We start from the raw sequence: 72,089 nt of genomic DNA, 5'->3' as shown, positions 1-72,089 counted from the left end.
TATTAGACCAGTAGACTCTATAAAAAGCTCCATCTAGCTTTAGGTTTCTGTATGTCATGAATTGATTCTCTTACAACAAAGACTTCTGTAAAATATTAAAATCTTCTTAAAAATTAGAGCTGGATTCTGTCCTTGCTCTAGAGAATTGAGTCCACATTTATGGTGAAGTTGTATAGGGTTACAGCAGCTTTGTAAAAATATTTTTCAATGTATAAAAATGTGACCTGCACAAGTGTGGAGTCTGGATAAGTTTGCAAAGAACGTGCCAGATGTAGTAGAAAGTTCTACAGAGGAATATTTCTAGAAGAGAATCTAGTTAAAAACAAACTACAAAAGTTAACTCTTAAAGTCAAACTAGATAGGAATTTGGCCCACTGTGTTTGGACATAAAATGGAAGATGGGACTCTGAAGTATTGGATATTTTTGTCACTTGAGTATAAGAAGACCTGTACAATTGATAACTCTTAGGGTTGGTGTAAGGGTCAAAGCAGAAAATGTACATAAAAAGGGCTATGCAAATTATACATTGCTGTAGTAATATAAGAAATCTCTTAACATTCTGTACTTATAGGTAATAAGGTGTTTTTATTTGTGATTTCCTAATGTGCTTTTTAGTGAAATATTTTGCAGCTTTAAAAGGGAAAATACAAAGTAAATGGATCATTATATGCTGAAACTCCTTTGTATTGTAAAGTAGCATAGCATAAAAAGCAGACTGGAAGGCTAAGAAGAATATGCGTTTTTTATTCTTTTATAGTTTTTATCCATAGTAATAGTGTTTTTAAAGTTAATCTTCCTTTCACCTCTACATCCACATCCTCCACATCCCTTCTGTTTATTTGCTTTTCAGGCCACTAATATTCTTCTATTTAGAATTCTTCATTGGGCATAGTCCACTCAACCAAAGCAGTTTACAATCTTCAAGCTCTTTCTTCCTAGACTTTCCCTCCAGAAGCCACAAAAATACATTTCAATCAATGGATTTATATGTTAGTTTAAAATTAATTTGATTTATTGAGTGCATAAATGCTTGCAGAATACTTAAAATGCACAACTTATAATTTATGTGTAAAAATATGTATATAGGTTGAAATATAATGAATATATATATATATATATACACACATATAATATATTATATATAATAGTAACACATATATACATATTTGATACTTGATATTTGAAACCCAGGGACACTTTGGTATTCAGCTTCATCATCCCCAGCTCTTTTTATTTCTCATTTTGTGGCAGGGTCTCAATAAATTGTTTATGGTCTTGCTAAGTTTCTGAGACTGGCCTCAAAATTGCTATTTTTTTGCCTCAGCCTCCAAAGTTCCTGGGATGATAGGCATGTGCCAATGAACCCAGAATAAAATTTTATCAAATATCTATTTCATACTCAGCTGTTTGTTATTTTCTTTTTTTTTTAAAGAGAGAGTGAGAGAGGAGAGGAGAGAGAGAGAATTTTTAATATTTATTTATTTATTTTTTTAGTTCTCGGCGGACACAACATCTTTGTTGGTATGTGGTGCTGAGGATCGAACCCGGGCCGCACACATGCCACGCGAGCACGCTACCGCTTGAGCCACATCCCCAGCCCTGTTATTTTCTTTACCATCATTATATTTAACCTTAAAAATAGTTCTTAAATTTATGTTATTTAATGTTCAATAGAATTTACAAAGTTGGGTTTTCAAAGAATTTGTCATCTTAAATTATTAGGTGTTTCTTGGCAATTTTTCAAAGATATTTTGGGTAGAATATCTTTTAAAAATTGTGTTACATATACACCAACCCCATATTTCTAAAAGTCTTAGTTATTGGCGGATACAACATCTTTGTTTGTATGTGGTGCTGAGGATCGAACCCGGGCCGAATGCATGACAGGCAAGTGTGCTACCACTTGAGCCACATCCCCAGCCCCATTGTACATTTTTTATTGCTTTAATTACTATCCCTATTCTTTTGTCTTGAGTCCCACACATTCTTCCCAATTGTTACCCCATACATAGCTCTACACTGCAAACTGAAAGAGGATTAGTTAAAACAAATAATAACATTGAAAGTCATTGTCTACTATTTCTTAGAAGGGTAATCACATTGCCTTCTTCTTCATATGAATTCTCTTATTTTCTCTCATGACAAAATTGAGACCTAAAATTACTGCTGTATATTTATATACACTTTCTCTTTTTTCCATTAGAGTGACACTGTCATCTAATACAGAATACATGCATTCCAAATCTCCTTGAAGCATGCCAGTTATATAAACACAATTACTCAGGGGGTTTTAAAGAAACTTTCACCAAGTTATTTTGCAGACCTTGGTATGTACACTATTGTTTTGCCATTTCAATTTGTGGAACTTATTTTTCTTCATATGTTTTCAAATGTCATATGTCATATGTCTCTTCATAGTACCTCTCTCATATGTCTTCAAATCACTATGGTATATAACTTGTATTAACTGGAATCATCAGAAAGTTGGCATCTGTTACCTGAAGTTAAACCTAGACAACCTTTTAGTTACTTCAAATTTCTGAAGAGCTTTAAGAAAATAAATCCTTACATGATTAATGAGGAAATTTTCTTCCAAAAGGTTAAATGACTTGCCCAATTTTTCAACAAGAAGGTATAACTAAACTTTATTTTCATTCAGAGTTGACAAAGCCCATTCCCTTTAAATGAGAATAATAGTTTTGAAGTTGTGCTTTTGGGAAGCCATCACAAAGTCTATTATGTGCTTTTATAATTCTGTGTATCTATATTGGGTGTGGGTAGATAATGTTTAGCACTCCCCCCCCATAGATAAGATTCTCACAAATATATGTGTAAAAGAACATTTTTTATAATTTATAAACTATGAGAAAAAAGAAACAAGTCTTTCTTATATGCTTAAGCAATTTTTGGATAAACTAGATGTGAATAAATTAAGTACTACTCTGCAAAACTAGTTATTAGGTGTATCCCTTAGATCCGATAAAAAAGGCACATGCCTTAGGCCCTATAGTTAAGGAGAAAATGACTTCTTCTACCTTTCTAGGTTCTTTGGCTAAGGTGTTCAATGAATTGGCATAATACAGATGAATAGGAGAAAAACTTATTATATATGCTTGCCAAAGACTAACAAAAATACGAGATTCAAATACAGGCCAGATGATCTAAGCATCTAAGCTTTTATAGCATCTTAACCTACAGAAAGGAATAAGAACTTGGGGCTTTTTGATGAAAACAAATTATAGGAGGGCAAGGGATTTAATGCATAGTAAATCATTGTTGCTTTGTTATGCAGATAAATCTCTCAAGTAATATAAATTATCTTGGAGCAATTTTCTCCATGGTACAGGTAACATTATAAGTGAAAATTCCCTTTATAGATATAAATTTCTTTTACAAAAGAGGCAGATTTTCATAACAGTATCTGTGTTTGTAGTTTCTCAAAATAATTGCAGAACAATCACCATGACAAAGATGCATATTTGGGGGCAGAATATTCTGATCTTCTGTGGTCCTAATCTGGGGTGATCTGTTCTGAGAGGGCTTAGAGGATCCTACTCTGACCTCTTAGTGCTATGCCACTCTCCAGAAAGTGAGAAATCAAAAGGCAAGGGGACTTGCACACCTGTGTCCCTTGCCTTGGCCTTCTTTCTTGATCATTCCCTATCTATTGCAAAGGAATTCAGGAAGTGTCATTCCAAAATATGCCACTTTGGGAGGATGATTTCTACTGTACTTTGTGGACTGTAGATATAGGAAGAGGATGTTATTGAGTTCCTCTTATCTGACTGAAGAAAGATCCTGCTCTAAACAAATTGATTGTCAACCTCAGGGTTGTTATTCACCAGAGAAGATGAACTTTTATCACAGGAGAGAAAGATTAGACATCAGCACCAGGGAAAAAAAAAAAACTATTGCAAACTGTCATCTATTGTTCCAAAATCCAATCATCTTTGTCCCAAATGATTCATTCTCCCCTAAGTTATCTATATCCCTTCTCACTACTCCACTGTAAAGAGGGTTCATAAGTTTTAGATCTCATTAGAAATTTGGGTATTCACTTTTCTTTTCCTGTGATGCTGCCATGCATGTAATAAATTTTTAAAACTTCCTGTTAATCAGCAATCTATTTTATCAACTCAATGAACTCTCAGAGAGTATGTGGAAAGTCTTTCTTTTACAACTTGAATCTTGGATATTCTGTGCCCAAATCATGGACCTATTTTTAAGGCTTGCATAAAATTTATTCCTGGGTTTGTTGAAGAAAGGATATTTGTTGGTCTGACTGCCTGCTTCACATCTCTGTGTCTGAGTTTTAGCTAAAAAGTAGCTGAAAGCAGTTGTGTATGGAGTGTAGACATGTAAACTGGGGTGAAAGAAGTTGTGGATAGAGTGTAGACATGCAAACTGGGGTGCTGCACACTAGCATGCAAGACTCTTTGAGGAACAATTTGGAGAAGAGAGTGGGAAGAGGCAAGAGACAGATTGTTGATGGCTTTCCTGAAATTATCACTTTTTGGTTAAGAAGTCTAAGGAGTGTGAGAGTTTGAGCTAGACACTGGCTTCCAAGGTCTCTATGAAATTATATTTTGTCAATAAGAATATATTTTGTTAAATAGTTAGCTTGATTTTTAACTTTGAAATATTTATATATGATGTGTGGACTTACGTGTGTACTCTTGCATTAAGCCCTGCTAAAGTTAATGATGAGTTTGTTGGTTCCTGATTTACTTAACAAACTATAAGAGTAATGTCAGTCAGATATCATCTATGCTGAACAGAAATTATATCTTTGTATCCAATTTAACAATTATTTCATAATTATTATGTTTTCTTATGCCCTTACTAGGAGGTAATTTTGAATTTTCCTATTTTTGATATCTTCAATTTAAGTTTGAAATAAATATTTTGATGTGCTTATAACTTTACAGAATAAATTATTTTAAACTTCACTATCCCCAATTTCAATTAAGCACATCCTAATTTTAATATATTTATTCTTTTTCTTATTTTGAGTGATAGTTTCTTTGACAAACTGTTTTCTTAGTTAAACAAAATGATCGAAATTTTCCTTGACAAATAAATTGTAAAATAAATAAGCAGATAGTTGAATAACTAATGAAAGGGTAGAAGGGTGGATTTATGAATTTTAAAGTAATTTCTATGCAGTGGAATATTTTTTTTCCTGTACAAGGTTCAGATTCACAATATGTAAATAATGAGGCTAATGCTATACTTCCTGTGTCATAATTAATAGTGTCATATAATCATCAGAGAATACAATCAGGGTCATATTAGATTAGATTGAAATTTTTACTCTGCCATTAAATATCTGTATGATTTTAACAAGTAATATGAAATATGAAATTCTATTTTCTTACCATAAGATGGAGAAAATATGTTTATTTCTCCTAGTAATTGGTTCTAAAAGTGTTGTTTATTAAGTATCAAAAATTTTATTTGGGGCTGGGGATGTGGCTCAAGCGGTAGCGCGCTCGCCTGGCATGCGTGTGGCCCGGGTTCGATCCTCAGCACCACATACCAACAAAGATGTTGTGTCCGCCGAGAACTAAAAAATAAATATTAAAAATTCTTTCTCTCTCTCTCTCTCTCCCCTCTCTCACTCTCTCTTTAAAAAAAATTATTGTTCATTATAATTTATGTAATGTCTACGAGGTTTTAATCAATTAAAAAATGAACTCAAGCATCAAGCTCATAATAGGCTTAATATGCATTCATAATTGGATTGTGTATAAAGCAGTGATATCAACTATTACACCAGTAAATAATTTCTATATTTTACTCCTTGTTTAGAAGCTAGGTCAGTTCTTGTAAATAGTGACAATCTTCTAAGAGTTTTGGGAATCAAAATAAGCTTGATTTCATTTCATTTCATAAAATTGTTTATATTTTAATATAAAGTCATATTATGTACAAGTTTGCTAAAAAGAGAGCTAAATCAAATACTTACTTTTGGACAATTATGTAAGCTAGCATCTGTTAACCATTTACAATAATGTATGTTTCCTAGTAGTTGATTAATCAGCATCATTTCTCTTTTATTTTCTGAAACTCAGTGTTCTCCATGTTAGCATGGTTTCTCATCATTTAACATGGTACATGAAATGCTGTAACTGGAAGGAATGACATTTGAAAATAAGCTCACTTTTTAAAAATCTCCTATTGAAATGCCTATCTTCCTAGGTCTAACAATTTAAATAGTTATAATTCAATATCTTTCTGGTAAGGAATTTTTAATAAGGTGGAAGTTGGAGGTAAAGCAGTGGAGAAACAGAAGGCAAGAAGAGAAAGAGTTCCAAAATTTGAGCTATGGAATATTTCCTTAATCACGAAGATGAGGAAGACAAGACCATCAAGAAAGACTAGGCAGAGATGAAACATAAATGACAAGTGAGGTGGGAGGGAACCAATAAAGAGTGCTTTTGAGGAGCTAAATGCAAAATGTATTTAAAGGAGGGTTTAGTAAGCTACTAAATACTGATAGGGGAAGAACTTTGTTAAAGTTATGCTAAAATTTTGAAAATTACCCTGTCTTCAGTGTGGATTGAAGCAGTTTAATCAGTATAACTGCATGATCTGTCTTAATTTGGAGGAAATTGAGTAGGATATAGAAGAAAAGCAAAGAAATTGAATGCAGTAGATCAGTGAAGTGTTCACTGATTAAATCAGGACAGAGATTAGAAGAAACTTAAGTGTTTCTGGTAACATGGAAGTGGAAGGGTAGGTTTGATAATCATTTTAGAGTGTGAATTTATATAACTTCAAAATAAGTTAAAAGGATTAGACTAATTCAGGGATTTCCTGCTTGGGCAAGTAGGTGATTTATTAAAATGTGGATTATGAAAAACAGACCAAGTTTGGTGGCTAGGTGAGAAGGAAATGACAAATTATTTTCTTGAGATTCTTTTTCTTTTATTGTGTGTGTGATATGCAACTATACACAGAATAATTTAAAAATATACCAACCTGTAAATTAAAACAAACAAGGGGAAAGTTTTAAGAATGGAGAAATAGTCAAGATTGTCATATTCCTATCATACTGAAACATAGGTATTAAGAAGAGATCTTTGAGATTGACAAGATGTACTTATAAATAAATAAGAAAAGTATTTCTTTATAATTAGAACAGAATGTAGGTGTGAGAATCAACTGAAAGATGTCAAAATAGCAAGAGAATATAAAAGACTTTCATAAAGAAGATGATGAACGAAAAGGAAGAAATAGAAATTAAAATTAAGGAATAAACAAAAAAGGGGAAAAAAGCAATTCTACAGGCACAGTAAATTAGGTAATGATTAAAAATCTTTGAGGTTCGTACTAATTTGGGACATCTTGTTCATATGATCCAAGCCAGACTTCTAATTCTAATAATGCCATGACATTTTGGCATTACCAATATTTCTTAACTAATTTGTTTCTTTTGCATCTGCCCTTCCCAAGTGAGTAGCAATATGACTTTAGACTGTCTCTCCACCTGCCCCCTATTTTTCAGTGTTTCCTGTGCTTAGTTTATATTCATGAAGAGTAAGTTAAAATAAGGCATTAAAGTAGTGATTATAATTATTCTGCCCCATCGAAGAATCTCACTTTGCATCCTTACTCCTTCTCAAAATAATATTCTAGGTTTATCATTCCTCTACACTTTGTTCATGCTGTTCATGCTCACTTCTCTTTCTTTTTCTCCTATTCAAATTTCACTCTGACTTCCATATCAGGTTTAATCTCCACCTCTTCTGGCTATGGTAACTTGGACCCTTCTGTGACCTATACTTTTTCACACTACAAAAACACTTCATGTTCATATGGTACTGTCTGTTTTCCTTAGTTTAATTTGTGTGAATATCTTCTTTCACCAATTTGATTGTAAACTACTCCATTTTAATAAGCTAATCATATTCTTTAGTTTTGAGCTCCAGCTTCCAATTCAGGCTTCCTTAAGTTAGCATTAAAATGTGGAGCAAAGGGTCAGGAACAATGAAATCATTAATTTTTTATTAATCTTCTTAAAAAATATTTTGTTTTAGTTGTACTTGCACACAATACCTTTCTTTTATTTTTATGTGGTGCTGAGGATCCAACCCAGCACCCTGCACATGCTAGGCTCGTCCTCTACCACTAAGCCACAACCCCAGCTAATCTTTGCTTAATCTTAAAAACCTTAAAGTAGATAGAATATCAAGTATAGATATATGATGTACCAGATATATTTCTTTGTCAGTATTTCTAAAATTTTCTACACCATAATTTTTGGGAAATAGAACAATGGCATATATATATACATAAGCTGAAATTTCCATGGCCATTGTGCTTTCAGGAATTATTTCAGCAATTTTATCAACAAGAAATATACATTTTACTTTTATTGTACAATTGAGAGTTCTCAAACTGTCTTTAATTTTAATATTTTTCCCTTTGGAGAAATCTAACTCTTTTCTCAATCTCTCAGAGCAGAATTCAATGATATACAAACCTTAATGCCTGCTTTTATCTGCCACTTAACTGAACTATCCTATTAAAACAAACTAATGTAATCTAAAATAGTAATGTTCAGCATTTTCAAAGTTAATTTAAATAATTTCTTATGGCCTTGAACATAATAAATTATTTTGTTGAATTATCTTATTTCCCTTTTCCAATCTCCTTTTGAAGCTATCATGTTTAAATTGAAAATTTACAGATATGAAACACTTTCAATACATAAAAAGTTGTCCAGGTTCCATATGAAAATAAAATGTAAGACAATATAAAGCTAAGTTTACACTTTAATAAGTATAGTGGGCTCCTTGGTAATTCCTCACCATTTGAATAAGGAAAATTTTGTTTCATTTTCATCCTCTCTTCTAGTGGTTTCTACTCTCATCTTTTTCCTTCAAATTTTTGTTATTATATCCTTACCATGAATATAACCATACATGGATGTTGTGTGATGTCCTGATTCTTTTGATGTTCCTCTGAAGTACTATATTATTTTAGATATTTTTTTTCCTTCTGTTCTTTTCTCATCTCAATTTACCTTTGTCTTATACCTCAGGGCCCTCTTCTTTGAAAATAAGAACAAGATATTAACCAAATAAATAAATGGGATCTTTTTTGCATCAACATGCCTTAACCCAATCAAAGAACAAATCGCCAGAAGTTCATTCAGCTCTTAATTTCATAATTAGAGATGTAGTTCCCAACAGAGACACTGGTTGGTGGGAGAGTTATGCATATTTTAGAGAGGGAGTATATCAGTCTGAGGCTGATATACATAAGAGGCTCTCACAAAGCTTTCTTTGGTAAGTGAAGCGGAGTTATAATGAAGAAATGTAATAACCCTCCTAAATTAAGGGTTCCTTTAAAAAGATAAAAAATGTAAATCCAGCATGATGAGGAAAAACATAACTTTTGAGACTAAAGGATAATTTTTAGTACTCAAATTTCTTCAATTAAAATGGTTCTCTAACTTATGTTATATTCATCATTTGAGAAGCTTGTTAAAACAATTTTTAGCCTCTCTTCTCTGAGATTCTGATTCAGTGTTCTGGTACATAGACCAAGAATGTATGTATTTTAAAATTAAGTAGGTAATTTTGATATGAGTTTTTAAAGGAATTTATTCATACAATCTCTGCTTTGTAATAAGAAATAAGCATATATGAATCTGTCTTGTTCTGTAATTTCATCTTTGTCAAGTGCAACCTCCCTTTTGCAATTGTCATTAAGTTTCCCAGACTGGCCTCAAACTTGTGATCTTTCTGCCCCAGCATCCCATGTAGCTAAGATTTACATAGTTGTATTCCACCATACATAGTTCAACTCAACTCTTGACTCGATTAGATCCTAAAGAAAGTCCTCAAAGTCGAATTAACCAATTTTGATGAAGTGTCTCTATCATACAGATATAACAACAAAATTAAGTTCCAGATCCTTCAGAGTGTTTAGGAAAATAGAATTTAGAATGATATCATCAAGCCTTAAGTAATTTGGGAATTAGTTCTCCAAATAATATAGAATAGATACTATGGGGACTTAAAAAAATCAAATGTATGCTATGTGAATTATAATTTATTTCAATCACCTCAACCTTTATAGTGCATTATACTTCTGTATACTGATTATAATTAATAGCCTAGGGTGCTAGTAGCTATTATAAATGTTTTCATTTTGTTATCTCTTATAAATACAAAAGGTTTTTAAAATTATGATTTTAGATATTATGAGTTTAATTGGTGATATTTAGCATATTCTAGATGTATGGAGTGGCTAGATATATTTTAAAGTGATTACCACAGTCTTATGTTGTGTTACTACAAAAAGCAGAGACTAAGAATTTGTGTCCAAGTTGATTATTCTTATAGAGCAGGTATGTGATCACATGGGGTACTGAAGTGGAGCATAAGTCAATAATGGGTATATTATTGAGTTGATCATTGTTGTGGGCAACCAGAAATCATCAGGTTAGGGCCCTTTTCAGCTGAGTAGACTGAGCTTGAGAATTATCCACCTAAGAAATGAGATAAAAGAGTATTTATTTTCTGGATATAATTTTTTTGTGTGATTTTACTGTATACTTCCAGGTTTGGGAATGTGTAAATGCTCAGTAGGAATCTACAGGAATTCCTTTTAGTAGCTTTTAGTGCAACCTTAGCACAGAATGTGAAAGATATGGTTCAGTCAAAAATAATGCTGTCAATTTACTTTTGTGCAAAACTGATTCTGTATGAACTGGTTACATAAATACTACACATGATAAAAGTTGAGCAGAGAGGACATGACCAAGGGAGCAATAAGTGTCTGATATATCTGCATTAATTTAAGGACCAAGTTGTGACTTTGTTGAATAACATATTAACCAGCATTACTAAATTACATAATGGTTGTTGTAACTGAATTTTCATTGGAGAAATTTCTAGAGTTCAAAATATGTGCATTGTTTCAAAATGTATCAAGCTCATTCTCATATTCCCTTCGATGGAGGATAAAAAGCTAGTGATCTTAGCATGGACCATCAAAAACAGTCTTGTACATTTGAGTTCTAAGTAATTACACATCGAAATATTGAACTTTGTGGATGTTTGGTTATTTAGATCATTAAATGTAGGTTCAAGTAGACTAGGAGATATCCCAGAAAGCTGGTAAAGCAATATTTCTGAGTACATTCTTTTTTCTATGTGTGGTGCTAGGGATCAAACCCAGGGCCTTATGCCTGTGAGGCAAGCACTCTAACAACTGAGCTATGTCCCCAGTTCATGAATACACATTTGAGGGTATTTCAGAATATATTTCCACTTGAATTAGTGGATTGAGTGGGTAATACCCTCTTCCAATGTGGGCATGCACAGTCCAATTATATAAGCAATCGGATAGATAAAAAGGCAAAGAGAAGAAAAAATCACTTACTCTCTATCTTCTGGATATGTAACATCAGGGTTAATATCAGCAGTCTCTCTGGAGTTCTTGAGCCTTCAGTCTCAGAGTGGGAGATACACTCTGAGCTTACCTCATTTGGAGACTTTCAGACTTAGTACTGAGTCACCCCACTGGCTTCCTGGTTTATCCAGGTTGCAGATAACTATCCTGGGGCTTATTATCCTCCATAACCACATGACTCAATTCCTCTAATAAGTCTCCTTTCGTCTGCCTATTTATCATCTATTATCTATCAATCATTTATCTATCTATACAACCATCCATCCATCCTTCTATCCATTAATTCTATTTGGTTATGTCTTAATGAAGAATCCTGACTAATAGAGTTACCATGCTCTGAATGGACACACGCTGATTTTTTTTATGTAACATGATGTCAATGAACTAAAATGACAAATAATTGAGATTAATTTACCTAACATTTGTCATCAGCATCCTGCCAAGTATGTGTACATTAAAAAAATAATTTCACTTGTTCAAATTGCTTTAAATCAGTATAGAGTATTTTACAAAGAATTTATTTTTTATTCTTTTTGATACTATGAATTGAACCTAAAGTGTTCAACCATGGAACTACCTCTCAAACCCTTTTTGTTTATTCTGATAATCGAGACAGTTCTCATTAAGTTGTTTAGTGTGGTCTCAAATTTGTAATCCTTTTGCCTTAGCCTCCTGAATAACTGGGATTATAGAAAAGCACCACTATGTCTAGCTTACAAAGATTTTATATATTTGAAATGTATTTAAAGAAGTCATTTATTGTTCATTATGAAACATGGAACAACTATTTAAAAATAGTGCACAAACAGTATAGTGCAAAAATTCGAAAGATAATACCCATTGACAGCCTTGTCCTCCCTGTCTTCTTGTGTATGATACTGTGTGTGTGTGTGTGTGTGTGTGTGTGTGTATGCAGCACAAGGTTTGTAGAAACAGTGCTCATTTAAGTTAGTTAATTATATGTGGCATTATAGCCATGAGGTAAAAGGCAAAAATGAAATTATTTTTAGAAATATAAATATTCCTAGTATAAACTTTAATAACAACATTTATTGTAAAGTCAAATGTTGATTACTATAACTAAAGTTGAGGTTTTGAATGCTTTTAATGAATAGAATAGGAGAAATCTTGCCTTACTATTTATCCCTCTTTACCATGAGGCTCCCAGTAAAGCTCTAAAACAAATGAATAAAAACAAAATAATAATAAAATTACAATTTTATTATTACCTAGCCTTGTTCACAATGTCTTCTATAAATAGAAAAGAGGGACCATGGCTGGGTCATGCTATTTAACCTTGAGAACTAAATAAGAAAATGATTTATTTAAAGTCAAATCTTTCTGGTGATATTATATATCTAAAATCCTAACACAGTATAATATACATAAAGAGAGAAAATTTCACTCAAGGGAGAGTACTTAATTTGAAAGAAAATATAGTGGTACAGAAAAATTCTTTTTCTATGAATCTCTGCACTTATGGTTCTTAATCATTGTCCACTTTTAAGTGAAATAGATTCAATCGCTCCTTTAATTTACCCCAAACTATTATGTTATATACTTATAATTATCATAATAATTGAGGAAACTGAGACAGAGAAAGTGTAAATGATTTAATCAAAATTGCACAATTTATAAGGTCTAAATTATTTCAAGAAAAGTGCTCTTTCCACTTTGCAATCCAATTTTTAGAGAGATTTATTTAACCTATTTTATAAAATAGTCATTTAATATTTCATGTTTTCAATGAGTTCTTATGATTAAAAGTCATGTTTAACAGTTTAAGACTGGATTATTTAGGTTTATTTGACCATGAAGTCTCATTCCTTTTCATACAGGCTACCACATTTTTGACAAGAAGAGCCCAATATTTTAGATTCAAAATCAAATCAGCCACATTGGTTTAAGTAAGGTAGTAGTGATGGTCCAATCAGAGAAGGCATTTTTCAAGTATTGTCAAGCATTTTTTAATTACTATTTTTAGAAGCTATGCTTGTTGAGAGGGAGAAAAAGAAAAATAAGATATAGACCCTGTTTTCAAGGAATAGTTAGACCAGCAGCAAACTAAGAATTTGAAACTCATTTTAACATTTAGCTGTTCAGGTTAGATTCACATAAAATAATTCTATATCAGGAACTTGGTCTATGGAAAGTCAATTAGCTAGACTGTTTTAGTCTAAATTTAAATCATTTCAAAAAATGTGTCAAATTTCACTCTAGATGGCACCTCTCTCCCTTGCATAATCCTAATTTTTCCAAGAAAAAAAATTAAAAGTCTGCAACAACAATCATAGCCATGGAAAAAGAAAATAGGAGTCATTTTGGACCAGACATGGGAGAGATACAGAGTGACTATAATTAAAATGGCAGTATTCCAAATAAAATTCCCTATACGTTATTTTTTAACAGTTTTCTTAGTTGTAGATGGATACAATACCTTTATTTTATTATTATTTGTGTGGTGCTGAGAATAGAACCCAGTACCTCACACATGCTAGTTAAGTGGTCTACCACTGAGCCACAACCCCAGCCCCAATAAGTTATTTAAAAAATATTTTTAGTTGTAGATGAACACAATAACTTTATTTTATTTATTTTGGGGATCAAACCCAGTGGAGGCAAGTGCTCCACCACTGAGCTACAACACCAGCCCAATAAGTTATTTTCTCTAATGAAGAAAGTAGGAGAGAAAATAAATTGAAGTGTAATATTGCACTTGGTATAGAAGTAAAAAAATCTAAAATAGGAAAAAGAAGTCAGGAATTGTGGAGAATAGTTTAGAAAGCTTCAGCTATATTTCAAATATGGTTTAAAATGGTATAACGAGGTGAATATTTTGGCAAATAGAGAACAATAATTGAGGTTATTGTAGTTCAGTGTTCTTTTATCTAAATTCTTAAAAACATGTTCATTAAAATCTAGTCTTCTTGGGCTGGGGATGTGGCTCAAGCGGTAGCGCGCTCGCCTGGCATGCGTGCGGCCCAGGTTCGATCCTCAGCACCACATACCAACGAAGATGTTGTGTCCGCCGAGAACTAAAAAATAAATATTAAAAATTCTCTCTCTCTCTCTCGCTCTCTCTCTCACTCTCTCTCACTCTCTCACTCTCTCTTTAAAAAAAAAAATCTAGTCTTCTTGATATTACACTGGTCAGCAACTGTGATGGGAGTGACAAATTTAGCCCACCACCTGTAGTTCTATGTTTTCTATGGTTTATGATATAAAAAATATTTCTTTTTTTTTTCATTTTAAAATGGTTAAAAAATAGGAGAAGAGTAATTTTTTTTCAGAAAACATAAAAAATATGTGAAATTGAAGTTTAAGTGTCCATAAAATTTTACATGGTCATATGTTTACATATTATGTAAGACTTACAGTGTTTATGCAGAACTTAATAGATGTGAGAGATAACTTTTTGTCTTATAGTCCCTAAAATAGTATATGGTCCTTTATAGAAATATTTGTTGATTCCTTTTGTATTTTGTAAGAATTTTAAGCTGATAGTTTTAGTTTATGTACTACTTCTGATATATTCCTTCCATTTTGACTTATAACATTGTCATTCTTTTTTCATGTAGATATTTTAAATTCTTCATTATGATTTATTTTACTTATTTATAGTGTTTAATTTCCAAATGCCTTGTCAACAGTTGTTTTTTAAACATTGAAGTGTTTTTTAATGTTTTTCCTCAATAGTATATGCTGTTGAATACATTATATATACCATTAAAATATGTCTATTAGTTTAATGACTACTCTTTAAATTATACAATGCATTGCTAACAAATTTGATTGCCTGCTTCAAGACCATTAAAAATTCTTAGAACACCAATAAAACAGCAGTTTTCACAATCAGCTTTAAAATAAATCTCAAAGAATATTGTCTTTTTGTTTTAAATGCTTACATGAAAGTATATTTAACTTACTTAAAATACTGAAAGATAATTTCAGAGCACTCAAGTCTAGAATGAAAGCTGTTTTCCCCAACATTTTGTAATATTTTATTTTCTCCCTTTAGGCTTTGATTGCCACTGTTAACAATCCTGTCATCGAACAATTGGTAAGAGATAATGTAACAAAATGGACTGTGTAGTGATACCTACCATAAAGCCTATACACAGAATTTAATTTATACTTATAAAATGGATTTTAAATGATTGTTATTGTGCTTTGTTTAGTTTAGGCCTTGTAGAAGAATATATCATTAAGTTCTGAAAAACACATCATTAAGTTCTATTTGGCCCCATAATTGTATATTTAAGAGTTACTTGTCTTTTCTAAATAATCTGGCTTAGAAAATGCAAACAAATAAATTTGTAAAACTGACACTGAACATTTTCCATTTCATCTTCCAGTTAATTTCTAAATTAGGCTGCTAACTACCTGAAGACCATCAAGCACCCGCTGCTTTTTAAATTTCCTTCATTATTTTCCTGTCCCTACCTCCTGATATGCTCAGAATATCACTAGATGTCAATTCCAAAATACACCATTATATTTCAAACCTGTTTCTTAAGACCAGTAGCTGTGAAATATGCAGAACATTAAACCACCCCAGCAGGAAGGAATACTATAAAAGCAGGTAGCTTTGTTTTTGTCTTCTGTGCTGTGTATGTTTGTGAAAAATCAAATTCTATTCCCTCTGGGGTACTTTCATTGGGACAGTTAATCTAATTTCTTGCTGCTTTATATTCATCTCCTTTCATTTTTCCTGGCTGAAAATTTTAGAAGATTAAAAAAAAATATGCTGCTGACTGTAAATAGATTTATTGAGGAAGTTACACTGACTAAATTCTCATCCTTGTTCTTCTTCACATCAAAGGATGATGCAAAGGAATGCTTTTGCTGAAAATCCTCTTTAGTTTATCCAACTGCTAAATTATTTACTGCTTGGTTTCTGTATAAAATCTTTTGATAGAAATGAAAGCCTCTGCAACAAAGCGTGATTACTTTTTATAGCTCAAATGATCACTGGTCAGAGAGACAGAATAAGGGTGATTTTGTGGAATTCACCATTTGAAGATAAATATATAATATATTAAGAATCCTATTCAGCATAGTTTGTTGTGACATATATCCAAGAATACTGTAGGTCATATCATGACCCTAATAATTTTACAAGACAAAGTCCAAATAGGATGGAATTCAGCTAGTTTCTTCCTTCAACATAAAAATTAGAAATAATTCCCTTGTATTACACATTCCAATTCTGTGTGGTATGAGATATCAACCAATACCTCATCCATGTGAAGACTGTTTTCTGTCATTTATCAGTGTTTAAGTTATCAATTAAGTCCTGATCACAGAGCTAAAAATAATTTTGGGGGGATTTACTACTTTCCTTTCTGTCTTCTTTTTTCTTTTCTTTTTGTTCTACATGGCTGGATATTAAGCACATACTAGGAGATCCTTTAAGTGATTAGCTATATCAACAGCACTATTTATGTTTTTACAGATAGGTAATTTATTGACTTGGTATAGAAAAGTGAAAACAAAAGCAAAAAAAGATGAAGAAGCCAGGTTTCTCATATGCTGTCCTGCCACCAATTAGAGGAAGCTACTTATTTTTTGCTGGATGTCATTTTTTTTTCCTTTAAAGAATGTAAATGATTAAAAAATAGTTCACAAAAAATTCCTAGATGTCCATGGTTATTGCCTGATGTCTAAAGTTTCAATATAAAACTGCAACAACTGCTATTGAAACACATATAAATATATATAGACGAGCAATTACTACCAAAATATATATGGAACACAGAAATTTGTGTGACTGACCTGAAGAAGAAGGCATGGAATTTGGAAGCAGAATTTGCATAAGGGTTAAAAGTGTAAGTTGAGGTCTCATGCATGTTTGAATTTGGATCTGGTAAATGGTTGCAATAACAAGAAAAAACAAATTTTATAGGATATTATGAAACAGAAAACCAGATAATTTTGAGCATAGTGATTACATGATTTAACTTACATTTCTTGTATTTGTTTATGTATATATTTATTTATTACAGTGGAATGTATTTTTACACATTATACATATATGGAGTATAAATTCTCATTTTTCTGATTGTACATGATGTAGAATTACATTGGTAATATAATCAGGTAGGCACATAGGAAAGTAATATATGATTCATCCTACACTCTTTCCTATTTCAATTCTCCCTCTCTTCCATTCATTCCCCTTTTTCTAAAGTACCTTATGTTTTCCCAACTTCCCCTTTATTTTGAGTTAGCATCCACATTTCAGAAAGAACTTTTGGCCTTTGTGTTTTTTTTTTTTGGAATTGGATTACTTCACTTAGCATATTATTCTCTAGCTCTATCCATTTACCTGCAAATGTCATAATTTTATTCTTTTTTATGGCAAAGTAATAGTCCATTGTGTATATATACCACAGTTTCTTTATCCATTAATTTGTTAAAGGGCATCTGGGTTGGTTCTACCATTAAGCTGTTGTGAGTTGAGGTTCTATAAACATTGATGTGCCTACATCACTGTAGTATGCTGATTTTATACACACACACACACACACACACACACATACACACACATACATTGTTTCATCCCTTATTTCATCTGATATTCGTTGGTCAGTCAATAGCATATTATTTAGTCTCCAGGTGTTAGAGGTTAGAGTGGCTTCTAGTATTTTATGTAGTCATTGATACCTAATTTCATTCCATTATGATCTCATAGAATGCAAGGTATTATCTCTAATTTTTTTTTTGTATTTGCTAAGAGTTGCTTTGTGGCATAACATGTGGTATATTTTAGAGAAGGATCTTGTGCTGCTGAGAAGAAAGTGTATTTCATCATTAGTGGATAAAATATTCTACATGTTTTTTAAGTCTAAATTATTGATTGTATTATTTCCATAATTTCTTCATTTGATTTTTGTTTGGAGAATCTATCCAGTGGTAAAAGAGGTGTGTTAGTGTCACCCAGTATTATTGCTTTGTGGTCTATTTGATATTTGAAATTGAGAGTGTTCTTTTTTTTGTGTGTGTGTATGTGTGTGTGTAAATAGATGCTCCATTGTTTGGGGAATAAATATTTAAGATTTTTATGTCCTGTTGATGATGTATAATTCCTTTAAGCAGTATAAAATATCCTCCTTTGTCCCTCTTGATTAACTTGGCATGAAGTCCACTTTATCTGATATGAGTATAGAAACTTTGCTTGTTTACAAGATTCATGTGAAGGATATGGTTTGTTGTTTTTGTTGTTGTTGTTGTTGCTCTTTTCATCCTTTTACCTTCAATCTGTGAATGTCTTTGCTTATGAGGTGAGTCTCTTGGAGATAGCATATTGTTGGGTCTTGTTTTTTAATCCAATCTGCTAGGATATGTCTTTTGATTCATTAGTTTGGCCTTAAGCCAAATAGTTCCTACTAAGATGTCTGCAGTTTTGTCACAATTAACCAAAATGATATGTTCAGATATTGCCTATAATAAAAACAGTAACTTTGCAAAAATGTTTACAATTTCAAATGGTGGACAAAGAGAGAACAGAAGTGGTGTAGGATGTGATGATTATGAGGAAGGAGGAGAGAAGGTAGAAATAAAAAAAAATCAAAGAAAGAATGATAGAGTGAACAATAGAGATTGGTTGGCTATTAGCAGGAGAAAAGAGAGAAACAGCATCAAGGAAAACATAATTGAGAGACAGAAAAAAATACATATAAATTAAAATTTAAAAACTTAATATAGCAATAAAGTAAAAATAAAATAATATAAAACATAACTGAAATTGGGCTGGGGATGTGGTTCAAGCAGTAGCGTGCTCTCCTGGCATGTGTGCAGCCCAGGTTCGATCCTCAGTACCACATACAAATAAAGATGTTGTGTCCGCCAAAAACTAAAATAAATAAATAAATAAATAAATATTTAAAAATTCTCTCTCTCTCTCTCTTTTAAAAAATAACTGAAATATACTAATTAGACATCCTAATCCTCAATAAACTAAAAAAAAATAATCGTTTTGAAAAATAATTGGTTTCAAAAATGTTAGAAATGTGAGAGAGAAAAAAAGAAAAAAAAATCTCAATGAAAATTTCAATAATTGTTTCCACTGAAGATTAAAAGATTTTCGGCTTCCCTTTGTTTGTACCATCCTTAGGATGAGGTTGCTAGTGTGAGAGTGTTAATCCTGGAGACTGAACTCCTGGAGGAGATTAGGCTTAGGTATGCTGCAGTTCTTTGGCAAATTCCAGTTGGTCTGAAGATTTTAAATGAGTGAACCTCCAGAGACCAGCAATTGCCAGTCCATGCTGGAAGACTGTACCCCAGGAATCTCCATTGGGTTCCACTCATGTAGTTTAGGAGCCAATTCTTAGCCCACTACCTCGCCTGTGGACTCCATGATTCCTGGTCTCTGATCCAGTCTCCAAATTTAATCTGTCCCACTCCTGCCCTTTAGAATTACTGGTCAGGTGCTTCTCCACCTGGAGATTCTGCTAGCAGCCAGATTGGAAGGGGAGGGGGAAGCCACAACCAGTATTCCCCTCATGTAATCCTCTCTCCCTGCTTGATATTGCTCCTGGTCTCTTATTAGGCACTCTCTCTGTTGCATAGCATGGGTTTGTCCAGCTTGTTTTTCAGGCCATACTTGGGTCTGCCAGAAATTGGCTTTCCTAGCTACTGGCCACCTTACTGAGGCTGCAAAATGGGTCCTTCCTCGTTTACTCTGCACATTCCAGAAAAGAAGCAGTTTCTTTCCTGTATAAGAACATTGTGCAGAGCACTTTACAGTTTAGTTGGGCAGTGTCTTTGATCTCTAAACTCTGTGTACCCCAACATATATCAGTCCTTCTGAGATTGGGGAGTTCCTTTAATTCCCTCATTGATTAAGCATTTGTGAAGGGACTGTTCTGGCTTGTGTCTCCAGCCTCTGCTGTGGCTGTTGCACTAGTACTTTCTTCTTTATTTTTTAAAATATTTATTTCTTCAGTTATAGTTGGACAAATACCTTTATTTTATTTATTTATTTTTATGTTGTGATGAGGATAGAACCTAGGGCCTCACATGTGCTACGCAAGTGTTCTACTGCTGAGCCACAGCCTTGTTTTATTATATTCATCCTCCTGAGTCCCTGATCTGTATTGAGTATCCAGTATTAAATTCCAGCAAAGATCCCCCAATTGTTGTTTATTCACACCCCTTCTGAAATGCTGTCTGTCTGCTTTTCTTGGTTTCATGCCATGGATCCACCAGTAAAGTGACATCTCTATTAACTTATATTTCTTAAAGATCATTCTGGATGCAGAAATAAACCACTGTGGCTATGATATGGTATAAATAGCAAAAAGAATGATGCCAGGTGGCTGGTGGTACAGTATTAACGATATAGATAAGAATCAGCAAAAAATCCTTTTGGAGAGAAGTAGTGTATGATTTAGATATGTTAATTTGACATTCATAATGAACATTTCAGGGCTGGAGTTGTGGCTCAGTGGTAGAGCGCTTGCCTAGGATGCACGAGGCACCGGGTTTGATCCTCAACACAATATAAATGTAAAATAAAGATATTGTGTCCACCTAAAACTAAAAAACTAAATATTAAAAAAAATAAACATTTCAACTGGAGATGTCAAGTAGGCAGTTGGATACATGAATCTATAAATAAACAGAGATATCCTGCCTAATGACATAAATTTAAGAATCACCAATATATAGAAGAATTTACATTGGTGGAACTGTTTAAAGTTACAATAGGACTTGGAAGTGAATAAAAATGAAAGTGTCCTAGAACTATATTGCATGAACATCTAATACTATTGGTGCCTTTGCTTATATCTCCTTGAAATTCATCAGTTTGGGCTGGGGATGTGGCTCAAGCGGTAGCGCACTCGCCTGGCATGTGTGCGGCCCGGGTTCGATTCTCAGCACCACATACCAACAAAGATGTTGTGCCCGCCGAGAACTAAAAAAAAAAATATTAAAAAAAAAATTCTCTCTCTCTCACTCTCTCTCCTCTCTCACTCTCTCTTTAAAAAAAAAAGAAATTCATCAGTTAACTCATGTCAGCCCAACTTCCAATGATCAGCAGATGTGCATCTTTATTTTAATTTTTAGTATCATCTCTGTACATTACAGTCCAATACATTCTTACAAACAGAAAAATGAAAATTCTAGGAATTTAATGCCTCCATTCCAGAAGCAGCTGCCAACCTATGACAAATATTAATAGATAGATAACTTCATTGCCTTCACCTGTTTTGTAGGACAAAAATGTGTGTTCTGCACTGCAGCTCAGTATCTCAAATGGATTAAGCTCTTCTACTACATAGTGGAAACTTGCTTAATTGCTCACCCTACATTAGTCTTCTTTCCCTATTTCTCCACTTATTTATTGATATTTATTCAGAATGTGATTCAGGGAAAACATGATGATAATGAGTTACTGCAATATTTACATGTTGAGCATATTAGGAAGAGCTATCAAAGTGGTTAAAATAGGGTTATTTGTGATAGTAGCATACCTTGGCATCAGTGTGGACATTACTAATATGTCAGGTAAGATGAAGAGCAAATGTGAATATTTTCTCCTATATTAACATTATAGGAGTCAATGATGTTATTGGAAAGTGTGTTTGAGGCAAAATTGATTGAAATGAATTAAAGAAAATTAAAGGAACAGATTTATAAGGTGCAAGATAGGAAATATTTGCTACTGGAGTTTTGTTGTAAACAAGGTGATTAGGGAAATTAATAAGCAGCTGAAGTAAAATGTGAGATAAAAAATTTAATATTTCTTACTTTATTTTCATCATAAACTAAAGCAGATACAATTAAATATATTACTTAATTGACCTTAAGGAAAGGAGATTATCTAAGTGGGACTAACCTAATAACAGGAACCCTTTAAAAGCAGAGTTTTTAATAATTAAAATTAATAATAATATAGTAATATATTTATGTACAGGACAGATGAATTAAATTGTATAAGTGGAGTGTGTAGCTTTAGAAATAGGACAGAAAAGTCACAAATAGCAATATAAGGACAGGCAGAGTATATTGGAATAGATATGAGTAAGTATGGTGAGACAAGCACAAATTTCTGAAAATTATATGGAAAGGGTAATTTTGGGTAGGCTCAGATGGGTTCCATCTTAAGGTATTGCTAGCCCAAAATTAAGGTGTCACTTGGACTACATTATTAACTGGAGGCTTTGGGAAAGAACTTATTTCCAAGTTCATTAAGATTGTCAGAATTCAGTTCCAGTTATTTGTAGGACTAAGGTACTTATTTCCTTGCTGGCTCTCATCTTGGAGCTACATTCAATTATTAGTGGTTGTTCACAGATCCTACCTGATTGCAATGGCCAGAAAACTCTGCTTTTAAATGGTTCATGTCATTAGATTTGTCCCACTTAGATAATCTCCTTTCCTTAAGGTCAATTTATTAATTTATTTAATTGTTTCTGGAAAATCATTTTTTACCATGTAATAATAATACAATGGTAAATTGACATCACATGACAAAAGATCTTTTGACCCATCAAAATCTGGCTTCTGTTTCCCATAATTTTCATCTTTTCACATGAAAAATACATTCCCTCTATTCTAAATCCCTTAATTTTTAATTTTTTTATATTATTGGCTTGTGTCCAGAATCAACATGCAAATCTACATTTTTATAATCTCATTAGATCAAGTTAAAATCTCCCCTAAATGTACTTAGATTTCAGTACGAGATCTTATCATCTAATTTAGCTGGTCAGGTTAAAATGAGCTGCCATGGCATGATTATTCCTCTCTATCTACATGCCTATGAAACTAAAGAGACAAGTTATTTTCCCCTTTACTCCCAATGTGAAATTGTAGGACAAGTATAGCAAAAGTTATATATATTATAATTCAAAAAAGAAAAAAAGGAAAGTAACATGCCATAGGTTCAAGCTGTTTGGAAATGCAACAAAGCATACATTGAATTTTTTTTGAATAGGCTCCAGGACCTAGAAATCATTCTCCTTTTCTCTCGATTTTCCTACCTGCCATCTTGAATAAACTCACTGGGCAATTTGTTCTGTTCTCTAGGCTCTCTATAATGCCCTCTGAGTCATTCTTACTTTTATATGAAATGTAGTATGTTTTTTGCAACTGAGTGGTTTTTATTATCATGATACCTCCCATGAGAGTTTTGAGTCTACAGCCTTCTTTTTTTTTCTATACTCTTTTTCTCCTTGTTAGTCCTACCTGGCAGTATCTTTGTCTACATAACTTACTTGAGAAACTTATTGGCCTTGGATAAATTGCACTGGGTTTCACTCTATTGGAAAAAAAAAAAGGTGGTCTACCTTTCATTCTGAGATAATTCCTAATCTATTTTTAGCTTTTGTTCTGATACCTGAGAGATGTTCTTAAGCTTCCCAGAGGCCCTCTGGTTTAATTGAGAAACTCAGTCATACTCTTAATCTCTTCAAAGATCCTTTTGTGTGACTGAATACTTTGATTTTTAAAAATATTCCTGAGGTTTTAGTAAAAAGTTACAGAGACATACTCAGCTTTCATATATGCTACCCTTTATCTATCCATTCCCTGCTTTTAGCATCTTTTGCCATTTTAAGAGACTAAGAATTTTCAAAATCCAAAGATTCTAATTTATTTTGATTTAATGCTTCTTCCCTCAGTTTGTCTCTCTCTTGTTCCATGTTACAGTAAGCATCTAGAAGACAGTAGGCAGCACCTTCAGTATTTTGTTCAGAAATCTTTAGTTATATATCCAGTTTCATCGCTTACAAATTCTGTGGTCCACATAAACTGCAAGATCCAATTTTGCTAAACATTCCGCAATACATAAAAATTATAGGAGAGTGGGCTCTGGATGTAGCTTAGTGGTAAAGTCCTTGCCTCAAATACATGAGATCCTGAGTCTTAGTACCACCAAAACAAACAAAAACAAAATTGTAGAAAAGTTAAATATATCACCCCCAAATATCTTTGGCATAGTTTGGGCTGATTTACAGACTTTTATAGACATAAAACGCTCTGAAAATCCATCATTTATAAAAATAAATTTATATCTCTATGCATTAAAAAAGCAGCAGTGCAGGTAGATGCTTTTCTATCTGGCATCCCCTTTCAGTCTAGGAAAGTCTTTTCATAATGAAGAAGAGATTGGATGTATGAAACCTGGCCCAGACAGTTCCCACAGGAGAGATTATTACGTGGGATATTTTTCTCTGCTCATTGTGCATTTCCTTGCCTCAATATTCCATAACTTGCTGACATATTCCTTTATCATAGAAGTATAAGCCACTTTTACTTTAGTACTGTGTAATCTCCAAATGTGTAGCCCTCTTTTGGGTCTCATACTTTGTACACAGCTTCAAAGTTTATGTATATTAACAAACTTAGGATTTTTCTTCCTGCAAATCTATTTTAGTGCATTTCATAGGCTAAAATTTTTAAAACATCAGAGGAAAAAGATCACATGCATTAATTTATTTTAAAATTGAATCATTTTATTTTAAAATGACATGTAGTAATTGTACATATTAGGGAGTACAGTGTGGTATGTTAATAAAGATATACAATATGTACTGATTGAATAAAAAAAAAGATTGGCAGTTCCACCTCCTTATCATGTGCTTGTATTTGAAGACTTCTAATTCTTCTTTTCTATTTTTTCACAAAATATTTAATTGGCTATTGTGAACTTAGTCACCCTAATGTGCTATAGAATACTAGAACTAATCTCTCCTACCTAGCTGATTTGGAATCCATTATCCAGCTTCCCACTAACCCCTGAACCCCTTACACTTACTAGCCGCTACTAATTACTATTCTATTCTCTTAGACTTTGAGTTTTAGGTTTACTCTGTTCTTGATTTTCTAGTGACATGAGATGATGTATCATTAGTTTGAAATCTTTCCAATTTTTTAATATAGGTGATTATGCTCCAAATTTCCATTTCAGTGCTGCTTTTGCTGCATTGCATAAGTTTGGGTATGTTGTGTTTGTATTTTCTAAAAATTTCTTTACTTGGTCTATACCTTTAAAATTTGCCCACTTATATTCACTACTGTTGTCTTTGTAAGCTTTTGTTGCTGTGACCACACACCCAACAAGAACAGTGTATAGAATGAAATTTTTATTTTCGCTCATGGTTCCAGAGGTTTAGTTCATTTTTTGGCAGAGTACACTGCTCTGGGTCCAAGGTTAGGCCGAATATCCTGGTGGAAGGGCAGGCATCGTGGAGGAGTACTGCTCTGCTCATGGAAGTCAGGGAGCAGAGAGAGGAAAAGGGGAAGGGGCTAAATGGAAGGTGAACCTTTGAAAGGAAAAACCCCAGTTGATCCACCTCCTCTATCCATTACCTGTCTGCATACAGTTATGATTCAATCCACTCCTCAACACTTTTTAAAAATCCTCCTGTAAACCAGTTACAATGCTAATCTACATTATCAAGTATATAGCAATGAAAAAGACCTTACATTCTGATACTAATTTTCTGTGTTAGTCAGTTTTCTGTTACTATAACAAATGTGTGAGATGATCCACTTGCAAAGATAAAAGTTAATATTTTGTCACAGTTTCAGAGACTTCAGCCTAGGATCATTTGAGTTTTTTGCTTTGGTGGGAAGCAGTACATCATGGCAGAACACAAGGTAAAGCAAAAACACTTAACTTATGACCAGGGAAAGAAAGAGAAAGAAGAATCTGAGGTCTCATTATCTTTTTCAAAGCCATGCTCTCAGTGACTCAAATACTTCCCACTAGGCCTCACCTCTTTATGAATCCACAACCTCCAAATAGTGCCACTTCAAGGAACAAAAGTTCAATACATGGGCCTTTGGAGATGTTTAAATTCCAGACAATAGTTATCTCCTGAGTAGATAAATATCATAAAGTTTTTTTTTTAAACTGTCTTCTATGGTTTTAGGAAATTCCATAATGCAGACCTACAGAAAAATTCATGTTTCTAGCCCCTGTCCATTGTTCTAACTTTATCTTTTAGCACACTATTTTTTTATCCTTTGTACCATGGAAATTATTTCTTGTCTTCAAATTTTGTATATAGAATTCCTCCTCAGAGTGTTCTTACAGAGGTTCTTTGATAGTTGATGTATAGTCACCTATCAGAGTGGAGCTAAAATAGAAATTGCATTCTGAAGACTTTTCTGACTTTTCCAAGGCTAGATAAAAGTCTCCTGTCTTTCCAGGTGGTGGCATACACCTGTAATCCCAGCAGCTCAGGAGGCTGAGGCAGGAGGATTGTGAGTTCAAAGCCAGCCTCAGCAAAAGAAAGGGGCTAAGCAACTCAGTGAGACCCTGTCTCTAAATAAAATACAAAATAGGGCTGGGGATGTGGTTCAGTGGTTGAGTGCCCATGAGTTCAATCCCTGGTACCCCCTTCCCCCTGAAAAAAAAGTCTCCTTTCTTTTTTTTTCAAAACTGTTTTAGAATGCAAGCCACAAGTAGTCAGGGGTCTTAATAGACTTATCTTTATGGGAACTACTGAATACATACTTTTGTATGAACTTTTTATCAGTTCTGTTGCATGAATAATATGCTATTAGTGACAATCACTGAATAATATGTGACAAGTTTTAAAATTCTAACCATGGAATTTTTAAAAGAAAATATAAAAGAAACTTTCACTTGGAAGAAAACTATCCAGAATCTGGAGAGAGTGGGGTGTGGTGGATGGAAAAGGGAAAATAAACATGCTGGACTTGGGAAACTAAATATGAAATTACCTGAAATAACAAAGTTATTTGCATAAAATTAGCTACATAAGAAAAGTATATTTTGGGTTTTATAAAGCATTGTGAGTTACAAAATTGCATTCAAATAAACAGAAAATGTCATATTTGTTGATGTCAAACCTAGGAAGTAATGCAAATATTGATCACCATGACGTGTATTTATACTCCTTCAGAAAAAAGAGGTTGAATATTTTTTTTCAGGATTTGAATGATTTGCTGATCTTACATGACCTCGTGTGAAACAAAGTTTAGAAAAAGTATGCTTATTATATTAGTTAAAACAGAATTCAAAGTTTGTTACATGGTTTCTGAAAAAAATTAAGTTGATAATTAGTACTCTAATACTTTATACTTTGATTTAAAAAATAAATTACATTAATAAGAAATATTAACTACCACATGAATGGTGGTGCCTGCCTGGAATCCCAGCAGCTCCAGAGGGTGAGGAAGGAGGATTGCAGGTTCAAACTTGGCCTCAGCAATTTAGTGATGCTGTAATGATACCCTGTCTAAGAATAAAAACAGGGCTAGGAATATGGCTCAATGGTAGAACATCTCTGGGTTCAATCCCTGATACTAAATAAATAAATAAATACCTAGAGAAGTATATGCATGTTTTCTGGGTGAGTAGTATTACAGTATTACTTTTTACAATGCTAATTGATAAACTACAAATGAGAGTTTTATGTCTTGGATTTTATTCTGCTTCTTAAAAATCCAATTACCTAAATTACAATCCTTATTGTATAGTTGACTCTAAAGTGACTTCAGATGGACACAGGGATAATCATCTGAAGCCTTTCCATTAGTTGAAAGGTTTGAAGGGTTGGAAAGAGAATATCTGCTAATAAAAATAAAATTTAAGCAGTGGTGTAGGCCTATAGTCCCAGTGGCTCGGGAGGCTCAGGCAAGAGCATCACAAGTTCAACCCAGCCTTGGCAATTTAGCTAGGCTCAAAAGTACTTAGTGAGATGTAGCTTAGTGATTAAGCACCTCTACTTTCAATCCCTGTTTCAAATATATACATATATATATATATACCCACACACATATATATAAATATGAAATATATAATATATAAATATGTAATGTACATAAATATATACATATATAATCATGCATAATATTATAAAAACACATACTAAAATATAAATATATAAATACATTTATATTTTCTATATTTATCTATATATTTATATATTGTATCTACATTTATTGTTTTAAATATTATATATAGTTATATATCACATATTTATTGTATTATATTTATATGTAACTATTAAATATAATGTATATTTATATAGCATATATTTCTTTTAAATACATGATATATTTATATATTATATATTTATCTATATTTTTATATCTACTCTCTCTCTCTCTCTCTCTCTCTCTCTATATATATATATATATATATATATATATATATATATATATATACACACACACACACACACACACACATACACCAGCGATTAAATGCAGAGATGCTTAACTATTGAGCCACATCTTCACCCCTTTTCATATTATTATACACATATTTGTATGTATATATACGTGAAATTTTAAAGATAGGAACAGATGAGTTTTAAAGGAATAATGGGGTTAGAAAAGCTCATGGGCAAATTTTCTTTCTGTTACTGATTTCTCCATCATTTACAGTAAATTTTGAGCTGCTTATGGACTTCTCTGCTTACGACAATTCCTAGTATGTATTATCATCCAAATATTTCTTGAATTGACCTTTTACAAATTTCTGTAAAGTCATAAGCACAGATTTACTTGTCTGCTTACCAATTTTGTCCCTTTTAGATCAAAATTCTGGTACTCCTTTCTTTGATTAAGAGGACTTTTTTTTTTGCACAATCTCTAGAGATTGGAATTTAGATTTTAATATGGCAATTATACAAACAGGTTATAATCTTTTAAAAATAAAGTTTTAAATGTGTTCTATAGTAATTGCCTCCAAAATTCTATGCCATTATAAATACATGTTTGTATTTACATTAGTTTGGTTTATTTTAAATGTACTTTTTCTTATCACAGTCATGTTCTAACCTCACAGGAAAAACTGAGCAAAAATGAGAGAATGTTTAATTTGCATCCCAATTATAGTTGACCAAACAAAAGCTTACAATGATTAAACAATTAAACCTTGAATATTCCTGATCTCCTCTGCATGACTCAGTAAAAAAAAAGTGAAACTTGATACCATGCTCTATTTTCCTACCTCAGTGTTCTTTCCCTTCTTCCTTTTTGCATTTATTTATAGTGAGTAATGCAGTTTTGTTTAGCATCATTTTTAGATGTAAAGAAAACAATTGAAATTTATCTTATAATGCAGCTTAACAACTATAGCCAATCCAACTATTTCCTTAGGTTTTCTTTGACTTAAAGGTCATAGCAATCTTCTCTTCATCTAATTTTTATTTACTGAATATTCACTAAATTTTATTCTAGAAATTTTTAAGGCAGAGGTGATGAAATACTATGTGAGAGCTTTGTGTTTTTCACTTCATTGATGTTATATGGGTACATGGGAGAACCATCAACACCAGCATTGGTAACTCACAAATGGCTTCTAAAATAAAGTGTTCTAAAACTGAGACCAAAATATAACTAGAAAGATAGCATTTTTAAAAGATATTGGAAGTCATCCCATGTACTCTAGAAAAATTTATATGTTCCTCAAATTAAACTTACCAATACCTTATAGTTTCTGTCATTGCAAGCAATGCCACCATATTTATGATGCTACTTTGTGCGTGAAGAGGAGTCTGGCAACTAATTTCTGTTAGTACTTCAATGAGCTGTAAACTAGAGTTAATTCCTTGCTTTTGTTGGCTCAATAGAGAAATGCTTCTTTGACTTAGGTTCCTGGTAATTATTACCTTGAGAAATATCCCTAGTTACTACGAATTTCCATCTCCATTTTTTACCTAAAATATAGATTGGAAATGTCATTTATATGGCTGTTACCAACATAATAAATATGTATGTATGTTATGCATGTGTATTAGTGTATATATATGTATATATATAGATAGATAGATAGATAGATAGATATAGATATAGATATAGTGCCTACTATTTTGCCAATTACTTTATATGTTACCTAATGACATTCATATCTAAAAATCCTATGATTTAGATAAGATGCTTCTCATTTTATGATAGAAAAGAAACTTAGGATCAAAGACATTCAATGTTGGTCTAAGTGACTTTTTATTTTTTTGGTTTAATAAAACCCAGGAGCATTTAACTGCTGAGCAACATCCCAAGCCCATGTTTTCTTTTTTTGTTGTTTTTGTTTGTTTGTTTGTTTTGTTTTAAAATTTTAACACAGAGTCTCACAAAGTTGCTTAGGGCCTCACTAAGTTGCTGAAGCTGGACTTGAATTTGCAATCCTCCTGCCTGAGCCGCAGAAAACACTGGGATTAAAGGCATCCACCACTATGCCTGGTCTAATGTGACATTTTAAAAAGTACAGAATCAGGAGTAAAAAATAAATCTATCAAAAGTTCACTTTTTTTTTCCTTACCATATCACAAACAACTGAAAGGATTTTTAGAAACCTGTGAGTCAGAAACAGTATTTTATTGATATGGAAACTGTGGTAAAAATTAAGTAATTTTCCTCAGAAACACATCATGTGATATGATAAAAATGAGAATATGAGCCTATAGATTTCAGGTCTTGGTTCTTTCCACTAAAATTATAGTATTTTATTGTCAGAATCTATCACATTTAAGATTTGAATTATGGAGCTTCTACAGTTATAGCTCAGTGTTAGTGTGCTTGCCTGGCATGCTTGAGACACTGGGTTTGATCCTCAGCATCACATAAAAGTAAATGAATAAATTAAAGCTACTGTGTTCACACAACTAAAAAACTTAAAAAAAGATTTGAAGTAAAACTAAGAAAAAGGCAGTCTTATTATTAGAATATGAACACATGAATCTTAAACTCATTATTTTCCTGGATTAAATAATGTTTGTTTTTCATATTATTATAAAAAGCATGCTGGAGGTTGACTAAGCATTCATATTTGAAATTATAGTGGAGACTGATATTTGAATCCTCTCTACAATATGTACCCAGGAAGTATGCAAAAGATAGGCTCTGTTCATAATAAACATTATGAATAGAAACTTGGGAAATTTTTTATTCCATTCCCTGTGGAGGAAGAACAGGTCATTGCTTTATTGACATGTATGAAATACATCATATTTTCTCTTTTGCTGATGCTATAAATTCAATTCAAATTCTCTAGCCACATCAGTTATGAGCATAAACTATATCACATAACCTCAAGTCTCCAACAGTAGTAAATAATACAAGAATGAATGCAGCTAGAATAATATCGCTTCCTTTAATATGAAAAAATTAAGCATCCATCTCGCTTCCCTCAGATGATTTCCTCAGCATATTAGAGTAGAGGGATGGCCTTAGTCTCATAACCAAGTTAATATAAAAACATTGGCCAAATACATATGAACCATTTAAAAATATTCTGAAATTGAGACAACAGTTCTCTTGGAGTAATTTACAATTTCTAAAAGCATTTACTTGGAAAACTTAAGATGTTTCTGTTGACCATGTGAATGAACAAAGGGACATAATGGAAAATAAAATTTAAAAATATGAAGTTTAATTTAGTAGCAGATTAAAAAGGAAATAAAAGCAAATACCAATTCAAAGTTTATTACAGCTATAATGAAAGTTGTTCTACCTTTATGGTAGGATCACATGGTATATCACTGAATCTATCCCTAAGATATTATGTTATTACTTATGTGCCTGTTTTAGAGATCCCTGAAATTATTGACACTAGTGAGTGATCTAAATTTGGGTCATACAAAAGTGAAGAAATAGGTAATTGAATATCAGCAATGTTAAAATAGGAAACCACTGTAATCTTAAAATATGAAGATGAAATGCTACTATTACTGTAAATATTTGGATGGCAAATTATTGTTGTAAATGCAGCCTTAGGGGTTTTGAAGGAACAGTGTGTAAGAAAATGAATTATCATAAAGATCATAACATCTTGGTATGGGTTATCATTAGTTATCACATTTGTGACTTGCCAATAAAATTTATCATCCCACTGCATCTGCAGAACATTGTCATGGAGGGACACAAGCAAAATCACTAAGTCCCTGTCTAGTCTACTTCAGTACCATAGTCTTTGTTTTTCATCAGCCAAAACTTGTTTATCTGTGTGGCAAAGAAAGATTATATGTATCTCATACCAGCACTGTGGGATACTAATAAGGATAGTACTTCAAGATATTGGGACCTGCCTTAAGCTGCAGACTTGGCCTCCCTCTTATGGCAGCGGTTGCCTTCCTGCCTACCAAGGGTATACACAGGAAATTTGGAATGATGAATTATCTCTGCTGAAAGGGGACAAAGCAGAAACTATTTATTTTAACTAGCATCTTTGTGTGTTTTAGTGATGCAACCAAAATAGTAGCAGAAAATAAAGGCCTCCCCTGCCCTGGTTCCTCCTACTTCACTAATTTCAACTTCTAATAACCATTTGCTGCCAAGTATTGAATTTATTTGATTCATGTGACAAAAATTTAGATGTCATTGTCATACTCCTACATTCTCTTTCAGACTAACTTGTATTTTTTTCTGGATTAGGGTTGGAAATATATAACCTCCACTGCATTCTCTCTCACCTTTTTCACTTCACTTCTTAGTTTTATCACGTTCTGATAGTTACTAATTAGGATTTTATTTTGTTTGTTTCCAAAAAAAATTAAAATGTAAATAAAGTGTTTGATATCACATAATTATTTTGAACTTAAATTATTTTTTCTAAAGGTTAAAATACATTGTATCTTTGACCCCAAAACTTAAAATGCATGCATGTGGGTATATAGGGGCATACTGTGAATGCCCTTATTGCATAATCCAAACCTACATAAGGACTAAAAGTTATAGTTTGGTGTATATGGCTGCAGCCACATCCTATTTATATAGTCACATAAAATGAAACTAGATCACCAGATGTGGTGGTGCATGACTGTAATCCAAGTTGCTCAGAAGGTTAAGGCAGGAGGATTGCAAGTTCAAACCAGCATCAGCAATTTAGTTGGGCATTATGCAATTTAGTGAGACCTTGTCTCAAAATTAAAAAAAAAAAAGTAAGAAGGGCTGGGGATTTGGCTCAGTGATAAGTCATGCCTGGGTTCAATCCTTGGATACTGAAAACAACAACAACAACAAAAATTAAACTTGATCAATGAAAAATCATAAATGTGAAGGAAGCTAGCAGGTGGACTGAATGATGGGAAGGAAAAACATGTTGACATATTCAGTGAATGTTATTTCTTGTCTCACCATTTATAATATTATACAAACTTTTCAAAAGTGAGTATATTTTTGCTTCTTTATTTCCCTGAAGTTCTCCACTCTCTTTTTCCAGTATTCCACTAATAATCTTCATGTTAAATTGCTATCTTTGGTTCTGTATTCATAATCAAATGTTTTTAGTTTGTTTATAAATTTATTAATAGTTCAAGTTAAATAAAGAGCCGTTATATTACTGTGACAATTCTAATATTGAAGGCTGAAGAGCTATTGTTAACTAGAAGGTATAATTTTCTTAACATTTTGCAACTACTGTTTTGATGTCAACTTTCTTCAAAGTACTTAGCAGGTGACAAATAATACTTGTTTTCACATTTTATTTTGATTTTACTTATTTATTTTATTTTTGCTATTTTTTGGAGTTATGGTGTATAGTCAGAAAAAATATTTTTTTTCAAATTCTACTTTTCAGAGTTTTTTGAGATAGTATGACATGATAGCCAGTCAAATACAAAACCAGCACAGAAACAATTTCTATTAACCTGATGGATCAGATAAGAACTGAGGGTACGTGTGTTAGAATTTCATATGGCTATTATTGTTTTTAATTCTATTTCTTTCTTAATTACCACCAAATTAGTTAATACATGTAAAATATTTATCAGACTACCTGGTAGAGTAATAGTTAGTAAACTTTAACTATAATTATTTTTATTATTATTATATACTTGATTCTTTGTAATTCATACATATAAAACCCTGATTTTATGCCATTGGGAATGGTCTGCATCATCATTAATAATGGCCATAATTTCACAATACATACATATATAGAAACATCATTTTATACATCTTAGGTATATATAATGTTTTCTGTTAAAAGCGTTTTTGAAAGGAAACCTATTTTTTTCTTTTTAAAGCATATTTTTAAAGCATTGAATATTTTTGCATCATTGTATATCAAGCCCAGGGCCTTGCAAATGTAGTGCAAGCCCTCTACCACTTACCTATATCCCCAAAAATATCTCTTTTAATTAGTACTATTTTAAATCATAATTTTATATATTTATTTGGTACAATATGGAATTTAACATATGTATATGGTGTAAATGATTAAAATAATTAACGTAACTATCAGTTCACTTATCATTTTTTTGTGGTGAGTCATTTCAAATTTAGTCTTTTATCTATTTTTAAAACTGCAATATATTATTTCTAATTATAGGCCCACTGCTATGAAAAAAATAAATAAGCTTTTGAGATATTTTAAAACATATTTTCTTGATGAATTCAACTTTGCCTTCTCTCAATGTCTATTTCCCAATTTAAATTTCAAACTTTAGGAAGTACATTGTTTTATGAATGTCAATTCTCAACATCATATAATTGAATTTTGTTTTTGTATGATACTAATTTTACACTAATAACCTTGTCATTTACTTCAGAGTAATTATTAAGATGCTCATGGTAATACTTCTCAACTTATTTTATATGTTTCTGAGTATCATTTGTTTCTTTTCTTTTATGTAATCCTCTTCCCATAATTTTGAAGGTATGAATTCTCTTTCCATTCCTATTCAGAGTAGATTTTACCACTTAAATGGATAAGTATACATTTATATTTTATTTTATGAGGTTTAGAAACAAAATGGTAGCTATAGGTTTTCTTCTATGAGTTGTAAAGAAATGAGTTCACTCTAATTTATTACTCATTCTACTCACATATACAAATTTTTAAGTTTAATCTCAATTCAATTTAGTTATTTTGGTATTATTATTTGTCTTGTATCTCCTTGTCCATTGCTGCTGAAACTGTTTTTTAAACCATAATTAGCATAATTACTTAGACCTCTTTTTATTTTTAAGAAATTGTGTCATATAATTATATTCAAATAATGGGTGATTAATTTATATGGTGTTTATTTTATTGTTTTAACATTTTTACATTTCTTGCTCCAGATTGCTTTAGCCTTAGCAAGAAGAGTGTAGCAGGTGACATCACTATACCAAACATTAAAATATACTACAGAGCAATAGTAACAAAACAGCATGGTATTGATAACAAAATTAGACTGGTAGACCAACTGTACAGAATAGAGGACACAGGGACTAACCCACATAATTACAATTATCTTATATTAGACAAAGGCACCAAAATCATATATTGCATTAAAGATAGCCTCTCCAACAAATGGTTCTGGGAAAACTGGAAATCCATATGCAACAAAATGAAATTTAACCCTTATTTCTCACCATGCACAAAACTCAACTCAAAGTGGACCAAGGACATAGGAATTAAACCAGAGACACAGTTCCTATTAGAATAAAAAGTGGGCCAAAATCTCCATTATGTCATATTAGGCACCAGCTTCCTTAACAAAACTCGTATAGTGCAAGAATTAAAATAAAGAATCAATAAATTGGATGAATTCAAACTAAAAAGTTTCTTCTCAGCAAAAGAAATAATTAGTGAGGTGAATAGAGAGGCTACACCTTGGGAGCAAATTTTTATCACTTGCACATCAGATAGAGCACTAATCTCTAGGGTATATAAAAAACTCAAAAAGTTAAACACCAAAAAAAAAATAGCCCAATCAATAAATAGTCCAAGAAACTGAATAGACATCTCTAAGGAGATGATATGCAATCAATCAACAAATATATGAAAAAATGTTCAACATCTATAGAAATTGGAGAAATGCAAATCAAAACTACTCTAAGATTTCATCTCACTATTAAGAACACAAACAATAAGTGTTGGCAAGGATGTGGGGGAAAAGGCATACTCATACATTGTGGGTGGGACTGCAAATTGGTGCAGCCAATATGCAATGCAGTATGGAGAACCCTTGAAAATCTGGGAATAAGACCACCATTTGACCCAGCTATCCCACTCCTTGGTCTATACACAAAGGACTTAAAAACAGCATAATACAATGAGACAGCCACATCAATGTTTATATCAGCAAAAGTCACAATAGCTAAACTGTGAAACCAACCTAGATGCCCCTCAGGAGATGAATGGATAAAGAAAATGTGGTATATATCCACAAGGGGATATTACTCAACAATAATAGAGAAAAAAATCATGGCATTTGCAGGTAAATGGATGAAGTTGGAGAAGATGATGCTAAGTGAAGTTAACCAACCTAAAAATACCAAATACCAAATGTGTTCTCTGATATAAGGAGGCTGTTTCATAGTGGGGTTGGGAGGGGGAGCATGAGAGGATTAGACAAACTCTAGATAGGGCAAAGGGGTGGGAGGGGAAGGGAGGGGGCATTGGGATAAAAAAAGTGGTGGAATGAGATGGATATCATTACTCGAAATACATGTATGAAGACAGCAATAATGTGAGTATACTTTGTATACAACCAGAGATATGAAAAATTGTGCTCTATGTGTAGTATGAATTGTAATGCATTCTGCTGTCATGTATAATGAATTAGAATAAAAAATAAATTAAAAATTATTTTTAAATAATTATACACTATAGTAGAATGAATTTATGCACTTTGATATATCATGCATAAATGGGGTATAATTTCTCCTTTTTCTGATTATACATGTGGTAGAATCACATTGGTCATGCAGTCATATATGTGCATAAGGTTATAATGTCTGTTTTATTCTACTATGCTTTCTATCTCCATATACCCTCCACTCTATTCTTTCCCTTATTGTGAATTAGCATCTGCATATCAAAGAAAACATTTGGCCTTTGTTTTTTGGTGATTAGCTTATTTCACTTAGCATGATATTCTCCAACTCCATACATGTAGTGGCATATGATATAATTTCATTTTTTCTTTAAAGATGAGTAATATTCCATCAAATGTGATATTTATTTTGATTTATCTGTTGTCTTACAGTTTCCATAATTTAAATTTCTAAATCTTTCTGCAATGTCAATGATAGCATATACAGTTTTAATAAATACAAGTAATTGGTGTTCCTAAAATTTTTATTTGTATGTGTATGCTTATATTTCCTGAAAAAAGTAAGCAGCTATTATCATGTCACAATAATGTATTTGAAAAGTCATTCCTAAGATACATACTAATGATACTTAGGATTCTGGAAGTTTATAAAATATATTCAAATTTATTTGAACATAAGCATACTAAATGTACAAGGGTTAGGATGAAGAATCTTTAATTTTTTTTCATGTTAAAGGGAATATTTATACTGGGAAGGTCATAGCCTATTAGTGAGCAGTATTGAAAACCCATATTCATATTAAATTGCTGTTTGAAAAGAAACATTATGTTAAATGCATACTTTTCCATATTTATCAATTAAAATTAATTATTTATTCCATGTGTGTAAAATGAATCTCTCATCACTATTTCCACTATCCCTACACATTCCCTATTTCTTATATTCTCTTAATTATCCAATTCATCTTTGAATTCTCTCAAATCCCATTAAAACATCTTTTTTTTGTCTTTTCCTCCTCTCTTCTCTTTTTCCTCCTTTGACCTTCCTCATTTATCTTCTTTCTCTTTCCTTCTATCTTTCCTGTCTGGAAGGAAAATCTGATAGATCATATTCCAGTGCTTGGAATATTTTTTAGAATAAAAATTTAAGGCAATAAATGGGCTAAATTGAAAAGACTATGGCACAGGTATTCATGAGTGCACATTCAAGTACTAATAGAAGTACAGAACAAACAAGAGTAACACTGTTTTATAAGTCTCTTCAAAATAAGTCTAATCAAAAGCAGATTAAAAGTAGAAAAAAATGAAGAACTTAGCCAATCATGTTGTTTACACAAGAGCAGGTAGAAAAATAAATTTGGGTGTCCCTTAAAGGATTCTGTCATACAGAAATAAGATAGACTTTGGTCATCTTGAAAAAATAAAAACTGTATCTATGTGATCTCTATGCATCCCAGAGATGGCAAACTGAATGAAGAAACTCAGATAAATAACATAGATTAACTATATTGGAATTTACTCAAATGAAATATATTAATAAAATGTTAATAAAGTTATTTAAAAATCCACAAACAACTGAGTTTGAGTTCTCACTTCAGCTAAATAATGTATATTACATACTTAAGCAAGGTCATTGTCTCTTCTGAAGTATTATCTTCTTTACGCCATGTCACATAGGAAAATTTCCAAAACAATGAATATCAAGTTGGTTTCCAAGCAAGGAAAAGAAGTCAAATGTCAACTAAAAACATTATTTTTTATGTGAGGTTAAAAACTGTAACCTTATTCTGCTTTGCATATGTGTGAGGAATGAGGAAGAGGACAAAAATAAGGGAAGAAAAAAGACAGAGGGTTATAGTGTAGATATCTGGTAGCACCCCAAAGCTCATGTGTGAAACAATATAATGAAGTTTAGTGTATTAATCCACTTATAGTGATTAACTGGGGTTTAAAGCTAGGCAGGAATCATGTAGTTGGAAGAAGTAGGTCATTGGTGTCATATCTTTGGGGTATATATTTTGTCCCTGGTAAGCTGTCTTTTCTCTCTTCTTCCTGTTACCATGTCCTAAGCTGCTTTTCTCTGCTGTGTCCTTCCACCTTGAAGTTGTGTCTCATTCTTGGCACAGTTCTGTGGAGGTGGCCATTTATAGACTGAGAACTCTGAAACTATGAGCCCCAAGAAAACTTCCTTTCCTCTAATTGTCCTTCTTAGTTGCTTTGTTCACAACAACTAAAGAGCTAACTAAAACATAGAGGGTGGTTTTGATTTGCATTTCTCTGACTGCTAGAGATGGTGAGCATTTTTTCATGTACTTGTTGATTGATTGTATATCCTCCTCTGAGAAGTGTCTGTTCAGGTCCTTGGCCCATTTGTTGATTGGGTCGTTTGTTTTCTTATTGTTTAATTTTTTGAGTTCTTTGTATACTCTGGATATTAGGGCTCTATCTGAAGTGTGAGGAGTAAAAATTTGTTCCCAGTATGTAGGCTCCCTATTTACCTCTCTTATTGTTTCTCTTGCTGAGAAAAAACTTTTTAGTTTAAGTAAGTCCCATTTGTTGATTCTTGTTATTAACTCGTGTGCTATAGGTGTCCTATTAAGGACTTTGGAGCCCGACCCCACAATATGTAGATCGGAGCCAAATTTTTCTTCTATCAGACGCAGAGTCTCTGATTTGATATCAAGTTCCTTGATCCATTTTGAGTTAACTTTTGTGCATGGTGAGAGAAAGGGATTCAGTTTCATTTTGTTGCATATGGATTTCCAGTTTTCCCAACACCATTTGTTGAAGATGCTATCCTTCCTCCATTGCGTGCTTGTAGCCCCTATATCAAATATAAGATAGTTGTAACTTTGTGGATTAGTCTCTGTGTCCTCTATTCTATACCATTGGTCCACCCGCCTGTTTTGGTACCAGTACCATGCTGTTTTTGTCACTATTGCTCTGTAATATAGTTTGAAATCTGGTATCGCTATACCGCCTGATTCACACTTCCTGCTTAGAATTGCTTTTGCTATTCTGGGTCTTTTATTTTTCCATATGAATTTCATGATTGCTTTATCTATTTCTACAAGAAATGCCATTGGGATTTTGATTGGCATTGCATTAAACCTATAGAGAACTTTTGGTAATATCGCCATTTTGATAATGTTAGTTAAATGCAAATCAAAACCACCCTAAGATACCATCTCACTCCAGTAAGATTGGCAGCCACTATGAAGTCAAACAACAACAAGTGCTGGTGAGGATGTGGAGAAAAGGGTACACTTGTACATTGCTGGTGGGATTGCAAATTGGTGCGGCCAATTTGGAAAGCAGTTTGGAGATTCCTGGGAAAGCTGGGAATGGAACCACCATTTGACCCTGCTATTGCCCTTCTCGGACTATTCCCTGAAGACCTTAAAAGAGCATGCTACAGGGATACTTCCACATCGATGTTCATAGCAGCACAATTCACAATAGCTAGACTGTGGAACCAACCCAGATGCCCTTCAATAGATGAATGGATAAAAATATGTGGCATCTATACACAATGGAGTACTATGCAGCAATAAAAAATGACAAAATCATAGAATTTGCAGGGAAATGGATGGCACTAGAGCAGATTATGCTTAGTGAAGCTAGCCAATCCCTAAAAAACAAATACCAATTGTCTTCTTTGATATAATGAGAGCAACTATGAACAGAGCAGGGAGGAAGAGCTGGAAGAAAAGATTAACATTAAACAGAGACATGAGATGGGAGGGAAAGGGAGAGAAAAGGGAAATTGCATGGAAATGAAGGGAGACCCTCATTGCTATACATAATTACATATTAGAGGTTGTGAGGGGAATGGGAAAATAAACAAGGAGAGAAATGAATTACAGTAGATGGGGTAGAGAGAGAAGATGGGAGGGGAGGGGAGGGGGGATAGTAGGGGATAGGAAAGGTAGAAGAATACAACAATTACTAATGGGGCATTATGTAAAATTGTGGATGTGTAACCGACGTGATTCTGCAATCTGCATTTGGGGTAAAATTGGGGGTTCATAACCCACTTCAATCTAATGTATGAAATATGATATGTCAAGAGCTTTGTAATGTTGTGAACAACCAATAAAAAATAAATCAATAAAAAAATAAAAAAATAAAACATAGAGGGACATTTTTTTTTTCTCTTGGAGAGTTTTTCCTTGAGGAATCTACACTGAAAGATTGATCTGGTGATTAAGAAAATCATTTTCTGTTACTGCTTCAACTGGAAATGTCTAAATTCAGTAAGGTAAAATTAAAGTGACCCTTTTCTGTCCTTCCCATCTTCATCTTGTCATTAAAGTTAAAGTTTTGCTTACTATATTCATTTTTTTCTGTTTCATCAATCCATATCTGGTGCAAATTGTATATACATTGTTAGGCATAATTTTCAATAATAACAACTTAGACAAAGATGTTACAGTCCCCATATAAATTGCTCCCTGTAACAAGGGGAATGAGAATAAGTTAAATTTCACATGTGGATAAATTGCAGTTTGCCTTCTGTGTGTACAACTTCATCAAATGAAGAAGAAATATAAAATTAGTTTTTAAGTTTTTAACTTAAAAACAGTGAACTATGAAAGATGATAGCATAATATTTCATAATATAATTTATTTCCTTAAAGAACTAATGAAATTTTTTTAAGGATTTGAAAACTTCAGAAAACTTCAGAACATGAAAAATGTAAATTAATCTCCCTCTACTTTTAAATACATTTTCCCAAGCCTTGGGTAAATATGGCTTGGAGATATAACAAATTTCTTTCTAAATAGAATATATATATATATATATATATATATATATATATATATATATATATATATACTATCCAAAAAATACAACAGTTCTGTACAGGGCTCACAGTATCTGTTGAAGTTTTTTTCTAGTTGCTAGACAAAAATATTTTTCACTGAAATATTGGGGGTGGTGATCCTAATTTAATTAAGGACAGTGCAGTAGCATAACTTCTGGAAACAAATAAGAGTAAGCCTCCCTTCTTCTATTCCTGAATGTTGTTCCGAACATTGTACTTTAAATGGAGCATATAAGAAAATTATTAATCATGTTTCTCATCAATTATTTTATCCTGATCCCACAACTCATTTTTAGAGAGCATTCACCTTGGCACATTTCAAAAAGTCTGTTTTGCAGCTCTTGCAGAAGGGATAGTGAGAAACATGGTCTAAATTTCCTGATATAATCAGAAGAAGTCAGGCACAAGTAATTAAGAAAGAAAACAATTAAGACAATGAAACCACCAATCTCTGCATTCTCTGTTGGTGTCTCACAACAAACATTTTTCACCACAATCCATTGAGAAATCAATAAAATCTAATCTGGAGAGAGAGGCGGGGGCAAGGGGAAAGAGAAATTTTTCAAAAGAAGAGCCTAATAGGAACCCCATATGTCTCCAGCAACATATGGAGAGGGCAACTTCAGTTCTCTAATTTCCCATTTTAGAGTCTATAACCTGTTAGACCTAGCTATACTCTACATCACTATTTTTTGCAATATCTCTGTATATGTAAACACCCAGATGCACATATGATATATTTTTTTTACACCGGTACTGTTACTTGTATCTAATGTACTCCTACCCAAGTCATGATCCAGCCTCAAATATACCTACCAGTGGACTAAGGATGGCAAAAAGGCCAGAAGAAATATTACACATATATTGGATACTGGATTATACATATTAGTTGGCATAGAACAAATTTTATAAAGCTATTTATCCAGCCTTAGAAAATTATCAAATCTGACCCACATAAGTGTGATTTTCTAAAATAAAATCAAACAGTTAAGAGAGAATCAGTTATTATAGAAGATTTATGGCTATCTACAAAAAATAATTTTGATTAGTGGAAGCCTAATCTTTTTAAATTAATGTTTATAGATCATTAGGCACTTTACAGAGAATTTAGATGGAGGTAACTGCAATGAATCCCAGGTCAATGATAATTGAAGATTAATTGGAATGAAGCAAAAAAAATATTATTTGGTATTATGGTTTGTATATGAAGTTTTCTTCCAAAACCTCCTGTGTTAATGCAAGAATATTCAGAGGTAAAATTATTTGATCCTGAGAGCTATAACCTAATCATTCCATCCTCTTTTGAATTGAGTAACTGGGTGGTTTTGTGAGAAAGGGGGGATATTCATGTTGTCAGAATGTTTCTGAGTGTGTTTTCATCTTCGCTGTGGCCACTTTCACCCTCCCTTCTCTGCTTTCCAACTACCATGTCCTGATCAACTTCCTTTGGCCACAGCCTTAAATCACCTTGGCCCCAAAGTAATGGAGTTGGTCCATCATAGACCAAGTATCTCTACCTCTCAACCAAAATAAACTTTCCCTCTTCTAAGTTGTTCTTGTTTGGTATTTTGGTCACAGTGACATAAAACTAACAATTGAAAAGTTAGAGTTATTGAAATGATAACAATACTTCTTCATGAGGTAGAGTTATATGTTTAAGCCAGAGCTCTTCAAAACATCAGCATTAATACCACTGAAAACTATCTACCTCCAATAATGGCTCTTTGAACCATAGAGGAATGCATGACCCAGGGTTAAATGATTAACTGACCAGTAACCAAGGATATTCTATTTCAAGAATTTAGACATAGAATATAATTGGTTCATAGTATATATTTTTCTTAGGATTCTTCAGAAAGACAGAACAAAGGGAATATGATAGGTATATATACATAGACATATAGAAAGATAGATAAGAAGGGATTTATTAGAGGAATTGGCTTATGCAATTATGGAGACATAGAAATCCTAACTATGATTGGTCATTTTCAAGCTGAAAAACTAAGAAAATTGGTAAGCCTGGCTCAGTTCAAATAAAAGAAGCCTTAGAACCAGGGATGTTGATGGTGTGATGCATTGTCTAAGGCCAAATGTTTAAGAAACTAGATCTGTTGGTGTTAAGTTCTGGAGTTCAAAAGCCAGAGAAATTAGAGTTCTGATATCCAAGAGTGGAAGATGGATTCCCAATCTCTTTATACAGAAAAGGAGGACTGGGATGGGGGAAATTGGTTGATTGAATTTGCATTTCCTCTGACTTGTATTTTACCCAGGCTCCAGCCAATTGGATAGTGCCCACCCACATTGAGTGCAAATATTTCCTTTTCAATCTACCAACCAACATGTCAATATCCTCTAAAAATACCCTGACAAACACCATTAGAAATGTTTTACCATTTTGTTAGGTGCCCCTTAATCCTGATGCCTAAAATTAACCAACATAAGATTTGAGATGAAATGTCATATAAAACCAGGATTGTGGGTGACTTTATGGCATAGCAAAGAGATACACAAACAAAGATTGCTAAAGATAAATCTAGGAGCTAAAGAGAAAATTTGAGGGGGAAAAGAATGGTAGATTCAGTAAATATGCAGAGTAAACCCAGACAGATAATATGTGGCCTTTCCAAGCAAGAAAAACTGAAAGTACCATACCTCCTTTCAGTTCTAATTTGCAGGGCCAAGTTTTAATTTTTGTCTTTAGGTGTTATGAGATTACTCACTTTTTACTTAACTCAGCTTGAGTGGGGTTCTATACCTCAAAATAAATTTTAAAAAGTATATTAGATCCTTTGCACAGTTTCTATTATTTAGAAACATTCAATTGCAAAATATGATTTTCAGATTTTATAATAATAGGCACATTAAAAGAAGAGGAATTCTGATTCTGTAACTTCTAAAGTTAGCTACTAAATTTCATCTTTTCTTAAACACCTTTCACTACATTATATATAAATATACACCAGTAATCTTTAATCTCTACCTTAAGAAAAAGAGAATTATTTGTATTGTGATGGATACTGTTAATTGAAAACCCAGGATGTATTACATCTTCTTTTTTTAATTTAAGAACTAGCTCCCTTCCCATATTCATTCGGGTATCTCAAAGGAAACTAAATAAAGCACTCTACCCAATTAGAATGATTTTGATTGATTCCAGTTTTATTGGTTCAAAACAATGTGTGTGATGCTATTTGGTCTCAGGAAGTATAAGAGTCTTTTATCTTGTTTCTGAAGAAAGTTCATCCCTCCTAATAAAGAAATAGTGAATAGTTGGTCTCTTGTCCTGAATACAGGCTAACTTTATTGATATGCAACCTGTATAAGTTCACAGGGCCCCACATGTTGAAGAATTCTGCACTTGTTTTAATTTCCTGCTTTGTAAGTCTTAACATTTTAAATAGTCTTTTATCAAAGGGCTCTACAATTATATTTTGTACTAGAACCCCACATGTTATGTAGCAAATCCTGTCTTCATATTTTCATATTCTAGATAAAGAGGATGCCTTGATATCCTCAAGAATTTTGTTTATTTCTACTACTTTGTGAAATGAAAAGAATAGTTATAGATATCCTGTTATCTGTATCAAAATAGAAGCAATACCCAAAATGGCAATGTTGTGAGTTAAAAAAAAAAAAAAGAAGTGCATGGTTCTCAAAATCTATCACCATACCATTCATTTAATCAGTTTTGTGGTCTTGATCTACCTTTGAACTCTGGATTTTCTTTCTTATAAAAGAACACACAATTTTATTCCTTTTTTATTTCTTTTATTTCCACATTTTATTGCCATTTTTCCACATCACCACTATTTATTTCCACCATTGCCATTTTCCCACATTGCATATGATTTTGGATGGAGGCAATATTACAATCAAAAACATGAACCTGAGATATTGCAAAAAATAGTGATGTAGAGTTTAGCTAGGTCTAACAGGTTATAGACTCTAAAATGGGAAATTAGAGAACTGAAGTTGCCCTCTCCATATGTTGCTGAGACATACGGGGTTCCTATTAGGCTCTTCTTTTGAAAAAATTTCTCTTTCCTCTTGCCCCCGCCTCTCTCTCCAGATTAGATTTTATTGATTTCTCAATGGATTGTGGTGAAAAATGTTTGTTGTGAAACACCAACAGAGAATGCAGAGATTGGTGGTTTCATTGTCTTAATTGTTTTCTTTCTTAATTACTTGTGCCTGACTTCTTCTGATTATATCAGGAAATTTAGACCATGTTTCTCACTATCCCTTCTGCAAGAGCTGCAAAACAGACTTTTTGAAATGTGCCAAGGTGAATGCTCTCTAAAAATGAGTTGTGGGATCAGGATAAAATAATTGATGAGAAACATGATTAATAATTTTCTTATATGCTCCATTTAAAGTACAATGTTCGGAACTAACATTAATAAAAATAATAATAGCATAATTCAGAGATAAAATATATTTTATTGGATGGATGTAATTTAGGGGAAAATGTAATATACAAATAGTAGTAATGTAGTAAATTAGCATAATTTGGCTTAAAAATAATGTGTATTTTATTTGCTAAATATCTCTAATAGTAAGTATGCAGATCATTCAATATTTAGGATCTAAAATTATCTGAAGTTAAATAGAATTTATTAAATAAATTGTCAGACAATAATGTTTTATTAAACACTAAAAGTGCCCCATAATTTAAATCATAGAAATAAAATTCTGAAAGTTAAATATATCAACAATAGCAAGAAAAATAAACATTCTATACTAGTTTGCCAAAAGGAAACCATGAATCTTATATTTCCAATTTTATTCAATTAAATAATATAGTTCAAGCAACAACTTTGGTCCATTTTATACAAATATGGAATTAAGTATTTAAAGAAAGACACATTAATGAACCTTTTTAATAATGTGACAGAATCCCATTTAAAATGAAATATTCTAAGGTAGTTATATTTCTCTTCATTTGGATTATGAGAATTATTTATATATTCAATGTTATCTTTTGATGTTTATTGCCAAAAAGCAGCTTGAAGATTTTGATATATGTTAATAGTTGGATTTGTGACATTTGGAAATTTTATTCATAATTCATTCACGGAATATAAAAATCCATACAAAATGGCTTGGCTGGAATATGCTTGTAGGCAGACAGAAAAAGATCCAATTGCTTGTAGCTGACTGGAAAACCCTTAAATTTATATCACAGGGAAATAGAAGAAATAAGTAGTATCTTATTCCTGAAAATGTTTTACAAGCTATCACTCTCTGTGTATTCATCCAAGTTCTTTTTTATATAGCACAATTCTTTTTATACATGATTTCATTATCTTTTAAGAATATGATTTATTCACTACTATTATTTGAAGTTTGCGTTATATATTTCAAAGTGCTTACTCATGTTGCTTGATATTGTTAGGATTTTAGAAATAGATTTCATTATGTTGTTACAATTCAGTAAGTTTTCAGAATTATTTTACCTACAAATAATGCTATTTCAAACCGGTAGAGTGTTTTCTTTCTGATCTGATCATATTGCCAATTCTTTTATGAGAATGCATCATTAACTTAAGGGAATCTTGACAATATGTAGATAACAATGTTGTGGAAGATCTGAATAGAATGGTCTGAGGCCTTCCTTGAAATTAAAAGCAAAAAGACACTCCCTCCCACACAAACACACAACTATACCAACACATATAAACACATACACAAACACACACACACACACACACACACACACACTCATACACAAACAACACACTCACAGAGTGATGATCAGGTAACATTCTGGTTAATAAAATACTTTAGCAATACCTAGACTAGAGCCTTAAAAGGTGGGCATTATTGTTTCTCAAACCAGAGATATAGAGTTTTTTGAGTATAAATTATTATTTTACAGGTACTTCAAAGACAGGTAGGCTTACAAAAATCCCTTATAATAGAAATGACCAATAAGCATTCTGCCATTGTTATTCTGTGTTATCAACCAAATGATCTCTATTTTATCTAAAACTTATCCTGTTTAGGAAATTGAGGCTAAGGAACAAGACTTACTCCTATGAATTGTTATCTATGAATATTGTCATTTCTATTGAACTTGATGGTATGATTATATTTTTTATATTTTATAGCAAATGATACCCATTAAGTGGTTTATAGTGCATTTCTGCTCCAAATACTATATATATATCGGAAGATATAGAAACTGAAGCAAGAGAAAATAAGAAATTTGCATTATATTGCTTAATCTAACTATGCTAGAACAGTAAATTGACACTTGAGATCTATAATGAGTCTTTTGTGGTATAATCAAATTTCTATAGTACAATATAAAATTACTGGGCCCTTTGACTTGACAGAATTAAATTTATCACTAAATCTGTGTCAATGAGAATTTAATATTTATGAGACACAGTTTCTTATTTGTAAAACGTTATTAATTGTCACCTTGTACATTAATCATAATGATTGTTGTCAATGTATAAATAAGTTATGATCTAATTCCTTTGTCATAGTAGATTACACATTGCATGTGTTCTCATTTTATTTTCATATGACATAAAAGTAAATCAAATTCTTGATTACAATCCCCCCCAAACAAAAACACAAATCTAAACTTTTTCTTAGTTCAATCATCAAAAGAATATATCTAAAAACATTAAGTACTTCACTACATCTGTGAGAGTGTTTTAAAGGAATAGTTGGAGGTTGCATGATTAGGGACAAACCCAACTGAATTCTGTAACTGCATATAATATCTTAACCCTTTCTCCACTCTGACTCTCACTCTCCTTCTTTACACTATTTTCCCTCCCTATAACTTTATGTTATTCTACATATCCACCTCCTTTCCTTTATTTTACTCTAGCTTCCGCAGAGAGAGAAAACATTTAAGTTTGTGTTTCTGAGTATGGATTATTCACTTAGAATGTTGTTCTCCATTTTCATCTATTTACCAGCAAATGTCCCATTTCATTCTTCTTCATGGAGGAGTAGAACTCCATTGGGATTTACCACAATTTTTTTTTTCCAAATATCTAATGTGTCTTTATTGTCCACTTCTTTTTTTTATTTTCTTTTCTTTTTTTTATTGGTTGTTCACAAAATTACAAAGCTCTTGACATATCATATTTCATACATTAGATTGAAGTGGGTAATCCATTCATTTTATTAATGGGCATCTGTATTGATTCCTTAATTTAATGGTTGTGAATCATATTACTATAAACATTGCAGTGGCTTTATCACTAGTATGCTGATTTTAGTTTTTTTGGATAAATAACAATGAAAGGGATAGCTGGGTCATATTGTAATTTCACTCCAAAATTTTTGAGTAATTTCCATATTGCTTTCTAGAGTACTTGTACTGGTCTGCAATCCGAACAATGTACAATTATGCACTTTTCCTCACATTCTTGCCTGCAATTATTATTGTTTTTAAACATGATCAATGTGGGCTGGGGATGTGGCTCAAGCGGTAGCGTGCTCGCCTGGCATGCGTGCGGCCGGGGTTCAATCCTCAGCACCACATACCAACAAAGATGTTGTGTCCGCTGAGAACTAAAAAATAAATATTAAAAATTCTCTCTCTCTCTCTCTCTCTCTCTCTCTCTCTCTCTCTCTCTCTCTCTCCCTCCTCTCTCACTCTCTCTTTAAAAAAAAAATAAAAAAATAAACATGATCAATGCCATTATGACTAGAGTGAGGTGACATTTTAGTGTAGTTTTGAACTGCATTTTCCTGATTGCTAGATATGTTGAACATTTTTTCATAAATTTGTTGGGTATTTGTGGGAAGCCACTCCTGAGCTATTTAGTGTCTTCACTCGACCTTGAGCCAAGGATATTTTGGTCTAGTATTGCATATAATTTTGTGGGCCATCTCACTTAATGGACTATTCAATGCACATGACTTCAGTCTTCACTGGGCTAGGAAGTCTACTTTCCTAGTTTGGGAATTGGGTGTGACCCACTGGGACTGGATAGCCCACCTCCTGCTTTATTTGGCCAAGAACATTAAATGAATAACCTTTGAAGTTTCCCCATATATAATAAAGCAAACACGGGTTCTCCCTCTTTATCTCTCTCTCTTCCCAGTGTGGACGCTGGACCCCTAAGGTCATAGAGCCCACCTGCCCCTGCTTTTCAAAAGTACTTCCTGTGTAATGTGGGCTTATTCTGGCTTCTTTTTCTTAGCTTACTTTCGTAGCCAGCCAGCCTCATTCAGAGAAGACCCAAATTCCATCACCCTTGAGGGACAAGGGCGAGAGCCATTTTTGTTTCTTATTTTGAGAATTTTAGTTTTCTCTTTTTGCCCATTTATTGATTGGGAAATTTGATTTTAGCCGTTGAGGTTTTGAAGTTTTCATATTAATTTTCTGTGGGAGGAGTAGCTGGCAAAGATTTTCTCCCATTCCATAGGCCCTCTCTTTATGCTCTAACACATTTCCTTTGCTGACCAGAAGCTTTTTAACTTGGTGGTAACCAACTTTTTGATTCTTGGTTTTATTTTTTATCTTTTTGGTTTTTTTGGGGGGTCTTGATAAGAAAGTCAGTGCTAGCACCAATATGATGGAGCATTGACCTTATGTTTTATTCTAGTAGATGCAAGGTTTCTGGTCTAATTCTTACTCTTTGATCCATTTTGATTTGATTTGTATGAAGAATGAGAGATAGAAAAATAAAAATAACTTCATTTTTCTACATATTACTGTGTGGTTTTTCTTAGTACTAAAAAAGATTGACTTGTCTTTATATTTTTGCCACCTTTGTCAAATATCATATAAATGTATATATGTGGGTTTTTCTCTATGTCTTTCATTTTATACCATTGATTTTCATGCCTGTTTTGGTGCCAGTACACTGCTGTTTTTCACACTATACCTCTGTTAATATAATTTCAGTTCAGGTATTGTGATGTCTCTTTCGTTGCTTTTCATGCTCAGTATTGCTTTGTCTATTCTGGATCTCTTATACTTCCAATGAATTTAAGGATTTATTTTCCTAATATTGTAAAGAATATCACTTGTATTTTGATGGGAATTTCACTGAATCTTTATATTACTATTGGTAGTATAGACATTTTGACCATATTAATTCTGCTTATGCAAGAACATGGGTAGTCTTTCCATTTTCTAAAGTCTTCTACAATATTTTTCTTTAGTGTTCTATGATTTTATTGTAGAGTTTTTTAACTCCTTATTTAGATTAATTCCCAAATATTTTATTTTACTTTTGAGGTTATTGTGAAAAAGAATGGGTTTCCTGCCTCGGCTGAATCACTATTAGAGTAGAGAGAACCTATTGATTTTGGGGTGTTGATCTTATATTCTGCAGCTTTATTGAACTCATTTATAAGCTTGAGAAGTCTTATGGTAGAATTTTTGGGGGGGTATTGATATAGGAATATGTCATCAGCAAACAGAGATAGTTTGACTACTACTTTTTCTTTTTATGCCCCTTTAATTTCCTTATCTTGACTAATTGCTCTGGCTAGTGTTTCAAGAACTATATTGCATAGGAATGGTGAGAGTGGACAGCCGTGTCTTGTTTCTGACTTTAGTGTATATGCTCTTAGTTATTTTTCCATTCAGTATGATGTTGGCTTTTGGTTTGTCATAAATAACTTTCATGATGATGATGTTAATTCCTTCCATACTCAGCTTCTATACCATTTTTAACATGAATGGGTGCTGGATTTTAATCAAAAGTCTTTTCTTTATGTATTAAGAAGATCATGTGATTCTTTTCTTTAATTCTGTTTAAATGGTAAATTACATTTATATATTTGTGTATGTTGAACCAACCTTGTATCCCTGGAATGAAACCTACTCTATCACAGTGTATTACCTTGATGTGTTTTTGTATGTGATTACAATAATAATTATTAAGGACTTGTGCATCTATATTCATCACCAATATTGGTCTGTAGTTTCCTTTCCTTGATTTCTCTTTGTCTAGTTTTGGTATCAGGGTACTACTGGCATCATAAAATACATTTGGGAGTATAACCTCACTTTTAATTTCATGGTATTTTCAATTTTATTTATTTTCAAAGAACCAAAGAATTTTATTGCTTTGAGTATTTTTTTTAATTCTCAATTTTGTTAATTTCACCTCTGATCTTAATCATTTTCTGTCTTCTACTGTTTTGGAATTAGTTTGTTCTTCTTTTTCTATGAAAGTGAGGTGGAAAATAACTTACAATGCCTTTATTTTTATGTGGTGCTGAGGATCGAACCCAGGACCTGCCCATGTTACGTGAGTGCTCTACCACTGAGCCACAATCCCATCCCTGGGATTTCTTTTTTTAGTTTAATGTGGGCACTCAGTGACATAAATTTTCCTCTTAGAAAACCTTTGGTACTGTCCCATATATTTTGATATGTGATACATTTCTTCCTATTTATTTTTAAGAATTTTGTATTTTCTACTCATTTCTTCTTTGATCCATTCTTAATTTAAAAGAGTATTGTTCAGGGACTGGGGCTGAGGCTCTGCAATAGCATACTTGCCTACCATGTGTGAGACACTGAGTTCATTTCTAAGCATCACATATAAGTAAAAAAAATAAAGGTCTATCAACAATTAAAAAATTAAAATTAAAATTAAAACAAGAGTATTGTTCAATCTCCATGTGGGGATGTAATTTCTGTTATTTTTCTTGCTATTTATTTCTAATTTAATTCAATTATGATCTGATATGATGCATAGGATTTATTTTATATATATATATTAAGTTTCATAAACTGCTGAGAAAAAGGAAAATCCAGCTGTTAAATTCTGTATTTGTCTGTTGGATCCATTTAATTTGTAGTTTAATTCAGGTTTAAAATATCATTTTGATTTTGTTTTGACCACATGTTTATTGACAAAATGGATATGTTGAAATTATTCAATATTATTGTGGAGTCTAGTTGAGATTTAATGTGAGGTAGTATATTTTTATGTAATTGGGTATTCTAAGATTTGGGGTGTAAATGTTTAATATCATTATGTCTTGTTATACTGTTCTCTTTACCAGAATGTAGTGGACATTTATGTCTCTTCTAATTAAGTTTTGCTTGAAATCTGCTTTGTCAGATATGAGAATATCTAATCCTGCATGTTTTCATACTCAATCTCTCTCTCTCTCTCTCTCTCTCTCTCTCTCTCTATATATATATATATATATATATATATATATATATTCATTCCATAACTCTCAAAGAAAGAAGCATTTACTCTTGGGTAGAGATTTGGAGTATTTCGCTACTTGTGGACATAGTCATTGTTCCAGTTTTAGTTTTTGTTTTTAGATTTTTGTTGATATTTATTGGAGAGGCTAGTGGCTACTTGTAGGTCAGTGTATAATTTATCTTCTGTGTTGAAGACCTTCAATATGAGTTTTACTAAGAAAGACTCTCTATCTTTTTTATACATCTGTTTTATTTTTTTAATCTATCCTGAAGACAAATCCACTGCTTTTAGCCAACATATATGTTCACCATGGCAAGCAAGTTTGTGCATGTTATTCACTGAACAACTTCAGGGACATCATTCATACAGAATACATGTGGTTGCCTTAAAAACCAGAGCAATGAAAAATTGTGCTCTATATATGTAATAAGAATTGTAATGCATTCTGCTGTCATATATAAATAAAAATTAATTAAAAAAACACAAATTTGTGGTTTATATCTGCCATTCCAAATTTAGTTACAAGGTAAATTGCACTGCTAACTATTCCAGAATTAAAACTTTCCTCTAATATTTGTTTTTTATAAGCTTAAAAGTTCTCTGAGGCTTATTTAAAGAAAACTTCAGGATTTATTAGCCTAAGGTTTCCTGTATTCTGGTCACTGAAAAACTTCTATCATTTTTTTCTCTATTTCTCAAAATTTCTGCAACCTCCTTCAAATATTCTGTTATACCTTTCTAATATAAACCAAATGCTAACGAGGAAAATATATAGCTCAAAATTTACTTATTTTTTTCTGGTAGACATAGTATTTCAAACTATTTATTTTTACTTTCCTTTTCATTAAGTAATGAACCTGTGCTCAAATTTCCAGTGATGAAGAAAATATTATACCATTAAGAACTTTTTTGGTTATATAGTTTTAATTTTAAGAAAGGATTTCATTGTTAGGGTAGACAAAAAAATCACTAAAACTTTTTCTCATTTATGTTATGCTTGTTTTCTGAAGATTTTAATATGTCTCTTTGTTCATGCTCATGAAAAGACTCCAAATATTCAAAGGCATCATTTAATATCTCTGGCTACTCCTTTATTTTTCTTCACTAAAGACTAATTGTCCCTAATTACTTTCATTACTATTGTTTTAAATTTTTAAAATCATATCACCATCTTTGTCACCTTCCTTTAATATAGTTGTTGGCATATTTTTTCTTGCAATGAATGAAATAGCAAATAATTCACATTGCATGTGACATAAGATCTGAAACACAAATATTTAACTGTTACTGTGAAAAAGCAGTAAAAGATAATATAAAAACTTATAATTATAATTGTGCCCAATATCATTTTAATGAAATTTATTTTGTTTCACATTTGGCCAGATTCCCCATTTGTGTGCTAAAATCTAATTTGATCATCCTGATTGAAAATTTGGTGTCTGTAATTTAATATAATATCACAGGTCACCAGAAACTACAATGAAAATCACTTTAAGCAACATAGTCCAACGTTCCTTCATATTCCAATAGTTACATTAGTTTGGGTCTATGGGCATATCATTAATGGGCAAGTGAAACTTTTTTCACCATCATTTCCTCCAATAGAGTTTTCACATTAACAGAAAGATACCTGCCATTCCTTAATTTGAAGCCTTAAAATTCAATCTTAATTACTGCCACTTAAATTTTATCAGTTTTGTCAGTGTGATCCTAATATTCTGCTATGCCAAGGCAATTTTGAATATTGATTCTGTCATTTACCTTATTAGTTACCTTTCCTTGAATTATGCCATGTAACATTTTATAGTATACTTAACCTGTAAGGTCTAACAATAAAGAACATTGGCTGATAGCTTTGTGATTAGACAAATTAATAGCTGTGTGATGGTGAAAAGCAATTTAAACTAATTTTAATGTCCTCCTATCTAAAATAGTATGTTACAAGAATTAAATAAGATAAGGAATTATATATATATATATATATATATATATATATATATATATACACACATATATATAAATATTTCATCATTGTGCCTCTGACATTGTACTATGCTAGGAGCCACAAGCAAATAATATGATGCATGGCACTTTCCGTTGTAAGGTGATGCCAGCTAGCCATTGAGATGATGTGATTATGTTAAGATTTACATTCATATGGAAATTGGACTCCTGCTGTTCACCTTGGCCTGCTACGGGACTCATGTTATGGGACTCCTGGAGAGTTCCCATTGGTTGGGGAAGGATAGTAGGAGGGAATTCCGGGGGAGGTCCGCCCCCCCCCTTCCGGTAGACACGCGCGTGGGTGGACTGGTTTTGGCTTGCCGGCGCATACGGAGTATTGGCAGTTTTTTCAAAAATAAAGTTTTGTTCCTGCTTGAGTGGCTCGTGATTCTGTGCCCAGCCAGACTGAGGCAGTACTACCCTTCAGTTGTTAAATGCTACTGGTCTATTATCATTATTATTATCAAGTGTTGCCTCAGCTAGAGTCCAGTGGCAAAACATTCTCAATGTTTTCACCTAGTAATAAGACACAATCTACTCAAATAATAGTGTTAGATTAATGACATAACATGGATTCCTATTATACTGTTAATCCCATTGCTATATGACAAATAGTCATTATCTATTCAGTTGGGCATAATTTAAATCTCTATCATGTTTTCTCTTAATGGTAGACTGGATCAGTTTATATCAAATTTTGACTCATATCTGACTTGAAAATGTTTGACATATAAAAATGTGGCCTGATGACTTGTAAACTCTATGTATAAAAAGTTGCTTATTGTCTATGCCTTGAGATAATGTTTTTGTTTATACTGAAATACTCTTTTTAAAGTCACAGTTTCCCCCGAGGCAAAACAAAACTTGTTCAAATTATATCAGATTGCTGTATTTCAATAAGATTTTATTTTATTAATGGGATGCATGAAATCTATCCCATTTTTAAATAGCACAGGGTAGCAATAGTAGCAATTACGTGTATATAAGAGTTCTGAAATTATAAGGTCTCAGTCCTAAATTCATTTCTTATTTACAATGAAAATGTAACAAATTACTCATTATATTACTGGTTAAAATGTATCATCTACAAAACAAGGATAAATATATTTCTTAATGCATAGGATTTTGTATTATTATAAAACTAACACTTAGATCAGTACCTTACACATATTAAATGTTCAATAAACGTTAGTTATTATTTGAGAAGACAAAAAGATAATTTCAATTGCAAAACTGTTGAGATGAGCTGAGAAGCTTAAATTTTGATCTCATTCAAAGTTTATTTTTTCTTAACATGAAATGGAGGAAAATAATTACTCGAACTTTTGAAATGAGGAGAAAACCATATAGATTACCCAATAACATTTTCTCTCTGTCATACAAATATGGGTTTTTTCCCTTTGGGAAGAATGTGATTTGTAAGGTACATAGTTCTTGAACCATTCTTAAATTTATCTGTACCTCTTCAATGTGTTTGTTTTTGGGTAATGTTGAAGATACAGTTTTGAGTTTCAGAATTTAACAAAATTAATTTATAACTAATTAAAGGAGGTCAGGGCTAATATTAGAGCCCCAAACATTTATAATTTTAATTTTATAGTGCAGCCTATCATGAGTCATACTCTCAAAATAAACTACTAAATTAGAATTTGAAGCTTAGTTCTCATTACCTTTAAAACCCATATCCCTAAAGTAAACATTATCATATATCATCTACTATCATCCCTTGCTGTAGCCATCCACCAACCTTACAGATACTCTCCCTTACTCATTGAATATTTTAACACCTTGACATCTTCCTCTACATGTTCTACTACTTATGCCATACCATAAATATTTTTATGTGTGTGTGTGTGAGTGTGTGTGTGTGTGTGTATGTGTGTGTGTGTGTGTGTGTGTGTGTGTACTGGGAATTATACCCAAGGGTACTTTATCTACTAAGCTATATTCCCAATCCTTTTTAAAATTTCTTTCTTTCTTTCTTTCTTTTTGAGACAGTGTCTTGAAAAATTGATGAGCTGATATTGAATTTTCAATTCTCCTCCGTTGGCCTCCTGAATCACTCATTAGGAGTACAGTCTTGTGCCACTGTACAAGGGCCATGATTCTCAATGAGTATAACATTCATAGAAATGATCCACCTAACATCATGTAGTCTGAATTCCTTCATGTCCTTCCCTACAATTACTTTTTTCCTCCATCCATTGCAGCTTAATGCATGCATGGTTATGCCCTAGATCTTCATTGCATCCACTTAAAAATTTCAAGATCAAATTTCCCATTCTGTGACACATGAATGTTACCATGTGCAGCTCAATATCTCTATCTCTAGTATTCAACTACCATAATTTTCTAGTCCTGTTGGAACCTCCATTTCATTGAACATACTTAATCTTCACCATCCCTCATGGGATGGTCTTCACATCTCTCTTTACAACATTGTTTCATGCATATTATACGTCTTGATAACTCTTTTTTATCTATGATAAAGGTCCTAAAAATATAATAATAATAACCAATTCATTACCTACTTCATCCACAGTTATACCCAGAAACTGAAAAAGGCTGAAGAAAAACACAAACACAAATGTAGTCTTATGCTACCTCCAGTCTGTATCCACATAATAGTCACAGTTAGTGAATCCTCAGCATTTCCTGTAAACTTACTAATCCTAAAAAGTCAATTTATTCTATCACTATCTGAAATAACTTCTTCATTATCTTTTCCTCTATCCTGAAACTTCCAACTCTCCTCCATATTTTCCATTTCAGCTGATGAAATTGCTTTTTATTTCACTCAGAAAAAAATTCTCAGAAGACAACTTCATATTTTTCAACCACAAAACTACCAACTTACAAATGTCTATAATAATACTCTATTTTACTTGTTGCTTTTAGGAACAATTATCTTTGTTCCTATCTTATAACCCCCAAGCCACTTGGGCACATTTTCCTACCTTCTGCTAAAGAACTCTACTTGTATTATTAGTTCTTTCCCCCTTACATCATTAATTTTTCAAAAATCCTTATAATTTTCTAGAGAGCATACTGTGGCCTTTAAAGACGCGTGCCATTTTACAATTTAATTTGTATTTGTGGCCTCTATTTCTACTTGTCATTAGCATACATGTTTAGTATGCTTCCTCTTCATCAAATTGTAATTTCACATGTGGAATGAAGACTACTTTTTATGTACATAGGTATAATCACAGTACCTAGAATATAAACATCAATAGTAAATGTATTTAAATAAATGAATACATAAGTTCACTTACAGTTTTTCTGAGAAACTGCAAGAACATTATTGGTTTAATTATTATTGGATCAACTGCTTTATTTTACTTTGAGAAATTATATTTCATAATAATTTTTTCTTCTCTAATTAGTACAAAATTACCTTTGGTTCCTTGTGTATTCTGAGTCAAGAGTACTCACTAACTAAATATTAAAAATGGCAAGGTGTTTACCTCTTTTTCTTCTTATGAGGAAGGATATTAACATTTTCTAGAGAAATTCCCAGTATGTTAAAAATTCAAATGGAATGTTTTTCTTTTATTTTTTGATTCTTCAAGGTGATATAATCACAAACACAATTTATTTTTTGTGAATGCTTATACATGTTTACACTTTAGTCCAATTTTTGCACTTTTCTATAGAAGTGATAAATTTTACACTTTTGTTATTGTGTATTATTTTCCAATATTTTCTGATAGTTTCTAAATTCTGTATATTGTAGTTAGATATAAATAAGCATTTTGGGAAGTAATAAACAAATCAGAATTCTGTGTTGATATCACTCCAATTATATTGGTTGTCAATAGAGAGTAGTAATATAATCACAACAGATATGTTTTTGTAGTCATCTGCATGCTGCACACAACTGTTCTTTCAGTTATGTATTATGACTATTTATTCTAAAATATTTTAAAGTTAGTACTTTCTGTAGAGATGATTCTTTTTAGCTTGAATATAATCTAGTGGTAATAAATGATTTCTTAACAATATAGAATGAAATTATATACCTAGTGATAGTATTTATGGTTGAACCATACAAGAGGACATTACAGTAATCATAATCTCTAATACATTTTCAATAAAATTGTCATTTTATATCAACAATGGCACCAACATAAATTTAGGAAATTGGGTTTATAATACGAATATTCTTGTGTTTTATAAAACTAGATTCCACAGCAAGCTTTAGTATTAATTGAAAAAAAGAAAAAAATGCCAACTACAAAAATCTGTTTTACTTAAATGCAATTTATAGAAGACAAGGAGTTCTCAAAGGTTTTTAACAAACATTCTTTAGTTGTTTTTATGTAACTATTATCTCTTTACATAGCTGCTTATGTGTTTTAATGTAATAAGAGATTCTCTACTTCATTTTCCATTCAAATTTCTCAGCAGGAATTCACTAAATGTTTATCCTATGATGGCTTTAAACAGCTTAGAGAAGAATCTGGCATGGAAGATTGGAGCAGATAGTATTGTCTCTATTTGTTTAAGTGCTTGAGGTATTATAATGAATCGAAAGAAAACAATTTAGCCACAGATGTTTTGAACAGAAGACATAGGGAGAACAACTGGAGAAATTGATAGAGTACCTTTAAATCTGCCAAGCTGCTGAAGGCATTCTTGAGGCAAAGATAAAACCTACATTTGAGTATTGTCTAAACCCTCTTTATGAAACACAAGCTCAAAGTGTAGAAAAATCTGACACAAAGGGAATGATAGCTGGAATGCAACACATTAAAGATTTTTTGAAAAGCAAGTATTGCAGGTCAACATATGAAAAACAAGTAGAAAATGGTATGAATTAGAACATATGGATGAAATCATTCATATCTGTCCTTCAGATGGAATCCATGTGTGATCTGCATTAGAGGAATAAGATAGTGAGATGCTAACTAGAAACAAGATTAGGAAATGCTAAACCAAGCATTAATAAAACTTCATGTGTTTTCAGGTTAGGCATCCTTTATTTTTCAAAGCTTAAGCTGAGATATAAATACTTCTTAGAGAACCACTACAATTATGTATTTGTATATATATATATATATATATATATATATATATATATATATATATGACTCATATATATGGGTATTTTATCTATAATAGAAATTTGGAACTTGATACTGATATTAAATTTGAACATATGAAAAAGGAAACAGACATATGATAATATATTTAGTTATGTATTATTTCTTGCCCCAAATATAGTATGAATTCATTATCTTTAATTTTCCTTAATTACACAGTTCAATACCATTGCATATTAGTTTCACTGTAAACATAATAGACTTAAAAATCTTTCATGGCTATTCAAGTTCTTGAAAGTAAGAAAAATTATTTACTAATTAATAAAGGGATAATTTCAAACAAAATTTTGTAAGTATAATATTTATAAGCACATACAGAACAAAAATTTGAAGGAAATCCATTAAAATATCAACAATTTACTTGGATTCTGTGATATATTCCCATAACCCATTTTCAGAATTATATAACCTATTCGTAGGTACTATCAGAGCAGCTAACTGCCATCCTTTTCAAGCAGTTTATTTTGGCTTAGAGAACTATCTCTTCCAGGAGCATGCTTACTTCCTATGGAACACTGAATCCAGTAATCAGTGAAAAATTATAAAGCACTGGTTCTTTCCCTACATGTTGAAACAATAATGATGGACCATTTGAGCTTCAGGGCTACTTATGGTATCACTTTAGGCATTTGCTGTGATTCTATCACAGTTGAACCTTTCCTTCTTCTTAATCTATTTTCTTTTTTTATTTACTCCTCAGTATTAAATCTAAAAACATGTTCTCACATATTTATGCACATTAATTATCTCTAAGACAGCTCCCCATGAAACCCAATCAGCAACAGATACTACCATAATTTGACAAAGAAAATGGATATGTATAATAAGATATGATCCTGGAGCTGGATCATCAACCAGCTAGAACAAGGACAAAATTCTCTCAAAGGTATAGGGAGCAGCTATGAATTTGCAGGTTATATGGTCACGTTAATTTATACCAAACTCTGCTATTATAACATGAAAACTCCCATAGATAAAATATAAGGAATGGGAGTGGCTATATTCTTATTAAATGTTGTTCATCCAAATAAACAACTAACCCATGGGTCACAATTTGCTGGCCCATGAGATAGATGGAAATGAAGAACAGACAACTGATAGTAATTTAGAGCCTGAATAACTACTCATATAAAATAGTAAAAAGCTTGCTATAATTTTCTCAAGGGTTAAAGTCAGATACTATAGTGATAGAATGATGAATAGCAACAGAAAATTGTATTGGACATTTGATGAATATGGGATAACAATATTAATAAGGACAATGGAATTGTTTGGTTGCTACTAGGGAAAACTGTCGCTGTGTAAGGCATCAACAGTAAAATGGCAGGGAAACTCCATGCCCTCGTTCTGTCTATAGAAACATCTAAAAACAATCAGAAACATGTAAAAACAACCATTCATAACTTGTTTCTGTCTTGTCTAAGTTAGATCTCAGGCAGGAAAAAGTAGTAGCCACAACTCATTAAGGTTTCAGAGACAACAGACCTGCAAACATCTTGTGAAAGATATATAAAAGCCTATCTAAGACACTGAGGAGAAGTTAAGTAAGCCACTTTAAAAAACGAGGACAACATTGATAGAAATTAAAAGATAAACAGCTCTAAATAATATTTGGGGTTATTAATACACAATTTTCAATGACGATTAGAACAAACCTGTTAATCATCAGCAAGAAAATATAGAAATTTAAAATGTTTGTTAGACCTAACAGACATATATGGAATTCTACCAAATAATGTTAGAATCAACATTTTTTTCCAAAGGCACTTGAAATGTTTACCAAGATAGACCATACAGGGCTGGGGATGTGGCTCAAGCGGTAGCGCGCTCGCCTGGCATGCATGCGGCCCGGGTTCGATCCTCAGCACCACATACAAACAAAGATGTTGTGTCCACCGAGAACTAAAAAATAAATATTAGAAATTCTCTCTCTCTCTCCTCTCTCACTCTCTCTTTAAAAAAAAAGATAGACCATACATTAGCAGGTTTCAATAAGTTTTAAAAGTTAGCAAACGGTTATGCTGAAAATTTAATAAAATCAATCACAGAAGGAAAATTGAAATATTCATAAATATGTGGAAATTAAACAATAATACTCTTAAAAAGTAGACCAAAGAAATCACAAATGAAATTGAAAATACTTTTAAACACATGAAAACAAAAGCACAACATATGAAATCTTATTGAGTATAACAAATGCTGTGCTAAGGAGGGAAATTTGTAGCTGTGGATGCTTACATTAGAAAAGAAAGAAGTCAAAACTCTTGTTTTCCAGAGTCACTCTGGCTGGAGGAAGTACAATTTTAAGGAGGAAGCTTATCATAAATGTCAATCAAGAAGTGAAGGATTGCCAGATCACCCACACCGGCCTGCACAGGTCCAAGGCTCACAGTAGGCCACTTGCAGACATCTACCAGAGCCCAGTCTCTGGCACAGGACAACCCCTTCCAACCAACAGACTACCGGGAGGGCAGGCCAGGCCCAGATTCACCCACACAGGCCTGTGCAGGACCCAGGCTCACAGTAGGCCCCAGTCCATCCCATCACCTGCAGACACCTGCCAGAACCCCGCCTCTGGCAGGGGACTGCCCCTTTCAGCCAGCAGACTACTGCTGCCTGTGAGGGACCTAGGCTCACAGTAGGCATTTGTCCATCCTGCACCAGCAGACAGCCACCTGAGCTCAGACTCTGGCGTAGGACAACTCATTCCAAACAGTAGGCTGTCCAGACCAGATCTGCCCTCACCAACTTGCATGGGACCCAGGTACAGTATCCACACTGCAAGAAAAGAAGACACATAGAACATGAAGAAACAAGGGAGGAAAGTGCCCAAAACAAACCAGGATACTACAATAATAGAACCTATGGACAGCAAAGTTGATGAAATGTCAGAGAAGCAGACAATTAATGATTTGTTAATTAAAGAATGACCTAAATGAGCAAATACAGACAAAAATTGATTACTCCAACAAGGAGATAAGAGAGCAAATACAGGTAGCAAAAGATTACTTCAAGAAAGAGATAAAAACCCTGGGAAAAAATGTCAGGAATCCTTGAAATGAAGAATACAATAAACAAAATATAAATCTCAATAGAAAGGATAACCAACAGACTAGATTACTTGGAAGAAAGAACATCAGATAAGGAAGACCAAATATACAATCTGAAAAATAAAATTGATTACACAGTGAAGATACTAAGAAACCATTAAAAGCATACAAGAAGCATGGGACAGTATCTGCTGCAGTCTGGCTGGGCAAATGCTCCAGTGCCCACGACCACAAATATATAGGACAATGAAGGAACCCAGCAACACCATCAGGGTACTGCCCAGCCAGACTGCAGCATTTGGTGGCCTGTGCGGGGAATGCCTGAAGCTTGGAGGTAAGTGAAATTGCTCGCCCCTGAAGGAGAGTGAAAGAATGGGTGACCATTTCAAAAAACAATGTGTTCTTGTTTTGATTTATTTTGTTTTTATTTCAAGCTGCCTGTCCCTAGAACTTTCTCAGGCAAACTGGGGAAAATGGTTGGCTCAAGGTTTGAAGTTGTTCGCCCCTGAGGAACAGATAGAGATAAACCACAAATGCACATGTCAAGAAAATAGAAAAACTGATACAATGATTTTTTTTTCCATTTTTGTTTCATTCTGTTTTGGTTTTGTTTTGTGTTATTTTGTTGGGTTGCGTTATCTTTATAGTAGATTATAAATTAGTAAAAAAACAAACCAAAAGAATGTAAAGTTAAATTGTTAGAGGTTCAGACTATGGTAGATCAAGTAAAAGAGAAGGTCTCTCAAGTTAGTCAGACAGAGGAAGAAAATTTAAAGAAAAGGGCTATCAGAAAAAAAAAAAAAAACATTACAACACGAGGCTGCTACTAACAACTTTCTATCACCAGAGGGTGTAAGTGTCCAACCAACAGCTTCACCTATAGAGACAAATTTTGCTGTGGGGCCCCCAACCCCCATAGTTGATAGATGGGATCCTGAGACAGGACCTCAAAGATTAGCATGCCCTGTACTTGAGAAGACAGGAGGGCAGCAAATTCACCATACTTTAGATTTCAAAACAGTGAAGTAGCTAAAAGAGGCTATAACAACCTATGGTCCCCAAGCACCCTTTGCTGAAAGCATGGTCGAATCCATTACCAACTTGGACATGATGCCAGCAGATTGGGCTAGCATGTGTAAAGCTGTGCTAAATGGAGGGCAATACCTGTTATGGAAGGTTGCCAATGAGGAATTTTGCACGGAGATGGCTAGGCAAAATGAAGCAGCTGGTTACCCTCAAAGAAATCTAGATATGTTGTTAGGACAGAGACCTTATGAGGGTCAGCTGCAACAAATTGAATATGATCCTGCTATATATTCACAAATTGCTGCAGATGCAGTTAGGGCATGGAAGACTTTATAAGGACATGGAGATTTACAAGGACAATTATCTAAGGTTATACAAGGAGCTAATGAACCTTATGCTGAATTTGTATATAGGCTTATTCAAATAGCTACCAGAGTTTTTGGGGATACAGAACAAGCAATGCCATTAATTAAACAGCTATCCTTTGAGCAAGCAATTCATTGGTGCAAGGAAGCCATTAGGGAATGGAAACATGAAGATTTAAACACATATATTAAATTATGTAGAGATATTAATGAACAAGGGCAAGTCCTGGCAGCTGCAGTACAACAGGCTTTAGATGCCAGGCCAAAAACATGCTACAATTGCGAACAAACAGGACATTTTAAAAGGAATTGCCCCATAGGAGGAGGGTTTAACAAAACTAGATATCAAAGGGTTAGAATACCGTGTATTTGCCCAGGATGCCGTAGAGGGAGACATTGGGCTAATGAATGCCATTCTCAAACCACCATAGAGGGTACTCCATTATCAAAAAATGGACAAGGACCAAGTGTTTACCCATGATATCGTGGAGAAAAGCATCAGGCTCCATTGCCAGAAAACGGACAGGGGGCCCAATGCTCTGGGGCCCACAACCACAAATATACGGGGCAACGGAAGAACCCAACAACACCATCAGGTTAGTGCCCAGCCAGACTGCAGCAAGTATCAAAAGACCAAATCAAAGAATGGTTGGGATAGAGGAAGGCACAGAATTTCAAACCAAAGGAATGCAGAATCTCTTCAATGAGAAAATATCAGAAAATTTTCCAAACATGAAGAATGAATTGGAAAACCAAATACAAGAGGCTTACAGGACACCAATTACACAAAATTACAACAGATCTGAACCAAGGCACATTATAATGAAAATGCCTGGATAGAAAATAAGGATAGAATCTTAAAAGCCATAAGAGAGAGAGAAATCAAATCACATATAGGGGGAGACCAATTCATATCTCAGGATATTTTTCAACCCAGACCCTCAAAGCCAGGAGATCATGGAACAACATATACCAAGCTCTGAAGGAAAATGGATTCCAACCAAGAATATTATATACAGCAAAATTAAGCTTTATATTTGATAATGAAATTAAAACCTTCCATGATAAAAAAAAGTTAAAAGAATTTACAACTAGAGAGCCTCCACTAAAGAACATCATCAGCAGAATATTCCATGAAGAGGAAATGAAAAAAAAAATGATGAAAATTAGCAGAGGGAGGTATTACACTAAAAGAGAACCTAATAAGAGGAAAATCCAGATCAAGTTAAATACCAAAAATAAATAAACAAAAATGGCTGTGCATACAAATCATGACTTAATAATAACCCTGAATATTAAAGGCCTAAACTCACCAATCCAAAGACATAGATTAGCAGATTAGATAAAAAATAAAGGCCCAACAATGTTCTGCTTCTAAGAGACTCATCTCATAGGAAAAGACATCCACAGACTGAAAAGTGAAGGGTTGGAAAAAATCATACCACTCACCTGGACTGCAGAAGCAAGCAGGAGTTTCTATCCTCATGTCAAATAAAGTACACTTCAAGGTAAAGTTAATCAAACGAGTAAAGAAGGACACTACATTCTGCTCCAGGGAACCATACACAAACAAGAATTGACAATTACAAATATATATGCCCCGAAGAATGAAGCATCTACATTCATCAAACAAACGCTTCTCAAGTTTAAGAGTCAAATATACCACAACACAATAATTTTGAGTGACTTTAAAACACATCTTTTACCACTGGATAGACTTTCTAAACAAAAGCTGAACAAAGAAACTATAGAACTCAATAATATAATCAATAACTTAGACTTAACTCACATATATAGAATATTTTATCCTTCAAAAAGCAAGTGCACTTTCTTCTCAGCAGTACTTGTGTCCTTCTCTAAAATAGAACATATATTATGTTACAAAGAAACTCTTAGCAAATATGAAAATGCAGAGATACTACCCTGAATTCTATCAGATCATAATTGAATGAAATTAGAAATCAATGATAAAATAAGAAATAAAACCTACTCCAACACATGGAGTAATATGCTACTGAATGAACAATGGGTTGCAGAATATATTAAGGAGGAGATTTTTAAAAAAAATTAGAGGTAAATGAGAACACAGCTACAACATATCAAAATCCATTGAACACTATGAAGGCAGTTCTAAGAGGAAAGTTCATTTCATGGAGCTCATTCCTTAAAAGAAGAAAAAATCAACAAATAAATGATTTAACATTACATTTCAAAGACCTAGAAAAAGAAGGACAAATCAACACCAGAAGACAGTAAATAATTAAAATCAGAGCTGAAATCAACAAAATTGAAACAAAAGAAACAATTGAAAATATTGACAAAATATAAAGTTAGTTCTTTGAAAAAAAATAAATAAAATTGACAGAACCTTAGCCATGTTAATGAAGAGAAGGAGAGAGTAAACTCAAATTATTAACGTATGTGGTGAAAAAGAAAATATCAAGACAGACATCACAGAAATTCAGAAGATAATTAGAAATTATTTTGAAAACTTGTACTCCAAAAAAATAGAAAACAATGAAGGCATTGACAAATTTCTAGAGTGATATGATTTGCCCAAATTGAATCAGTATGATATACACAATTTAAAGAGATCAATTTCAAGTGACAAAATAGAAGATGCCATCAGAAGCCTACCAATCAAGGAAACCCCAGGACCATATGGATACACAGTGGAATTCTGCAAGACCTTTAAAAAAGAACTAATACCAATACTCTTTAGATTATTTCAGGAATTAAAAAAAAGAGGGAGCACTTCCAAACATATTCTATGAGGCCAATATCACTCTGATTCCAAAACCAGGCATAGACACATCAAAAAAGAAAACTTCATAAATATCTTTAATGAACATAGATGCAAAAATTCTGAATAAAATTCTGACAAATTGAATACAAAAACATATCAAAAAGATGTGCACCATGATCAAGTGGGGTTAATCCCAGGGATGCAAGGGTGGTTCAACATTTGAAAATCAATAAATGTAATTCATCACATCAATAGACTTAAAGATAAAAATCATATGATCATATGAATAGATGCAGAAAAAGCTTTTGACAAAATACAGCATCCCTTTATATTCAAAAACACTAGGAAAACTAATGATAACGGGAACATATCACAGTATCATAAAATCTATCTATGCTAAGCCCCAGGCTAACATCATAATAAATGTAGAAAAAGTGAAAGCATTCCCTCTAAAAACTGGAAAAAGACAGGGGTGCCCTTTCACCACTTCTATTTAGCATAGTTCTTGAAAGAGTGACCTGAGCAATTAGACAGGCAAAAGAATTTAAAGGGATACACATAGGAAAAGAAGAACTCCAAATTATCACTATTTGCTGATGATATGATTCTATACATAGAAGACTCAAATTGTTCCACAGAAAACTTCCAGAACTAGTAAATGATTTCAGCAAACTAGCAGGATATAAAATCAACACCCATAAAACAAAGGCATTTCTGTATATCAGAGACAAATCTTCAGAAAGAAAAATTAGGAAAACTACCCCATTTACAATAACCTCAAAGAATATAAAACAAAAATATTTGGGAATCAACTTAATGAAAGTGGTGAAAGATCTATACAATGAAAACCACAAAAACCTAAAAAAAGAAATTAATGAAGACCTTAGAAGATGGAAAGATCTACCTTGCTCTTGGATAGCTAAAATTAATATTATCAAAATGATCACACTATCAAAAGCATTGTACAGATTTAATGCAATTCTGATAAAAATTACAATGGTATTCCTCATAGAAATAGAAAAAGCAGTCATGAAATTCATATGGAAAATTAAGAGACCCAGAATAGCTGAAGCAATCTTTAGCAGAAAGAGTGAAGCAGGTGGCTTCGCTATACCAGACCTTAAACTATACTACAAAGGAATGGTAAAAAAAAAAAAAAAAAAAAAAAAAAAAAAAAAAAAAAAAAAAAAACAGCATGGTATTGGCACCAAAACAGAAAAGTAGACCAATGTTACAGAATAGTAGGCCCTAATCTCCATCATGAGGGATTAGGCCCCAAGTTCCTTAATAAGACTCCTGTGGTGCAAGTATTAAAATCAAGAATCAATAAATGAATGGATTCATACTAAAAAAGTTTATTCTCAGCAAAATAAACAATCTGTGTGATGAATGGAGAGCTTATACCTTGGGAGCAAAATTTACTCCTCACACATCAAATAGAGCACAAATCTATAGAGTATATAAAGAACACAAAAAGCTAAACACCAATAATAATAATAATAATAATAATAATAATAATAACCCAATCAATAAATGGGCCAAGGTCCTGAACAGACACTTCTCAGAAGATGATATGTAATCAATTAACAAATATATGAGAAAATGTTTATCATCACTAGCAATTAGAGAATTGCAAATCAAAACAACTGTAAGATTTCATCTCACTCCAGTGAGAATGGCAGCTAATATGAACACAAACAACAATAAGTGTTGGTGAGGATGTGGGGGAAAAGGTACACACAAACAGTACTGGTGGGACTGTAAGTTGGTACAGTCGATATGGAAAGCAGTATGGAGATTCCTTGGAAAATTGGGAATGGAACCACCATTGGATCCAGCTATCCCTCTCCTTGGTCCATACACAAAGGGCTTGAAAACAGCATACTACAGGAACACAGCACATCAATGTTTATAGCAGCACAATTCACAATATCTAAATTGTGGAACCAACCTAGATTCCCGTCAGTAGATGAATGAATAAAAAATCATGTGGCATATATACACAATGGGATATTACCAGCAATAAAAGAGAATAAAATCATGGCATTTGCAGTTAAATGGATGGAATTGGAGGAGATAATACTAAGTGAAGTTAGCCAATCCCCCCCAAAAAAAACAAATGCCAAATGTTTTATCTGATAAAAGGAGGCTGATTCATATTGGGTAGGGAGGAGGACCATGGGAGAAATAGAGAAACTCTAGATAGGGCAGAGGGGTGGGAGGGAGCATGAGGTTAGAAATGATGGTGGAATGTGATAGTCATCATTATCCAAAGTAGATGTATGAAGCACAAATTGGTGTGAATATACTTTGTATACAACCAGAGATGTGAAAAAATGTGCTCTATATGTGTAATCCAAGTGGTTCAAGAGGCTGAGGCAGGAGGATATCAAATTAAAACCAGCCTCAACAACTTAGCAATAGCCTGTATTAAAATTAAAAAAAAATATATAGAAAAGGGCTAGGTAGATGGTTCAGGTGGTTGAGAAACCCGTGTTCAATCATTGATAGAAAAAAAAAAGAAGAAGAAGAAAAGAAGGATGAAGAGGAGAAGGAGGAAGAGGAGGAGGAGGAGGAGGAGGAGGAGGAGGAGGAAGAGGAGGAGAAGGAGAGGTGTACTTTGAAAGTGAAGACTGTACCTTTTTTTTTTTTTTTGTACTATAGATTAAACACAGGTGTCCTCAATCACTGAGAAACATTACCAGCCCTCTCTATATTTTATTTAGCGACAAGGTCTTGCTGTGTTGCTTAGGGCTTCCCTAAATTTCTGAGGATATATTTGAACTCTCAATCCTCTTGCCTCAGCCTCTCAAGTCACTGGGACTATAGGCATGCACCATCATGAGTGGCCAAAACTTCTCTCTTTCAAGGTCATAGTGTTGGATTATGTTGCCTTGGTACCACCGGACAAAAAACCTGGGCAGGTGAATTTTTTAATGTTGACTGAGATTATGTGCTAATGTCTGCAGAACTGGAAAAGCTGTAAAGTGCAAACATTTCAGTAAGTCAAGAATTTTATTTATTTAGTTTTTACGAGTTAAGGGAGAAGTAGAAGCCAGGTTTGAAGATTTAAAAGTTGATTGCTATTCAGTATTTAGGCCTGCAACTCTGTTATGTGATAAGCAATACACTCTTCCAGTTGAACAATTGGTTAGAAAATTCTTTGGCTTCTTATCAGACTCTTGGGCCAGCAGGCAATTTGTGCCTGTGGTGAATGTGATTACAGCAGTGCCGAATGATACGGTGAGAGCAAGTGACAAGCATGTGGAAACTCTGGAAAACAAGGCCTTCCCGTTCCTGGGAAAAGCTAATGGTATTCTCAAGCCGTGACCTCACTGGAGAAATGCTTTTGATTTTGAACCTCAATACCCATCTTCAAATCCATACATTCAGAATCTAACAAGATTCTGGTGCTTTAAGTTTGTCATTTCAGTACTTTCATCAATGCAGATCCAATCAAGACATGACTGTGTTCTGCATCAGTGGCTGAGCCTGGTTGCACATATAGATCACACAGGAAGCTTTTGAAAAATGGACATTTAGAGGTCCTATTTTAAACTTGAATCATAATTTAGGGAATGTGGATACAGGAATCTGTAGTTTTCTTTTGCTTAAACTTGTCCTAATGCTTCTGAAGACACTTGTTTGGAGACAGCTTTGAAATATTTGTCTGCAGTCACAATGACAGTGTAAACCTTATGTGCCATGCAGACAAGTGCTATTCTAAAATAGTTGACATTTTTGTCTGAGTTATGCAAGTGCGAATTAACTACATGTAACCATGTAAGTGAACATTGTGCCTTTACTACTTCTCTAGGATACATAATAAAAAATATATAGTGAACTATATGTAGTTCATGGGAGAACTAAATAGAGGAATAAAAATAAAAGCACAAATCCTGGGTACCTCATGGATTATTTAAAAAAAAATATTAGTGATGATATATAGCTTCTCAGCCAATGCAATGATGTAAAACAGCTACTATTTATCAAGTTCGGGCTATTCTCTAGTTCTTACATATGTCACCTATACTTGAACCCTCCAAACAATCCTCATAAAATCTACTATCATCATCATCATATATATTTTTTTCTCTTTTTAGCTTCATATCTTAGATAGGGAAACTGAGGCTTTCCATGAATAAGAACCTTGTCCAGGGTTCCAATGTTGAAGACCTGAAACTAGCAAATGGCCAAGTAAGGGTTCTAGCCCAGTTTAGCCTAATGCCATGACTTATTAACCACTTTATAAAAAAATCCTGTATCTGTATAATTCCAGGTATCTGAATTTTTAATATATATTGTGGATAAATAAAATTAAAATATTTGAGTTTAAATAATAAATAGTACTAGAAATTCTAGCCAGAGAATTTGGGCAAAAAAAATAAAGAAAGAGAGAAAGAGAGAAAGAAAGAAAGAAAGAAGAAAGAAAGAAAGAAAGAAAGAGAAAGAAAGAAAGAAACAGAAAGAAATTAAAGGCATTCAAATTGGAAATAAAGAAGTAAAATTATCTCTATTCATAAATGACATTGTCTTAACAAAAAAATAAAAATATTCCACTGTAATTTTTGGAATAGGAATTCATCCAAAATTTCATGATTGAAAATAAACATATAAAATCAATGTTTCTATAAACCAACAATAAATAATTCAAGAAGAATATTAAGAAATCCATTTATAACAGCATTAAAAATTAAAATCCTTAGGAAAGGACCAGTAAAGAAGTTAAATGACTGATATACAGAATGTTGCTGGAAAACAACCAAAGAATATACCAACAAATAGAAATAATACTTCATTTATAAAATGGATAGGAAAACAATATTGTAAAGCTATCAATAATATCTAAAGTGTTCAACAGATTAAATACAAGACCTACCAAAATTCTAATGTTTTTTTCTT

The sequence above is a fragment of the Spermophilus citellus genome (assembly GCF_964194105.1).
Source record: "Spermophilus citellus genome assembly, chromosome: X".
Classification (NCBI taxonomy): Eukaryota; Metazoa; Chordata; class Mammalia; order Rodentia; family Sciuridae; genus Spermophilus; species Spermophilus citellus.
The sequence above is the reverse complement of the archived record's forward strand: the minus strand, read 5'-3'. Positions refer to the sequence as shown.